This window comes from Triticum urartu, chromosome 1A (genome assembly GCF_056163025.1).
Source record: "Triticum urartu cultivar PI428250 chromosome 1A, HENAU_Tu73, whole genome shotgun sequence".
NCBI lineage: Eukaryota > Viridiplantae > Streptophyta > Magnoliopsida > Poales > Poaceae > Triticum > Triticum urartu.
The window spans coordinates 2,042,279-2,114,367 of NC_141873.1; the positions used below are offsets into that span (position 1 = coordinate 2,042,279).

The window sequence follows — 72,089 nt, forward strand, 5'->3', positions numbered from 1 at the left end:
ACGCCGCAGGCTTAGCGGCGTTAGACCCGCACACAGACCCAACCTTGAGAAGGATCTGTGTCACCAGAACTTCGGATTCGTCTCCGGTCACAGGTTCCAAACCGCGTGCATCCGCGCCCATCGAACTTGGCGCCGATCGTCGAATTCAGCTCCTTGGACATCTTCCGGCACTCACCTTTAGGAGATGTGCTAAACTCATTAAAACCCCTCTCCTTAGCAGGGGACTCTCAGCCGAATTATATCGGGTTTGAACTAGAGGCTGATGACGGAGAATTTCGCTTCCCACCCACCGCCCACTTCATAGCCACTGTCGAAGACTTAACCGACATGCTCGATTACGGCTCCGAAGACATCGACTGTATGGAAGATGATGACGGAGAGGAGCAGGCCCAAAATCCGCCGCTTACCGGGCGCTGGACAGCCACCTCCTCGTATGACGTGTACATGGTGGATACACCAAAAGAGAACAACGGCGATAACGACAAGGATCTATTCGAGGATAAACCTCCTGAGATACAGCCAAAGCGCCTATGTCAGCGGCGCCAGTCTAAATCATGACTTGGAAAAGATAGCAATACCGACACGAGAGAAAATGATACTCCGTACGATGCCGAAGACAAAGAAGACCCCGTCAAGCCAACTTCCAAACAGGACGATAGGGAAGATGGGTGAGTCAGCCCTGATGAACAGGCCATAAATTAAGACTCGGAGGACAGTAACTATCTTCCACTCTCCGAGGATGAGGTGAGCCTCGGTGACGAAGATTTTATTGTGCCTGAGGAACCCGTCGAGCAGGAGCGCTTTAAGCGCCGTCTAATAGCCACTGCGAGGAGTCTGAAAAAGAAACAGCTACAGCTTCAAGCTGATCAAGATCTACTCAACGACAGGTGGACTAATGACCTGACAGCCGAGGTATACGGGCTCAAGCTCCCCACCAAAATTTACCCGAAGCGCAAACTGCTACCCCAATTTGACGACGAGGTACTTGAGCCCAGGCCGCCAAGACGTAATGCGGCTGACCGACCACCACGTGGCCGGGACAAAGCGGCAACTCAAGCTGAACGCCAGCCCACACTACCTCGCCGTAAAGGCAGAGACACAACAGCTCGGGAATACACAGATGACCTGCGGCAGGACCTGGAGAACAGAGCAGGTCAGTCCAGATCGATCTATGGATCACAGGGGCGTGCCCTGAGGCTCGACGACGCCCATCTGGCCGGACGTGACAAACGTAACCACGCCCGAGCCGAAAACCGCAGATGAACTCCATCCAAGCTATGTCGCGACTTTTCCCCATATAGAGGCGCTGCACATCCCCTCTGCTTCACTGATGATGTAATGGAGCATGAATTCCCAGAAGGGTTTAAACCCGCGAACATCGAATCATATGATGGGACAACAAACCCAGCGGTATGGATCGAAGATTTTCTTCTCCATATTCATATGGCCCGCGGTGATGATCTTCATGCCATCAAATACCTCCCGCTAAAACTCAAGGGACCAGCTCGGCACTGGTTGAACAGTCTGCCGAAAACTCCATTGGCAGCTGGGAGGACTTGGAAGACGCCTTCCTCGACAACATACAAGGTACATATGTCCGACCTCCGGATGCTGACGACTTAAGTCACATAGTTCAACAGCCCAGAGAGTCAGCCAGGAAATTCTGGACAAGGTTCATAACTAAAAAGAATCAGATCGTCGACAATCCGGATGCCGAAGCCCTAGCGGCCTTTAAACATAGCATCCGCGACAAATGGCTCGCCCGACACCTCGGCCAAGAAAAGCCGAAGTCCATGGCAGCCCTCACGACGCTTATGACCCACTTTTGCGCGGGCGAAGATAGCTGACTAGCCCATAGCAATAACAGTACAAGGGAAACTAGCAATTCTGAAGCCAGAAATAGCAACGGCAAGCCCCGACGCAACAGACACAAGCGTTGAAGCAACGGGACAATACCGATGACACGGCAGTCAACGCCGGATTCAGTGGCTCCAAGTCCGGCCAACGGAAGAAGCCCAATCTATATCTATCTATACCTATATTAATTCTTGACTCCCTAGAAATTCCCACGTTAATTAGATTTTACAAACCGTTAATTTGGTGGGACTGAATTATTACGGTGTAGATCAACTAATAAAATCCTGGACAAAAAAGATTTTAAAACACGGGAGAAAAACACTTTAATTAGATTTTACGAACCGTTAATTTGGTGGAACCGAATTTTTACGGTGTAGATCAACTAATAAAATCATGGACAAAAAAGATTTTAAAACACAGGAGAAAAAAACTCCCATGTCAATCTATATACTACTCACCCGCAAAAAGAAAAAAAGAATCTACTACTCTCTTATTTTAAAGGCTAATCTATCTACTACTGGGCTAACAGAAAAATATTATTGCTAAATAACAACGTTGCAGAGTCGTGGGGGATTGGTTCTCCTGATTTGTTCGATCTATACGCAGGGACGTCCCACAAATCCCATGACGCTGCCGCTGCCGCGAGTGCAATCCATCGTCGTACGGTGGTGACTACAAGTGCACCCGCAGCTGGCTACTGCTGCGTCTTTCAGCAGGAAGAGCCTCATCCCTCGCGACACAGGATACGTGGCAGCCAAGAAGCATCTTCCATCGCAGATGACAATGTCAGATTCATATCCATACAATAAGCATCATGACCTCATGGGTGCACATGCATGTGTATAGTGGCGTGAGTTGGGCGTACTTTATACATGTACATGTTCACGTAGTACTCAAGCATGTAATAAATCCAAAGATTCTGCGTGCGAGTGTTGTGTGTGGTATGCTCCCTAGAAATTCCCATGTTAATTAGATTTTACGAACCGTTAATTTGGTGAGACCGAATTTTTACGGTGTAGATCAACTAATAAAATCCTGGTCAAAAAAGATTTTAAACACAGGAGAAGAAAACTTCAATTAGATTTTACGAACCGTTAATTTAGTGGGACTGAATTTTTACGGTGTAGATCAACTAATAAAATCCTGGACAAAAAAGATTTTAAAACACAGGAGAAAAAAACTCCCGTGTCAATCTATATACTACTCACCTGCAAAAAAAAACTATCTACTACTCTCTTATTTTAAAGGCTAATCTATCTACTACTGGGCTAACAGAAAAATATTATTGCTAAATAACAACGTTGCAGAGTCGTGGGGGACTGGTTCTCCTGATTTGTTCGATCTATATGCAGGGACGTCCCACAAATCCCATGACGCTGCCGCCGCCGCGAGTGCAATCCATCGTCGTACGGTGGTGACTACAAGTGCACCCGCAGCGGGCTACTGTTGCGTCTTTCAGCAGGAAGAGCCTCATCCCTCGCGACACAGGATACGTGGCAGCCAAGAAGCATCTTCCATCCCAGATGACAATGTCAGATTCATATCCATACAATAAGCATCATCACCTCATGGATGCACATGCATGTGTACAGTGGCGTGAGTTGGGCGTACTTTATACATGTACATGTTCAAGTAGTACTCAAGCCTGTAATAAATTCAGCGATTCTGCGTGCGAGTGGTCTGTGTGATATGACTTTCCCGGATGTTTCCCCCCTTCGCCGGTATCACCTACTATCGCGATTGGGCACACCTAGCATCACGCTTTGTCATGCCATGCATCGTCATGCATTTGTTTGCATTATATTTATTGTTTCTTCCCCCTCTTCTCTCGCTAGACTCCGAGACCGACGCCGCTGCTATCCAGTACGACTATGTTTTTGATGACCCCTGCTTCTTGCCAGAGCAATCAGGCAAGCGCCCCCCCCTTGATAACCAGACATCGCGTATTCTTATCTATGCTGCTTGCATTAGAGTAGCGTAGCATGTTACTATTTTCCGTTAATCCTATCGTAATGCATAACCTGTCCTTGCTACTACTGTTGTTATCTTTACCTGCAATCCTACATGCTTAGTATAAGATGCTAGTAAAAGAAATAATCCGGGCTTATCCAGCTTGGACCGCATACTCGATCGTCCATGTCAGATCCATGACACCCCTGATAAACCAGCCAATCATACCAACAGAGACTGTTGGATTTTTAATCAGGCCGCCAAGTTAAATGCCGAGAACAAGGAGAAGGGTCGCAAAAGCGAAGATGATGACAAGGAGCCCGTCCGCCGAACACAGGAGGACAGAAGAAGTCCCCCCAAGTAAAAACGCTGTACATGATAGACGCTACCCATATCCCCAAGAGGGAGCGCAAACGCGCACTCAGGGACGTCTACGCGATTGAGCTAGTCGCCCCAAAGTTCAACCCATGGTCGTCCTACCCAATCACCTTCGATCGCGGGGACCATCCGACCAGTGTCTGTCATGGCGGTTCAGCCGCACTAGTCCTCGACCCCATCATTGATGGATTCCATCTGTCGGTGAGAAACGACACCTATGGGATCACAAGAATCCCTACTACGGTTGCGGGGCGCGGGGGTCGTGAGAAGAGCGGATCAAACAGATAGCACACGGTTCCTTTATCCAGGTTCGGGCCGCGGGGATGCGTAAAACCCTACTCCTACTTTGGTGGATTGTATATCAGTGTTCTTGAGCTAGCTATGGGGCGTGAAGAGCTCCAAAAAGCCGAATCTCCCTCCTCGTCGCCTCGGGCCTCCTTTTATAGGAAAGGGGTCGCCACAGTGGCACACAGGAGGTGGAAAGGGTACAGTAATGTGAGTTTATCCCTCGCATTACAGGACAAGGTTCATTTAATGTGCCTCGCTGAGGTGTCCTAGCTTTATCGGGGACGGGGGAGAGCCCCGTCCCATCCGTCGCCGCTCCCTTTCGCGTTGACACGCGCCCTGGCCAGCGGTGCTTGTGGTGCCATGTAGGCAGGCAAGCAGCTGAGGTGGCGCAGCGGTGGGCCTCCACGAAGATCTGCATGCCGCCACGCAGGTGCCTGCCCAACTGGTTGGGTCGGCAGCTGCATGCAAATGGCGGTGGGGGTGCGACTGGTGAGGGCCTGCCGCGGCGCTTGCTGTCATCCCCGGCAAGGCTCTTGCCGGGGGCCTTGTGGTTCTTCTTGGCTGGAATCCCGCCAAGGGTCATCACCTTTTTAAGTGGGCATCTGGTCTTGAATGTCTTCACAAAGATCTGCATGCCACCACGGGGATGTCTCCCGAATCCTTGCCCCATGGGGGTAGTGGACTCAAGGGTGTCCTCGCTCCGTAGGTGTGGGGCGAGCTGCCATGGCAAGGATCTTGCCGGGCTAGCTAAAGCTGTCCCCCGGCAAGGATCCTTGCCGGGGGGGTCTACTCTGTCCCCTTCGCTCTTTGTGGTCTTGGCATCGTTCTGCTCCTCTTCAGCTTCGGCCTTACCTTGGCTTACCTCCCTTGCCTTGCTCAGTGTGGTGGTGCCCGTGGCTCAGACTGCCCGTGCACAGTTATAGGGGTACAAAATGTGTACCCCTCTTTTTGTTGGGCTATGCCCAAAAACGGTGCGCGGGCAGGCGGGGCGGTTTTTATCATGGTAAATTCCTTCGCGCGTTGCACCTCCCACGCTTCCCGCGCGTGGTGCGGTGTGGGGAGGCGTGTGTGACATGGGTGGCATGCGTGGGGTCGCTTCCCGCGGGCATGCGTCACATCACAGTTAATGCGAAAGGAGGCGGCCCGCGTTCTCCCCCATAAGAAGGAATAACCGCGGGCGCGCTGCTCACTTTCCCCTCTTCCTTCGTGCCTTTTCCAATCTGAGAGCCGCCGCTCCCTTTCTTCCTTCCCTTGCAAGCTTTCGCTGTCGCCTTCTATTGTTGCTTCGCCACCCCCCTTCCTCAATCCTCTGGACTCCTTGGTCGCCATGGCGCTCAAATCTGCCAAAGGCAAGGGGGTGGCTAAGGGCTCTGGGAATGTGGAGCCGCCGGAGAGCGCGCTGCTGGGGGACAAGACGAAGTCCGCCTTCTTCTTCCCCTCGACGGTTGACGTCCTCGAGCTCCGGGCTCTTTTAGGTCCCTGTGGGGAGTGAAGACGGGCGGAGGGAACACGGGACACCCGGCGACGCACGTCATCCCTGCCGCTTGTGCCGATCCAACCCCAACTCGGTACCCCTTCTTCGTTGACTACTTTTCTTGCGGGTTGTGCCCTCCTTTCTCCGATTTCTTCTGCGACATTATGCATACCTTCGGTTTTCGCCTCTTGGATTTTACTCCGAACGCGGTGGCGTGCATGGCTTGCTTTGCGCATCTTTGCGAGGGCTTTGCCGGAGTGCAGCCCAACACGACGCTTTTCCGCCACTATTTCTATCCTCGAATCCAAACGGGAAATGCCATCGCTGCTTGTGTCACCTGGATCCCAAGATCCAAGGAGGCGTACCAGGATGGTGCTGTGAAGGAGAGGTGGGATGAATGACGCGACCGATGGTGCTGGATTGAAGATGAGGACCCGCCTGAATTTTGCAAGGTCCGCCGAGTGCCGCCGGTCCGCGGCAATGATTGGGGCGACATCGACGCTGCCGACGGGAGGCTCACTATCGCCACCACCAGGATTCTCCGGCTGACCCGGGCTGGGCTCACCCTCGAGATGATCGGGGCGGATTTCATCCGCCGCCGGATCGCCCCGCTGCACAATAAGGGGAGGCCATTTTGGCTCTTCACGAATCCGGCCGACATCATGCGGCTCCGCCCTGGCCTCGACCACAACTTCACGGTGATGGGGCATGCCCACTTCTGCCAGCGGCTCTTTCAGCTGGATGTGGACAGCGATGGCGAGGTCGAGCTGACCGGCAAGGCTGCAAGGGTTGCCGTAAAGGCCGGTAAGGCCGTCAGGAGGCCGCTCTTCAAGTTGCCAGCGGGGATAGTCCTGTTGTGCAACAATTCGCGTCGGTTCAAGATCATCGCCATGATGCCGGACTGCAATGCGCACGGCCCCGTCCCGAGCTGGAAGGAGCTGACGGCCGCAGACGTGCAGCAGTTCACGACACCTTGATTGAGGTGTACGTCAATGCTGACGCCAAGCGGTGGCTTATCATGGACACCACTCAGGCGAAGCTAGATTACATCGCCACCAGGGCGAAGGAGGCACAACTCGCTCTGGAGGCTGGCAGCGCCGGGGGCGTGATGGACGAGGTCGTCGCGGCCGTGGAGGAGGAGCAGTTCTCCCTGTGGGCGGCGGCCACTAAGAAGGCCGGCGGCACCAACACCGGAGCTCCGCTCGTCGAGGATGTGGCCGACGAATCATCAGAGGAGGAGGGCGTGGCGGTGGGCTCGACGCCAGTCAGGGGAAGAGGGCGAGTCCTACGACGGGCTAGCTCTGGTGAGCCGTTCCGGCCTGGCAGGGCCACGCGGCCTCAATTGACCCTGGAAGGGTCCGGGCGTCACACGAGGGCCTCGGCAGCGAAAAGGCCGACGAAGGCCGCAGAGAAGAAGAAGGCGGCAGCCCCTTCCTCATCTGGGCGCACACAGACCCTGCCGCCTCCCTCGCCTCCTCCGGCAAGCGTTCACTCGGATGATGATGTGGAGCTCCCCTTTGACCTCGGGCCCCTCAGCCCGGAGATAAAAAGGGAACTGGCCGGAGAGGAGGAGATGGATGATGAGTAAGTACTTCGTTTCTTACTGTCATTTCCATTTCCCTGAATTGGATTGCTTGTTTTGATCCATTTCTGCTTTTGCAGGGATACAGAGACGTTGGCCCAGAGGGTGAAGAGGGCGAGGACCTCGGCAAGCAGCCAGCCCCCGGCTGGGGATCCAAAGACACCATTGGTGGTGCTGAGCAGCCCGGACAGCAGCCCCCGGCGCAGCCCCCAACGTAAGTTCATCACCTCCTTCTTACTCGACATGGGGTAGGCGCTCGATGCCACGATGCTGACCTTGCCGGGTTTGCAGGAGGGGAGCGGCAGCAGGAGGAGCCGCAGAGGGCTACCCCTAACACACCACCCCCATCGACTATGCCGCCGTGGGGGGCGTCCTCGGCAAGGGCATCAAGCACGGAGCCCACACCCATGGAGGAAGAGAGGTACTTGGGCGCTGGTGGCTCTGCCTCGACGCCAAAGACTAGCAGAGAGGGGACTTCTGCTTCACAGCCCGGTACTGGTGAGTCGCCCGTCCTTCGTCTCTTATTCTTTTCCCTTATGCTTCTCTTGGCTTCATTGCTCTTACTACCGCCCAGGCCCTCCTTCAACAGACACGGAGGACGTGGAAACCGTTGTCAGAGATATCGACGAAGAGGCCGCGGCTGAGGCCGACAAGGTTGCCGCCGAGGAGGCCGCCAAGAATGCTGACGAGGCCGCCGCTGATGAGGCCGCCAAGGGCGCGGCTGAGGACGCCGCCGCGGGGGCCTCCAAGGCCACCGACGAGGCTTCCGCCGAGCGCACCAGCGGTGGTCCTGCCGGGGGGGCCGGCAAGGCCTCTGCCGAGGAAGAGGCGATAAACGATCAGCCTCCCTCCTCGTCAACCTCGTGCCCCGGCAGGTATCTGAAGGTGGGCGATGATCTTTTCGTCCACCTCCCGGGGGCGTCAAGCCGAGCGTCAAGCCGAGAAGTCTTTGATGGCGAGGTGCTTGCCGCCACCGGGTTCGAGGTTGTCGATGCGCCGGGTGCTGGCGGCGATGGTTCTCCAGAAGAGCAGCTCTACCGCGCCATGGGGGCCAATTTCCGGAAGCTCCAAGTGCTCTACTGCGCCCGCCTAGACAAGGTCAAGACCAAGGCGGCAGCAGTGGACAACGCGGAGGCGGACTTCAAGGCGCGCGTCACCGAGACGCAGACTTGGTTCCACCAGTCCCGCGAGGAGCAGAGGGCCTTCCAGGAGAAATTGGCCCAGCGCGATGTGGAGCTCCCCATGAAGCTGGCCGACATCTAGAAGGCCCAGGAGAAGGCGGCGAACTTGGCTGCCGCGGCCGGAGCCACCCGGAATCAGCATCAAGCCGCCTTGGACTCCCAGGAGGAGGACCTCTCCGCGCGTGAGGCGAAGCTTGCCGCAATGCTCCGCGGCAAGGACGAGGAGCTCGAGACCTTGTCGCGCGGCAGACCCACGAGCTGGAGCAGAGGCACAAAGAGGCATTCGATGCCCAAGCCCTGGCTCACGCCGGCAAGGTGAAGGAGCTGGAAGCGGAGCGGGACGAGCTGAAGGAGCAGGCCCTCAAGCTGTCCGGCGAGAAGAGCACACTGAACTGCGCCTTGGCAGAGGCGCAAGGATTGGTCATCAACAGGTCCGGGGAGCTCTGCGAGGCGCGGAACTCCATTAGAGACCTCAAGCTGAAGCTGGAGGATCTCGAGAAGTTGTTGTCGGGGAGCAGGGCTCGGGAGGAGGCCTTGACCCAGAGCCTGGAGGAAAAGAAGCAGCTACGGGCGAATGAGGCCGCCTCCCAACAAGAATACGTGGCGGGCGAGAACAGGTGGATCAGCCATCTGGAGGTCGTCGCTGGCAGGGTTACCTCACAATTGGCCACCATGGGGTTGCCAAACGTGAGGTACGCCCCTGAGCGCAGCGGGACCGTCAACGCCAAGCTGACCCAGTTCTTCGAGGGCGTCCTCGGGGTCTTGGCCTCTCTCCATTCCAACAGAATGGCCACACTGGCCGAGGAGGCCCGGCGACTTTGCCGGAGGGTCGTGTCCAAGGTCCTCACCAAGGTGGCGTACTGGAACCCCGATCTTGACTTCGCGGCCGCGATGAAGAGCTTGCCGGAGGGTGCTGACCCCGCGGTGCTCAAGGAGCGCATCAAACCCATCACCGACTGCGTCGACAAAATCAAGAGGGTGGAAGGCCAGCGCCGGGATTAGGCATCCCGTTCTTCTTCGCCGCTGTGGGTTCCCCATCAAGACAAATTTTATCTTTAGTTAGGACCGCAACAATGATGAGATGTAATATAACTTTGAAGTACTCTTAATTTCACGCATGTTATTTCCCTGTTTAATTCCTCTTTGTATGTGTGCCCTACGCCGATCGGGAAGGCTTGCCGGCGCGAAAGCCCCAAGTGGCGTTCGAGGACGGATCCCCATGGCCTGCCGGGTACGCGTGCGACCGGACGAGCCACCTCCCCGTTCCGAACGCGGCCGCTCGAACTGTCGAGCTTGACTCGAGTCAGGATCGAGGGCGTTGCCGATTATGGGAGGCCACTCTTCCATTCTCGACGCAGCCGCTTGAGCTGTTGTGCGGACTCGAAACAGGGCAAGGGCGTTGCCGATCGTGGTAGAGCCCCCTGGCGTGTGGGTTTTTCATACAAAGGCGCAACATCTCCGGGGGGAAATAACCTCAAATAAAAGGGTAGTATAAGCAAGGGTTCAGTGCAACTTAGCTTTTGTTCGCGATCGCTCGAGTGCCAATCTCCTGGCCCCTTTTCTTCTTCAAGGGTCACGAAGATGAAGGAGCGACGAACTAACTGCTAAAGCCGATTCTCACAACTGCGCTGCCCCCTACCTGGCGCGCCAAAGATGTCGGTGGGAAACGACACCTATGGGATCACAAGAATCCCTACTACGGTTGCGGGGCGCGGGGGTCGTGAGAAGAGCGGATCAAATAGATAGCACATAGTTCCTTTATCCAGGTTCGGGCCGCGAGGATGCGTAAAACCCTACTCCTGCTTTGGTGGATTGTATATCAGTGTTCTTGAGCAAGCTATGGGGCGTGAAGAGCTCCAAAAAGCTAAATCTCCCTCCTGGTCGCCTCGAGCCTCCTTTTATAGGAAAGGGGTCGCCACAGTGGCACACAGGAGGTGGAAAGGGTATGGTAATGCGAGTTTATCCCTCGGATTACAGGACAAGGTGCATTTAATGTGCCTCGTTGAGGTGTCCTTGCTTTATCGGGGACGGGGGAGAGCCCCGTCCCGTCCGTCGTTTCTCCCTTTAGCGTTGACACGCGCCCTGGCCAGCGGTGCTTGTGGTGCCATGTAGGCAGGCAAGCAGCTGAGGTGGCGCAGCGGTGGGCCTCCACGAAGATCTGCATGCCGCCACGCGGGTGCCTGCCAAACTGGTTGGGTCGGCAGCTGCATGCGAACGGCGGTGGGGGCGCGACTGGTGCGGGCCTGATGGTGGCCCCACGGGTGCCCTTGGCAAGGGCCTTGCCGGGACCCCGACAAGGGTCTTGCCGCGGTGCTTGCTGTCATCCCCGGCAAGGCTCTTGCCGGGGGCCTTATGGTTCTTCTTGGCTAGAATCCCGCCAAGGGTCATCTCCTTTTTAAGTGGGCATCTGGTCTTGAATGTCTTCACAAAGATCTGCATGCCACCACGGGGATGTATCCCGAATCCTTGCCCCATGGGGGCAGTGGACTAAAGGGTGACCTCGCTCCGTAGGTGTGGGGCGAGCTGCCACGGCAAGGATCTTGCCGGGCTAGCTAAAGTTGTCCCCCGGCAAGGATCTTGCCGGGGGGGTCTGCTCTGTCCCCTTCGCTCTTTGTGGTCTTGGCGTCGTTCCGCTCCTCTTCAGCTTCGGCCTTACCTTGGCTTACCTCCCTTGCCTTGCCCAGTGTGGTGGTGCCCGTGGCTCAGACTGCCCGTGCATAGTTATAGGGGTACAAAAAGTGTACCCCTGTTTTTGTACACCGACACTATCTCACGCGAGTCCTCATGGATGGCGGCAGCAGCCTGAACCTGCTCTATCAGGATACAGTGCGCGGCATCGATCCCTCAAGGATCAAGCCCACAAAACTACCTTTAAAGGAGTCATACCATGTGTAGAGGCCCGCTGTACGGGCTCAATCACACTGGAGGTTGTCTTCGGATCCCTAGACAACTTCTGAAGTGAAGAGTTGATCTTCGATATCATCCCCTTCTGCAGTGGCTATCACGCACTGCTCGGACGAACCGCGTTTGCTCGATTCAATGCGGTGCCACACTATGCTTATCTCAAGCTCAAGATGCCCGGTCTACGCGGTGTCATAACAGCTAATGGAAACACGGAACGCTCCCTCCGTACCTAGGAGCACACCGCGGCCCTGGCAGCGGAAGTACATAGCGGCGTTACCAAGCAGAATCTTAATTCAGCGTCCAAGCTCCTGGACGCTGTCAAACGAATCCGGCTACTCCACAGCATAACAGTCCCGCACGTCAGGAGTTAGACTAACAATCCGGCCTCCGTCTCCTTCCGGGCCAAATGGAGGCATACGTACCACGCGTGCATAGTTACGCACTTAATATACCATGGGCATAGATCAAGGCATAAATAGATCGTGGTCCATAATACGGCTCGACCTCCCCTGGACACACATACTTTCACTTTTTCTTTTTCATCCTTTCCAGGTTTCTTTTCCATAGGCCCTTCCTGACGGCCTGATCATCGGTCCTTTATAAAGATAGATATACAAAGACGGCAAGTAGCATCGACGTATACGGGAATCTCTTGGTGGTCTTTTTGACGATCACCCTACCTGTTTTCAGGACCCGCACGCAGCTCTCCCTTGGTCGTGGCATGTTAAATAGCGCCCTGTTGCTTGTCGCACTACTTGTACAAATACGCCTTGACGTATTAATCAAACTATAATGGAAACAGTTTGCGGCCCAACTTCTATGGCATTAGCTTACGACTTCATTTTTCTAGATAATCTTATCAATTGCACCCGTACACTTTGGTACGCCTTAATTCGCCAGGGGCTTCATTGCGCCCCATACTACGGCAACAAAGTCCGAACACTTTTTTACATTATAGTTCGGCGCCCCGTATTTTGCATTATATGCATTGGTTCCGAATCATGTCTTTGGTCAATAGTTGGGTTGCCCGGCTCCTTTGCTTACTACCTTACGTTCCACTATATCGGCTAGGGTAGTAAAGGGAGAACTACTGCGATTGTGTCCTGGTTTATCCGGATGAGCACCTCAGTAGGGAAAGCCGAAAACTGACTGTCATGATGCGGCGTGAGCCGGTCAGCTGTTCGGAGGTTACAAATCTTTACCCGATCAGGTGTTTACAGTACCCTAGTTCGGACTCACGAATCCTAGGGGTTGCGCCTAAAATTCTATTGTCAAACTCCTATGGCTAGTGAGGGTGATAAAGGCAGATAGTCTGATTGCCTGGTTCATTGCGCTAATCACCTCCTTCAAGGACCAAACCTTTGGATCAAGAGTTTTTAGATTCCATCCCGAACACCCCCGTACTACCTACGTGGGGGATGAAGCCGACGACTGGCCACCTCTCAGATTTAATAAAACAAGCATTATATTACATAGAGGCTTTCTTGCATAATACAGGACGGGATAACATGATTGTATTCATTCCAAAATAATGTCCTTAGCACATTGCTCCGCTACAATGCGGGATCCCTCCAGGACATCATCAAAATACCGCTCGGGTGTGCGGTGCTCCTTGCCAACGGGCGGTCCCTCAGTCGTGAGCTTGACGGCATTCAACTTCGCTCAATACACCATGAGATGAGCGAAGGCCATGCGCGCACCTTCGATGTAGACCGACCGTCTGATTACATCAAGCCGGGGGTAGGCATTGACCAGCCGCTTCACAAGCCCGAAGTAGCTGCTGGGTATGGCTTCGGCAGGCCGCAGCTGGATTATCAAATCCTTCATGGCCAGTTCGGCCACCCTATGTAGTTCGACCAGCTGTTTTAGCTGATCGCTAAAAGGCACCGGATGATCTGGCGCAAGGTATTGCAACCAGAACAGCTTCTCCGTTGAGCTCCCCTCTTCGGCTTGGAAGAATCCGCATCGTCAGAAACACTGCGCGGCAGATCTACAAACGCCCCTGGAGACATCCAAATCCGGGTTAGTAAGAGATAACTCTTCTTCGCATATTTGCTTTGCATAATGAAGGTCTTACCCGCCGTGATTTTCTTGGCCTCTTGGATTTCCTGGAGGGCGCCCTGGGCCTCAACCCGGGCCTCTTATGCGCTTTGGCGGGCCTTATCAAGCTCGGATTCTTGATCCGCAATCTTGCATTCCAAGGACTCGCATTTCTTCACGGCGTTCTGGAGTTCTTGCTGGACCTCCCCGACCCTGGCCTCGTGCTTTTCGCGGACGGGTTGTTCCTCCACCGCTCTCTTCTGGGCTTCTGCCAGCGCGGCCTTGAGGGTCTCCACCTCGGTCGCAGCTCCTACGACATATCATGATGCTGTGATCAAGACGAAACAATTCCTATCTTTCTAGATTTGAATAGGTTGTTGCATACCTTGCTTGTCCTCTAGCTGCTTTTTCACGCGGCCGAGCTCTTCCTCGGTCCGCTCTAGACTCTGCTTCAGTCCAGAAACCTCAGCAGTATGAGAGTTTGCAACCAGTAATGACAACTGCTTATTCATATGGACACATATGGTTCGTCTCCTGCGAAAATTGTTTAATTCTCTGTTCGGCTTTTCTTCTCGAACATAGGACAGTGTTTCAGGGGCTACTATCTATACTATGGCATTCATTTTGCGTAAATTGTGTTTCATACCTCAAAGCCTGTTAGAAGGCTTGTGAAGGTTTTAGTCAGTCCGCTCTTCGTGGACTGAATCTTCTCAATCACCGTATTCCTCAACAATGGAAGCACTTCGCAGCGCTTCACTACAAAAAAAATACACTTCTGTGATGATATGTGTTTGTCACAGTAGGTCACGTTCTCTGTCATGCATGTACATCCATGACAAATTTATGACAGAATCAAGATAGTCATACATGTGCTGTCGTAGAAGTGTTCCATGACATTACCAAAATTATCATCACAGAAATGTCCACTTCCATGACGATAAATCGCGCGTCACAAAAGTGCTTTCGTCAAGGGTGACCGACACGTGGCATCCACCGTAACGGAACGCCGTTAAGCTATCGGGTCCGATTTTGGATCCGATAAACCATTAACAGCCTCGGCCAATGTGGATTTTCCACATGTAAAATCATCATTGGTTGGAGGAAACACGTGTCGGGTCACCGTTGGGACAGATGTCATCCACTCATTGGACCCAAAGCACCTATGATATGTCGACACGTGGTACAGCCCAACAGTGGCCCATAAAGTTTAAACGGGTCGGCCCAACTAAAGACCCAAAATATTTTGCGGACCATAATGGGGACGGCCCAGCTAAAGGCCCACAAGATTTTGCGGACCACAATGGGCCGGCCTAGGTAAAGGCCCACAATATTTTTGCACGCCACAATGGGCCGGCCCAGGTGAAGGCCCACAAGATTTGTGTGGACCATAATGGGCCGGCCCAGCTAAAGGCCCACTAGATTTCGCCGACATTAATGGGTTGGCCCAGCTGTAGGCCCACAAGATTCTGAGGACCCTAGTAGGTCGGCCCATTAACTGGCTGCCATGTTTTGGGCCAAATGCCGACCCATATTTGATCCGTGTTGGAAATATGCCCTAGAGGCAATAATAAATTGGTTATTATTATATTTCCTTGTTCATGATAATCGTTTATTATCCATGCTAGAATTGTATTGATAGGAAACTCAGATACATGTGTGGATACATAGACAACACCATGTCCCTAGTAAGCCTCTAGTTGACTAGCTCGTTGATCAATAGATGGTTACGGTTTCCTAACCATGGACATTGGATGTCATTGATAACAGGATCACATCATTAGGAGAATGATGTGATGGACAAGACCCAATCCTAAGCATAGCACAAGATCGTGTAGTTCGTATGCTCAAGCTTTTCTAATGTCAAGTATCATTTCCATAGACCATGAGATTGTGCAACTCCCGGATACCGTAGGAGTGCTTTGGGTGTGCCAAACGTCACAATGTAACTGGGTGGCTATAAAGGTACACTACGGGTATCTCCGAAAGTGTCTGTTGGGTTGGCACAAATCGAGACTGGGATATGTCACTCCGTGTAAACGGAGAGGTATCTCTAGGCCCACTCGGTAGGACATCATCATAATGTGCACAATGTGATCAAGGAGTTGATCACGGGATGATGTGTTACGAAACGAGTAAATAGACTTGCCGGTAACGAGATTGAACAAGGTATCGGGATACCGACGATCGAATCTCGGGCAAGTATCGTACCGCTAGACAAAGGGAATTGTATACGGGATTGATTAAGTCCTTGACATCGTGGTTCATCCGATGAGATCATCGTGGAACATGTGGGAGCCAACATGGGTATCCAGATCCCGCTGTTGGTTATTGACCGGAGAGTCATCTCGGTCATGTCTGCATGTCTCCCGAACCCGTAGGGTCTACACACTTAAGGTTCGGTGACGCTAGGGTTATAGAGATATTAGTATGCGGTAACCCGAAAGTTGTTCGGAGTCCCGGATGAGATCTTGGACGTCACGAGGAGTTCCGGAATGGTCCGCAGGTAAAGAATTACATATAGGAAGTGCTATTTCGGCCATCGGGACAAGTTTCGGGGTCACCGGTATTGTATCGGGACCACCGGAAGGGTCCCGGGGGTCCACCGGGTGGGGCCACCTGCCCCGGGGGGCCACATGGGCTGTAGGGGATGCGCCTTGGCCTATATGGGCCAAGGGCACCAGCCCCAAGAGGCCCATGCACCAAGAGAAGAGGGAAAAGGAAGAGTCCTAAAGGGGGAAGGCACCTCCGAGGTGCCTTGGGGAGGAGGGACTCCTCCCTGGCCGCGCCCTTCCTTGGAGGAAGGGCCAAAGGCTGCACCCCCCCTCTCCCTTGGCCCTATATATAGTGGGGGGAAGGGAGGGAAACCATACCTGAGCCCTGGCGCCTCCCTCTCCCTGCCATGACATATCTCCCTCCTCCCGCAGCGCTTGGTGAAGCCCTGTTGGAATCCCGCTACTTCCACCACCACGCCGTCGTGCTGCTGGATCTCCATCAACCTCTCCTCCCCCCTTGCTGAATCAAGAAGGAGGAGACGTCGCTGCTCCGTACGTGTGTTGAAAGCGGAAGTGCCGTCCGTTCGGCGCTAGGATCATCGGTGATTTGGATCACGACGAGTACTACTCCATCAACCCCGTTCTCTTGAACGCTTCTGCGCGTGATCTACAAGGGTATGTAGATCCACTCCTCCCTCGTTGCTAGATGACTCCATAGATAGATCTTGGTGACATGTAGGAAAATTTTGAATTTCTGCTACGTTCCTCAACAGTGGCATCATGAGCTAGGTCTATCCGTAGTTTCTATGCACGAGTAGAACACAAAGTAGTTCTGGGCGTTGATTTTGTTCTGTATGCTTTCCGTTACTAGTCTTATCTTGATTCGGCGGCATCGTGGGATGAAGCGGCCCGGACCAACCTTACACGTACGCTTACGTGACACCGGTTCCACCGACTGACATGCACTAGTTGCATTAGGTGGCTGGCGGGTGTCTGTCTCTCCCACTTTAGTCGGATCGGATTCGATGAAAAGGGTCCTTATGAAGGGTAAATAGCAATTGGCATATCACGTTGTGGTTTTTGCATAGGTAAGAAACGTTCTTGCTAGAAACCCATAGCAGCCACATAAAACATGCAAACAACAATTAGAGGACGTCTAACTTGTTTTTGCAGGGTATGCTATGTGATGTGATATGGCCAAAAGGATGTGATGAATGATATATGTGATGTATGAGATTGATCATGTTCTTGTAATAGGAATCACGACTTGCATGTCGATGAGTATGACAACCGGCAGGAGCCATAGGAGTTGTCGTAATTTATTTATGACCTGCGTGTCAACATAAACGTCATGTAATTACTTTACTTTATTGCTAACCGTTAGCTATAGTAGTAGAAGTAATAGTTGACGAGACAACTTCATGAAGACACGATGATGGAGATCATGATGATGGAGATCATGGTGTCATGCCGGTGACGATGATGATCATGGAGCCCCGAAGATGGAGATCAAAAGGAGCAATATGATATTGGCCATATCATGTCACTATTTGATTGCATGTGATGTTTATCATGTTTATACATATTATTTGCTTAGAACGACGGTAGTAAATAAGATGATCCCTCACTAAAATTTCAAGAAGGTGTTCCCCCTAACTGTGCACCGTTGCGACAGTTTGTTGTTTCGAAGCACCATGTGATGATCGGGTGTGATAGATTGTAACGTTCACATACAACGGGTGTAAGACAGATTTACACACGCAAAACACTTAGGTTGACTTGACGAACCTAGCATGTACAGACATGGCCTCGGAACACAAGAGACCGAAAGGTCGAGCATGAGTCGTATGGTAGATACGATCAACATGAAGATGTTCACCGATGATGACTAGTCTGTCTCACGTGATGATCGGACACGGACTAGTTGACTCGGATCATGTAATCACTTAGATGACTAGAGGGATGTCTATCTGAGTGGGAGTTCGTAAGATGAACTTAATTATCCAGAACATAGTCAAAAGGTCTTCGCAAATTATGTCGTAGCTCGCGCTTCAGTTCTACTGTTTAGTTATGTTCCTAGAGAAAATTTAGTTGAAAGTTGATAGTAGCAATTATGCGGACTAGGTCCGTAAACTGAGGATTGTCCTCATTGCTTCATAGAAGGCTTATGTCCTTAATGCACGGCTCAGTGTGCTGAACATCGAACGTTGTCTGTGGATGTTGCGAACATCTGACATACACATTTTGATAACTACGTGATAGTTCAGTTAAACGGTTTAGAGTTGAGGCACCGAAGACGTTTTTGAAACGTCTCGAAACATATAAGATGTTTCGAGGGCTGAAATTGGGATTTCAGGCTCGTGCCCACGTCAAGAGGTATAAGACCTCCGACGATTTTCTTAACCTACAAACTAAGGAGAAAAGCTCAATTGGTGAGCTTGTGCTCAGATTGTTTGAGTACAACAATCATTTGAATCGAGTGGGAGTTGATCTTCCAGATGAGATAGTGATGTTTCTCCGAAGTCATTACCACCAAGCTGCTAGAGCTTCGTGATGAACTATAATGTATCGGGGACATATATGATGATCCTTGAGATATTCACGATGTTTGACACCACAAAAGTAGAAATCAAGAAGGAGCATCAATTGTTGATGGTTGGTGAAACCACTAGTTTCAAGAAGGGCAAGGGCAAGAAGGGATACTTCATGAAACGGCAATTCAGCTGCTGCTCTAGTAAAGAAACCCAAGGTTGAACCCAAACCCGAGACTGAGTGCTTCTGTAATAAGAGGAACAGCCACTGGAGCAGAATTACCCTAGATACTTGGTAGATGAGAAGGCTGGCAAAGTCGATAGAAGTATATTGGATATACATTGTGTTAATGTGTACTTTGCTAGTACTCCTGGTAGCACCAGGGTATTAGATACCGGTTCGGTTGTTAAGTGTTAGTAACTCAAAATAAAAGCTACGGAATAAACGGAGACTAGCCAAAAGGTGAGATGACGATATGTGTTGGAAGTATTTCCATGGTTGATCAAATATCATACGCTCCCTCTACCATCAAGATTGGCGTTTGCGTTGAGCATAGACATGATTGGATTATGTCTATCGCAATACGGTTATTCATTGAAGGAGAGAGTAATGGTTACTCTGTTTATTTGAATAATACCTTCAATGGTCTTACACCTAAAATGAATGGTTTATTGAATCTCGATCATAGTGATACACATGTTCATGCCAAAAGATAGTAATGATAGTACCACCTACTTGTGGCACTGACACGTAAGTCATATCGGTATAAAATGCATGAAGAAGCTCCATGTTGATGGATCTTTGGTCTCACTCGTTTTTGAAAAGTTTGAGGCATGCGAACCATGTCTATTGGTGTATATGCATGAAGAAACTCCATGCAAATGGACCGTTTGGACTCACTTGATTTTGAATCACTTGAGACATGCAAATCATACCACATGGGCAAGATGACTGAAAGCCTCGTTTTCAGTAAAATGGAACTAGAAAGCAACTTGTTGGAAGTAATACATTTTGATGTGTGCAGTCCAATGAGTGCTGAGGCATGTAGTGGATATCATTATGTTCTTACTTCACAGATGATTTGAGTAGATGTTGAGTATATTTACTTGATGAATCACGAGTCTGAATTATTGAAAGGTTCATGTAATTTCAGGGTGAAGTTGAAAGATCGTCGTGACAAGAGGATAAAAGATCTATGATATGATCATAGAGAGGAATATCTGAATTACGAGTTTGGCACAGAATTAAGACATTGTGGAAATTGTTTCACAACTAATACAGCCTGGAACACCATAGTGTGATGGTGTGTCCGAACATTATAACTGCACCCTATTGGATATGATGCATACCATGATGTCTCTTATCAAATTACCACGATAGTTTATGGGTTAGGCAATAGAGGCAACCACATTCACTTTAAATAGGGCACCACGTAATTCCGATGAGATGACACCGTATGAACTATGGTTTAGAGAAACCTAAGCTGTCATTTCTTAAAAGTTTGGGGCTGCGACGCTTATGTGAAAAAGTTTCAAGCTGATAAGCTCGAACCCAAAGCGGATAAATGCATCTTCATAGGACACCCAAAAACAGTTGGGTATACCTCCAGTCTCAGATCTGAAAGCAATAAGGGATTGTTTCTAGAATCGTGTCCTTTCTCGAGGAAAAGTTTCTCTCGAAAGAATTGAGTGGGAGGATGGTGGAGACTTGATGAGGTTATTGAACCGTCTCTTCAACTAGCGTGTGGCAGGGCACAGGGAGTTGTTCCTGTGGCACCTACACCAATTGAAGTGGAAGCTTATGATAGTGATCATGAAACTTCAGATCAAGTCACTACCAAACCTCGTAGGATGACAAGGATGCGTACTACTTCAGAGTGGTACGTAATCCTGTCTTGGAAGTCATGTTGCTAGACAACAATGAACCTACGAGCTATGGAGAAGCGATGGTGGGCCCGGATTCCGATAAATGGCTCGAGGCCATAAAATCCGAGAGAGGATCCATGTATGGAAACAAAGTGTAGACTTTGACAGAACAGCTCGATGGTCATAAGGCTGTTGAGTGCAGATGGATTTTAAAAGGAAGACGGACAATGATGGTAAGTATCACCATTAAGAAAGCTCGACTTGTCGTTAAGATGTCATTAAGAAAGCTCGACAAGTTCAAGGAGTTGACTACGATGAGACTTTCTCACTCATAGCGACGCTAAGAGTCTGTTGGAATTATATTAGCGATTACTGCATTATTTATGAAATCTTGCAGATAGGATATCAAAAACATTGTTTCCTCGACGATTTTCTTGAGGAAAGGTTGTATGTGATACAACTGGAAGGTTTTGTCAATCCTGAAAGATGCTAATAAGTATGCAAAGCTCCAGCAATCCTTCTAAGGACTGGAGTAAGCATCTCGGAGTTGGAATGTATGCTTTGATGATGATCAAAGATTTTGGGTTTATACAAAGTTTATGAGAAACTTGTATTTCCAAAGAAGTGAGTGGGAGCACTATAGAATTTCTGATAAATATATGTTGTTGACATATTGTTGATCAGAAATGACGTAGAATTTCTGGAAAGCATATAGGGTTATTTGGAAAGTATTTTTCAATAGAGAGCCTGGATTAAGCTACTTGAACATTGAGCATCAAGATCTATAAGGATAGATCAAAATTCTTAATGGTACTTTCAAATGAGCACATACCTTGACATGATCTTGAAGGTGTTCAAGATGGACCAGTCAAAGAAGGAGTTCTTGCCTGAGTTGTAAGGTATGAAGTTAAGACTTAAAGCTCGACCACGGCAGAAGAAAGAGGAAGGACGAAGATCGTCCCCTATGCTTTTGTCATAGGCTCTATACGGCATGCCATGCTGAGTACCGCACCTGATGTGTGCCTTGACACATATCTGGCAAGAGGGTACAAAGGTAATCTAGGAGTAGATCACCAGATAGCGGTCTAAATTATCATTAGAGGAATAAGGACATGTTTCTCCATTATGGAGGTAGTAAAAGAGTTCGTCGTAAAGGGTTACGCCGATGCAAACTTTGACACTAATCCAGATTATTTTGAGTAGTAAACTGGATTCGTATAGTAGAACAGTTATTTGGAATAGCTCCAAATAGAACGTGGTAGCTACATCTAGGAGATGCCATAGAGATTTGCGAAGTACATACGGATCTGAATGTTGCAGACCCGTTGACTAAAACCTCTCTCACAAGCAACATGATCAAACCCAGAACTCATTGAGTGTTAATCACATAGTGATGTGAACTAGATTATTGACTCTAGTAAACTCTTGGGTGTTGGTTACATGGCGATGTGACCTGTGAGTGTTGATCACATGGCGATGTGAACTAGATTATTGACTCTAGTGCAAGTGGGAGACTGTTGTAAATTTGCCCTAGAGGCAATAATAAATTGGTTATTATTATATTTCCTTGTTCATGATAATCGTTTATTATCCATGCTAGAATTGTATTGACAGGAAACTTAGATACATGTGTGGATACATAGACAACACCATGTCCCTAGTAAGCCTCTAGTTGACTAGCTCGTTGATCAATAGATGGTTACGGTTTCCTGACCATGGACATTGGATGTCATTGATAACGGGATCACATCATTAGGAGAATGATGTGATGGACAAGACCCAATCCTAAGCATAGCGCAAGATCGTGTAGTTCGTATGCTAAAGCTTTTCTAATGTCAAGTATCATTTCCTTAGACCATGAGATTGTGCAACTCCCGGATACCGTAGGAGTGCTTTGGGTGTGCCAAACGTCACAACTTAACTGGGTGGCTATAAAGGTACACTACGGGTATCTCCGAAAGTGTCTGTTGGGTTGGCACGAATCGAGACTGGGATTTGTCACTCCGTGTAAACGGAGAGGTATCTCTAGGCCCACTCGGTAGGACATCATCATAATGTGCACAATGTGATCAAGGAGTTGATCACGGGATGATGTGTTACGAAACGAGTAAAGAGACTTGCCGGTAACGAGATTGAACAAGGTATCGGGATACCGACGATCGAATCTCGGGCAAGTATCGTACCGCTAGACAAAGGGAATTGTATACGGGATTGATTAAGTCCTTGACATCGTGGTTCATCCGATGAGATCATCGTGGAACATGTGGGAGCCAACATGGGTATCCATATCCCGCTGTTGGTTATTGACCGGAGAGTCATCTCGGTCATGTCTGCATGTCTCCCGAACCCGTAGGGTCTACACACTTAAGGTTCGGTGGCGCTAGGGTTATAGAGATATTAGTATGCGGTAACCCGAAAGTTGTTCGGAGTCCCGGATGAGATCTTGGACGTCACGAGGAGTTCTGGAATGGTCCGCAGGTAAAGAATTACATATAGGAAGTGCTATTTCGGCCATCTTGACAAGTTTCGGGGTCACCGGTATTGTATCGGGACCACCGGAAGGGTCCCGGGGGTCCACCGGGTGGGGCCACCTGCCCCAGGGGGCCACATGGGCTGTAGGGCATGCGCCTTGGCCTATATGGGCCAAGGGCACCAGCCCCAAGAGGCCCATGCACCAAGAGAAGAGGGAAAAGGAAGAGTCCTAAAGGGGGAAGGCACCTCTGAGGTGCCTTGGGGAGGAGGGACTCCTCCCTGACCGCGCCCTTCCTTGGAGGAAGGGCCAAAGGCTGCGCCCCCCCTCTCCATTGGCCCTATATATAGTGGGGGGAAGGGAGGGCAACCATACCTGAGCCTTGGCGCCTCCCTCTCCCTCCTCCCGCAGCGCTTGGCGAAGCCGTGTTGGAATCCCGCTACTTCCACCACCACGCCGTCGTGCTGCTGGATCTCCATCAGCCTCTCCTCCCCCTTGCTGAATCAAGAAGGAGGAGACGTTGCTGCTCCGTACGTGTGTTGAACGCGGAGGTGCCGTCCGTTCGGCGCTAGGATCATCGGTGATTTGGATCACGACGAGTACTACTCCATCAATCCCGTTCTCTTGAATGCTTCCGCGCGCAATCTACAAGGGTATGTAGATCCACTCCTCCCTCGTTGCTAGATGACTCCATAGATAGATCTTGGTGACACGTAGGAAAATTTTGAATTTCTGCTACGTTCCCCAACAATCCGGTCCATTAATGGTCTGCCACGTTTCGGGCCTAATAATGGCCCATATGAGATCCGGCCCGTTAAAAGCCTACCACGTTATGGGCCAAATTACAGCCCAGATCAGTTCCGGCCCTTTAAGAGGCTTTAGGCCAAATTATGGCCCATATCAGATTCGGCCCGTCAACTGGACGCTACGCTTTTGGGCCCATTTGCTAAAGGCCCATTTAGTAATTCGGCCTGATATTTCTTTTCGCCTATTAAGGGCTCATTTAACGTTTCGACCCTATATTAATTCCGGCCTTTTAAAAGCCCGTCATATAGTTGGGCCTAACTACGACACGGTTTGCATCCGGCCTGCTCGCAACAGATAATCTGATTGAGCCAAACAAGGACCGAGACAATTTTGGCCTGTTATAAGCCCATGATTTGATTGGCACATTCATGGGTCGGGGTCTATTTTGGCCTGCTGCTGGCCCGTGAGCTGTTTGGCACGTTTCAGGCCCAACCTACTTTTCAGCCTCCTAAAGGCCCATTGAGTTTTCTTGGGAAAATAGGGCTGGCGGTTTACTCGGCCTATTAAAGGCCCGAATCTACTAGTGGGCCTGCACTTGTTTCGGACCAAGATGATGGGGCCCATGATTCGGATCATACATGGTGATTTGCATGACGACCCAATTATGTACCCTAATTTTATGTTTTGGCCGGTTTACTGCGAAGACAGGATATATATACAATAAAATAACTGCAGCATCGTGAATAAGAAAAAAACCTATACTATACAATAAATAAATTACGGCATATTACATCCACCGGGCATGAAAGTTCGCCACTATGATAATAAAGCACAAGCAGACAGCAGATTACATACACTGGGCATCAAAGATCGCCACCAGTGCAACTAAACACGCCGACAAAATAATATACAAAACCGACAGCCCTTCAATAGAGTTCACGAAAGGATAGCCCTGTTCAGGAGCTGCAGCGCAAGCAGCTGAGCAAGCTGGTGAGATTGCACTTGTTCGACACTTATATCCTCCTCACTCTGAAAGATAAACAAGCAGACAGATGACAGGTTTTGCACACACAAGTATGAGTGCTGACAATTCATCACATTTCTTACTGACGAATAAAGTGACACAGTTTAAAATAGCATTAACACAATATGGTATTGTTCAGGTCAAGACATGGCAGGAAATGACATTGTGAAGGAGTTGGCAGCTTCACGACACCACTGGATTACAGATCAAGAACTCATAAGTATTAATGGTTAGTGTGCTGTCAATTTATCCCATTTCAGATTGGCAAAATAAGATCACTTGCTCTGTATAGTTTAATTTACATGGTATGAAGAAGGAACTTGGTTGTACAACTGAAAACTTAAATTAAGAAGGACAAACTTTTGTTTATGAACTGGAGTACATAATAAACTTTCAACATGCAATTTGATGCAAACACCAAAAATAAACAGCTATTGCAGTCATGCCTAACCAAATATACACAACAAAGTTTGAAGGCTTGAGAAGGACAAACTTACATTATTGGTGAAGGCAGGCTCTATAAAGCCCTTGTCCACTCTAATGGGGGGTGCAATTCAAGAAGTTTACCACAGAATCTTCTTCATAAGCATTGCCTTTATTCTACATTTTGTTAAGAATAAATATAGATGTGACAATATGAGAAAAAATGATGAATATTTAAGATAAGATGAAGAATGATGCTACATAACCAAGTAGATATAAATGTAAGTACAGCGATATAGGAAAAAGGTACAGCCAAGAGCAATGCAGAGCTAAACTTCTTCAGTACCATCGGTGCTATCCAACCTTACAGTAAGAGTAAATATAGATCTTATGTGTAGAAAATGGAGGGCAAAGGAAAATAAGTTGCAGAGTGATGGTACATGAACAACTACCTGTCAATATAAGTACACTGATAAAGGACAGCTGGTACTTACAAGAACAATGTAGAGCTAAACAATTTCATTGGCATTGGATATATTCTACACTAATGTAACCATTCATACAGATCAGATAATCTGGAGCGAACAATTGATAAGCAAGCTATCATGCATACTGCTGTCACATAATGAACCAGGTATGTATGCAAGTACAGTGATACAGGACAACAGGTACTAACAAGAGCAAAACAGTGAGCATCATATTTGGGATATCCTGTCATTCTTTTCAAACCGGAATTCTTTTTCGAGCAGATTTCCTGCAAAAAAGATTCGTAAGGCACATGCGGAAAAGTAGAACTTCAATTTGTCATGCGATATCATAAATAGTACCTCATCCTCGGAACGAGACCAGTTCATAACAAGGTTTTTTCCATTCAGTGTCTTCTAAATTTAGCATAGGAGACTCAACCAGAAATTCATTTATAGACTTGCCATCAAATTTTGATTTCCTCAAGTAACGCCAATACTTCTATAATGCTTCCATGAAAAGCGCAAGCAAGCTTTGTTCGTCATGATTATCCAGATTATATGCACGTAGTCCCTATCAACATTGAAAGCTTTGTCTTCACTATAATCTTCCAATGATGGGATTATATGCACGTAGTCCCTATCAACATTGAAAGCTTTGTCTTTTAAACGTGGAACTAGCGGAGTGACCCGCATATTTGCGCGGCTAGATTTGTTATGATTATATTATTTATTTTAATTTATGAATTTAGATATTTGTTTCGACATGAGGTGCATATTTATAATATAGAAGCATATACCACAGTAATGTACATCTTTGGGGAACCTTATTGGACTTCAATGGAAATATTTCTATCAAGCGTACTAAGTTGTTGGTTAAGACCTTTGCTAAGTAGGCGATGTGGTCACCGCGATCAACAGATATTCCTTCTATGTTATCATTTTGGCTATTGCACTTGTCTTCATCTATTGGTGATTACTTTTTCATAAAAGGCTGGAGATCAGAATATGTAATCATTGATGTATATTGGTGTGAAATTACGGACATTCTCATCCACTAACTATTAGTAATAACTTGATTCATCATGATTTGTTTCTTCCAAGCATCGAGGTTGCACCGAGAACATCGTTTTTCTACTTTCGTGTTGTATTCTCGCTTGCCCACGTAGTACACTGACACCAATTTGATTATTATTCTCACTCAGTGCCAGGCAAGTTATGTAGTTGATCCTCACAAAACTTCACTTTTTCCCAAATGACTTCTTCTCTATCACTTTTGGCAAATGTGAACTTGCCAATGACTCCAGACTGATCGTGCATTTGCCACTTTTTGTCGGTGTTATAAACACATTTATCTTTTATAAGGACTTGTGGAATCGTGCATATTTATAAGTCTACCTAAAACACATATTACACATGAGGCATCTTACATTGGCATTGGTCATGTTTCATTGCATTGGTGTAACATCTTCTAAGAAAAGCTTTAAAACATATTGTCGCATAATTTTTTAAATCAGCCACTGCATGTTTACTCATGTGCCTTCTAGATGCTTCACTTGGTCCTTCCCGTGACCTTTTTCATGAAGTATACTTAATTTTATACGAATTTTGAGTTTGCTAACCACATGTACCATGCGGTTCATGAGGAATACTTAATGTAAATTGAATCATTTTCATGCCTTATCTGATCTTTGTAATTCGAACCATTGTAATGATTTAGCAAAAAAAAGCAAGAATGGAAATTTAAATAGTAGCACTTGCATATTGTCCGTCTGTGGTTTTTATAGAAAACATCATATTGTAGACATAATTTATATTATCTAACATCATTTCTTTAAGAGAAGGAGAACATCATATTGTAAGCATAGTTTACTATATCAGACAAAACTTTTTTTAATAACTTTGCTGCACTCTCTTTTGTATGTATATGTACACGTCTATTTTCAATCAGCGCATATAGTCTGTTGTTTGGTCCGTGTGATCCCGCGGCGGCCATCGGCGCGACGCAAGCTGCACCAGCCATATAATCTCACGCTGAGCTTAATGTTTGTTTGAGTGATGCTGTGAGCGGGGCGTCCGGCTGATTGGCCGGCTGGCAGCATGTTTCGCGTCTACGCTATATCATTTTGTTCCCCTACAACACTGGGTAAAGAGTTTTTTTTTATCTCAGCATGAATCACTAAAGCTGGAGTGTGGAATATTTTTATATTTTATGAACGCAGAAGGAAGAGTTCGAGCTGATTTTCTTTTTTGCTGAAATCAGCATGTGAATTCTTCCCCAACACTCGTCCTTTCATTTGTGGGAACTACATTTTTTTTATGGATGCTCCGACTCATCTCCTTGTATTTTAAACAGGACTCTTCATTAATTATTGGCTGGGTCCTCCGATTCCTCCTGGTCCTTGTGTTTGACATGGAGCAGGACACTTCATTGTTTTTCCTGGTGCTCCGACTCCTCCCTGTGTACATTCCTTTTTTATTTGGGGTGCCGTGCTTTGCAATATCAATATAGCAATGTAGTTTTTTTTTAGGAAACGTAGGCTTATATCCACGTGACATGTTACACTGTTTGTACATGATAATATTTATATATGTAACGCTGTATCTTCTATATCGTAGCCGTTAATTTCTAATATTGACGGTCATGATAATTTAAGTTATGTGGACAAACGTGATAGCAAGAAAGTCAAATTGCTAAAACGATGTCGCCTGAAGTATTTTTAAGTTTCAACTGCTTTTTGTTTTATTTTGTGAGGAATTGCTTTTTGGTTGAATGATGTTTTGGTTACTTCATGTAAAATTCCAGTCACTTATGTTAAACTCGGTCCTCATTTGCGAGTTCTGATTACTTTTGAAAATTTTAAATATGTAATAACTTTGCGTTCATCAATTTTTCCTCACATTATAATTTTTTAAAATCACAACCTTACATTATACTTTTGATTCACTTCCAACCATCACCATTTCATTATGTCTAATCTATGTAGTTAATGATATATTAATATGTCTCCACAAAAAATGATATATTATTATATGTCAGATAGAATTAGAAAATAAAACTTACTAACCCTTGCTGGATTTCTTCTTTAGCTCTGTGTCCTAGCATGGTATGTTCAAACCAAGCACATGAAAACAAATTGTATGTAAATAGTTTTTTGTGTGGGAAAAATGTACATCAATGCATATAAAAATGGTTGCTTGCCATTGTATGAGTAGGTGTGCCGGCATCACAGGCTGTATGCATTTGTCACGTGCTAGCATCATTGGCATGTAACTGTTATGCCCTCAATCCACCCGTAGTCACAGGATCATATTTGATGCATTGATCCATATCATGTTTTCGATCGTACATGCACTCCCAAATGTATGGTGGACAGTTTTTGTGAGTGTGTCGCGTTAAGCGTTTGCTGAGTCAGTATGTCTTTTTTTTTGAACAACATATGGATGCTTTTTATACGTCAAGTTATGCTTTTTATACGATTTATAATTTAAGGTGGTGTATGGTAATCAGTCTTGCCGGAGAGATTAGATTTGTATTTCTATTAGTACTCCTCGTGTGAACCGATAGAGTATTGGCCATGTAGGACACCTCATGCACGTCAGCAGATTCCTTTGAGTCCTTGTGCATCAAACATATATCTTCCATACATGTACACGACCATATACGTGACAATCAAATGGGACAGACTTCTTCTTGCAGACTTTTTATACTTTTTTTAAATGCAGACGTTTTATACCTTTCCGTATATATATGTACCATATATATGTGTACACGTGACCGTCATTATGCTGGTACATAAACATTAGCATGTTACTTAATTTTTTTAAATCTCAGCCATTATTATTCTAATCTAACGGTGGAAATATTATTAGCATATGTGGATTAATGTAATGGCTTGTTTGCCTATTGTTTTAAGTATATAATAGATAACTAGAATGAGTTTTCAATCTGCAGGAATTGACCGTCTCTGAAGTTGGGATATGTCTTCGGCCGGTGGACTTGCTGTAGTTTTGCTGGAGTGGGATTTTTCTGTGGTACGGCTGTTGCTATGGCAACTGAAATCGGCATACCTTTTGCTGGAGTGCAGGTCCTGTGTGGTGGGGCTAGTGGTGTGGCCAGTGAAGTATGGGTACAGTCTACTGAAGTTGGGATAAGTGGGGTGCCGTCTGATTTCTCCGGCACAACCACGTTTTTCAAGGATTTTGCTAGTGCTCCTTCAGGTTCGGCAATCACCCTCTTCCTTTTTGATGTATGATGCACAAGAATAGCATTTGAATGGAAAAACATGGTATGATGACAGATGTAATATGTATTGATAATGGATGGGCATGACATCTCGACATATATGATGGCACCAAAGTAGAAGAAATGCAAGACAACATATGCAAGATACGCGCAATCAATAAAACCTTGCCAAATTAGAGCAGGCACCTTGATGGGTGAACATGATAGGCCATCTGCCTTTGACTCCTCGAGGTTAGAATAGTCATTAGGATCATATCTGAACAAGAATCTACCGGTGGGGAGCGTATGAGTTTCATTGCATCCAGAATGACACTCAATGCCTTGGTGCCAATTTTGTAAGTCATTGCAGTGTTCCACAATATTCTTCTGATGCGCGGATTCTGATACTCACTGTAATTACGTATAATATCTGAGAATCATGAAAACATAAATAGTTGTGAGATTATGTTTGTAATGCAGAGTATATTCTAATATAGGGGCGCCCTTCTAAATACTTGTGTGCTATCACTGGATTCTGATGAGAGAGCTCATGTGTGCTGTAATATGGTGCGTGCATTTATATAATCTGGCACAAGTACACAAAAAATAGGCTCCAGAAGTAAAGATAGTTGGCAGATAATAGGTTCAAAATATACTGGATGGAGAGGTTATTGCCAAACCATGATAACAAGAGCACACAGAAACTAGGAAGATCATAGTGTACATAAAAGGGGTACATCATAACCACGATATATAAATCGGGAAAGTGGAACTGGCTTGAAAATACGGTGTTGTATTGCCGCTAGTAATTGAAAGCCTATTGATCAAGTACATGCTAGCTCTATCAGCTGTTGACTGCAGATGTCCCTGCTCCCCTTCCTGACAAGGAACATACTTTACATACTAAATACAGAATAACAAAAGAGGAACATGTTAAAGAATAGAAGAGGAAGCATATTCTTGAGGTTCCGCTTAATTGCATACAATGTTGGTTGCCCACTCATGATGAATAACAGCGCCCAAAGAAATGCAATTCCATGCTATCTCTCTATATGTGGCAATTTTGAACAAGAGTCATTAGGATCATATTCTGAACAAGAGTCAACAGGTGGTGAGCGTATGAGTTTCATTGCATCCAGAATGGCACTCAATGCCTTGGTGCCAATTTTGTAAGTCATTGCGGTGTTTAGCTTCAAGAGCGGACTGCTGCTAGTGCGACACAAAGTAGCTACACAGATCATAGTGTAGGTATAACAGGAAAACCATAAGCATCAGAGTAAAATAAGCAAAGTGGAACTTGCTGGAATATATGTGATAGTATTGCTAGTACGGCTAGAAAGGCTTCGGATACCAGCTCTCTTGAACTGAAGGTGCGGTACTATTAATATCAGTGTAACTCTCAAAGGCGACACAGGTCCCCGCATTTTCTTGCTATTCTTATAAGATTCAAGTGGGCAGGCCACTACAAATCCTATTCCCATGTTTACAAAATCCTACAAATCAAAGAGGCCCGACGAGTTCAAACTGTCCATACCAACCGACCATATAGACCTCTACGCTGCAAATGTCCCTGCTCATATTCACTACAAGGAACATATTGTTCTACTATCATACTCCCTCCGTTCCAAAATATAAGTCTTGGTAGAGATTTCCACTATGGATCACATATAGATGTATCCAGATACATTTTAGAGTGTAGATTCACTCATTTTGCTCCATATGTAGTCCATGGTGGAATCTATACAAAGACTTGTATTTAGGAACGGAGAGAGTACTTATTAAAGAAGAACGGAAGAGGAACATGGTAAAGAAGAGCTAGCAGATTTTGGATAATAAATGTTCGTTGCGCAGTGCCCACACATGATGAACCAGAGCGCATTAAGAAAGCAACTCCCTGTTGTCTCTCTATATGTGGTGCACGTGCTTTTTCGAAAGTAAAGTAGGAACATTAGCTGACCAATTAAATGTTATCTGTTTTAGTAATATCAGCATCATATCAGATTCGTACTTGAGCAACAAGTTTGGAATTATGAGTGGCACGTTGTTTAGCTTGATGGATTCAGGAGCAGTGCTAAGCAGGTACGATGATGGTACTGAATATAAAGGCATGCATGTTTGCATTTGGGTCAGTGGACCATTTCAGGTTGTTCGATGAAGATCCTACGTCTCCTAACCCTTCTTCTTCCTCGTATCTGATTCTTCCCATACAGAACACCGCACGAGCCACCGGCTGGACCATCGGCCCCCACCGCCTGTGTTCCTTCCCCACCACCACCCCCACCCCCGCCCCCACCCGCGTCGATTTTTCTTCATTTGGCGAGGCCCCACCACCGGCCCCCACCCCAACAACCAAAGTCCCCACCCGAGCCCCTTCGTTCGCACCGGCGAACTCCGGGCGAGCTCTGAAAAATCGACTGACCCAATTTTGAAATTTAGTCTACTGTGATTTAACTAGTGTGGAATATAAAAGGGGAAAACCATAAGCATTGGGAGTATAGTGTTGAGTGTGCCATGGCGGATCTGAAGGTGCAAACCGGAGTAGCAAGTAAGTGATGGGCAAGAAATCAGAGTAAAGCAGTAGCGATCTAATTTCCTGCTGCGATAAATAAGTTGAGCAGATACAAAAGAGTACCGCCTCTGGTGCGGCGCTGTGTATGCATCTGCTGAGAATTTGACGGTGCTGCAGTAGCGATGGCTGTCGACGGCGTGGAAGCAGATCTAGGAGGGTAGACGGTGGCGGCGGGGCGCAGTGGACGAGACGATCGTAGGAGCGGCGCCGACAATGTGGACGACGGCGGGTATGAAGCGAGAGGACGGGATGCCAGGATCCCGGTCCGAAGCCGTGGATGAGAGAGGTCGATCTCTTGTAATGGATGGCGGCGTCGGGGTATCAGCTCCGGCATGGTGGAGGAGGACGGTGGTGGATGGGGTGGCAGATGGAGGAGGCTGGGGTGGCAGACGGAGGAGGCTGGGGTGGAGAGGGTGTTTTGGCGCCCACGGAGAACGAATGGGGAAATGGAGGTGGAGAGGAAGGGGGAACCATGTCTTCAGGGCACGCTTGTCTCAAATGCGAGGAAATTTACAAACTTAGCCCCCGTTTCAAATTTCCTACATCACAACAATATTAGTCGGTTGGGGATAGGACGGTAATCTCGCATACACCGAATATTTGCCAACGAGAGTTTGTTTTTGGCGCCCACCATGCATGAATCGGGGAGGGAGTCGATTTCGGCCGAGGACACACTGTGTTTTGGCGCCCATCGTGTATGAATCCGGGTGAGAGGCAGTTATGTCACGTTCGAGTGAAATTACAAACCTACCCCTATCGAAACCTATAGAAATCGAGCACATAGGCTTTGCATGGCAGGGATAGGCAATAGTAATTTCCATCTCGCAGATTTTGGTTTCGGCCGGTTACTGCGACTTTCCTCGCTTTGCTCAAATTTGCAGAGTGCACGTTTACGTGCTAACTCAATTCGAATCCCGTTTGTATTCTATTTTTTCGGGTGGGATCCATTTTCGATTGGAATAAAATTGTATATCACTACTGGAATCAGCTACTTTGCCATCTGCCAGCTCTTTGCCATTAGCTACCTGAAAGCAGACGGCAAAGAACAGGCTGATGGCAAAGAAATCCTTTGCCATCAGCCTGTTCTTTGCCGTTTGCTAGCTAACGGCAAAGAATCTTTGTCGTCCGCTAGCAGACAGCAAAGAGGGAGGGGGACCCACTGAGGAGCTGGTTAAAAAAACTTAACGGCCACCCTCTTTGCCGTCCGCTAGCGGACGGCAAAGATTAAACCTATCTAGCTAACGACCGGGCGCGCCCCACCCCCCCTCTCTCTCTGTTTCCCTCCCACACACGCGCGCCGCCGCCCCCACCACTCGCTGCCGCCCGGTCGCACCACCGCCCCGCCGCCCCACCGTCCCCCTGCCCCGTCGCCCCACCGCGCCGTCGCCCCGGCCCACCCCCCCCGTCTTGGCACCGCCGCGCCCAGGCCCCCCGACGACCCGGCCCCCCCGAGCCCCACCGCCCCGGGCGCCGTCGCTCCACCGGCCGCCCGCCCCGTCGCCCCCGCCGCGCCCCGGCCCCCCCGCGCCCCACCGCCCTGGGACCGGTGCCGCCGCCCCAGGCCGCCCCGCCCCCCTCCTCCACCGGCCCAGGTGAGCTCTACCTCTCCTTTTTTCTGTTTTTTAGTTTTAGGTATATGTTTAGTTTAGATTTAGTTTTAGTTTTAGTTTTAGGTTTAGTTTTAGGTTTAAGTTTAGTTTTAGTTTAGTTTTAGGTTTAGATTTAGTTTTTTCCTTTTTTTTCTTCTGCTTTTTTAGTTCTAGGTTTATGTTTAGATTAGATTTAGGTTTAGTTTTAGGTTTAGTTCAGTTTTAGGAAAGAAAAAGAAGAAGAAGAAAAAACAGGAGAGGAGGAGAAGAAGAAGAGGAAAAAGGAAAGGAAGAAGAAGAAGAGGAGGAGGAGAAGAAAAAAGAAGAAGAGGAAGAAGAAGAAGAAAAAAACAGGAGAGAAGGAGAAGAAGAAGAGGAAAAAGGAAAGGAAGAAGAAGAAGAGGAGGAGGAGAAGAAAAAAGAAGAAGAGGAAGAAGAAGAAGAAAAAAACAGGACAGGAGGAGAAGAAGAAGAGGAAAAAGGAAAGGAAGAAGAAGTAGAGGAGGAGGAGAAGAAAAAAGAAGAAGAGGGAGAAGAAGAAGAAAAAAACAGGAGAGGAGGAGAAGAAGAAGAGGAAAAAGGAAAGGAGGAAGAAGAAGAAGAAGAAGAAGAAGAAGAAGAAGAAGAAGGAAAAAAAAGGAAGAAAAGGAAGAAAAGGAAGAAGAGGAAGAAGAGGAAGAAGAAGAAAAGGAAAAAAACCCGACCCGGCACCCCGACACGACACCCCGACCCCGAGACCCCGACCCCGACACCCCGACCCCGACCCCGACCCCGACCCCGACCCCGACACCCCGACCCCGACACCCCGACCCCGACCCCGACACCACACCCCGACCCCGAAACAACACCCCAACACCGACACGGCACTACCCCGACATCGACACGACACCCCGACACCCCGACCCCGAAACAGCACCCCGACCCCCACATGGCACCCCGACACCGACAGGACACCCCGACCACCGACACCTCCCGAAAAGGTGTTCTTTGGCCTTCCAGAGGCCGACGGGGTCATATATTTGTGAATTATTAGTTAGGTCATATATTTTTCGATTTTGTTATGAAAAACATCATATATAATTGTGTTGATCGTGTAGTTTTAAATGTGCAGTTGTTTCATCGCTGCGAGGTTTGGTGTTCGACGACCTCGCCATGCGTTTGACGAGCTCTGCCCCTTCGTTCGTGGGTGAGCACAAATGACAAGTCCTCCTCCCCCATTAATTATTTGATCTATTCTGATGAAACTTGATAGCTAGCTATATATGTGTCTTGAATCATCAGTATGCGTAACCAATATGTGTCTCCCGTTCGAAAGCGTCATAGTTATAAATATGCATGCATTTGCATATTTATAACCTTGATTCTTTCGAATTGTCCAACGCTATCCATGGACATCCCGAGTATGTGTAGATTGGGTTCGTTTTCCCATATGCTTTGCTCCGGATCCGACGCATATATTTCGTCAGTGCCTCCCCTGTTGTTCTCCACGTACACATCCTCTCTGTTTATTGCAGAGACGTGTATCAGGAGAACAGCGGGGAGGTGCTGCCGAAATTTTGCGTCGGATCCGGAGCATAGCATGGGAAAATGAACCCAATCTACACATACACGGGTGGGATTAGGACCTATCATTACCTATTAGAGTGTAGGTTGCATGGACGTAATAAAATTGACAAAGTAGATCAACTGATGAATATATACATGGTGAATTACATATATAATTGTTGTGTGCCCAGTAGCTCTGAAAGTCAAGATGAGTGACCGTGCGTGGATGTATACCGGTCACACTGGTCAGAACAAATGGAGCGCTGAATGGTTCACAAAAACTAAGGGGTTTGTGCAAGCCACATTTGCAAATGGCCAAAAGAAAACCTGGTGCCCGGTGCGACAATTGGGAAAAGAAGACAGAGGCTGAAATGGGCAAACACCTGCAGAAGAGTGGTTTTACGCCCGATTATACGGTGTGGACATTTCATGGTGAGTCTGCCCAACGTGACCGAGCTGAGGTGGATCGTCGTCGCATCGACGAGCATGGTACCGGGATGGAAAACATGGTGCAAGGCTATGATGATGCTCGGGATTCGGACGAGGAGATGGAGGAATCTGCAAAGGCCTTCAATGAAATGTTGGAGTCTTCGAAACGTCCGCTCCACGAGCACACTGAGCTTTGTCAGTTGGATGCCATCTCACAAGTAATGGCTCTGAAGGCTCAGTTCAACTTGGGCAGAGAATGCTATGACGCAATTATGACAGTATTTGGACGCTTTCTACCCAAAGGCCATGTAATGCCTGCAAACCTGTACCAGTCGGACAAAATCCTCCGTGCACTGAAGATGCCCTATGAGAAGATACATGCCTGTGAGAAAGGATGTGCCTTATTTAGGCTTGACTATGCGGACTTGAACTATTGTCCCATTTGCAAGTCTTCCAGGTATATTGTGGTAGACAACGGTATGGGTGAGAAGACATAGACCAAAATCCCCGTTAGTGTTCTTCGGTATATGCCAATCGTACCAAGACTTCAACGTCTTTTCATGGTTGAAGAGACGGCCAGACAGATGACATGGCACAAAACAGGCAAAAGACCCGAACTAGATGCAGATGGGAATCTGATGATGGTACACACATCGGATGGTGTTGCGTGGAAAAAGTTTGATGAATTACATGCTGACAAAGCGGCAGATCCGAGGCATCCTCGATTCGGCATCAGCACGGATGGGTTCAGTGTGTTTGGTATGACGGCAGCCCAATACAGTTGTTGGCCCGTATTTGTCTTTCCACTCAATCTCCCCCCCCCCCGGACAGATTATGCAAAGAAAGAACATTTTCCTGACGTTGATAATTCCAGGACCCAACTATCCGGGCAAAAATATGAATGTGTACATGCAGCCTCTTAAGGACGAATTGCAAGAAGCCTGGGATAATGGGTTCAAGACATACGACGCCTTTAGCAAACGGAACTTCATAATGCGTGTCTGGTACATGTACTCGACACATGACTTGCCGGCGTATGCGCTATTCGTTGGCTGGTGTGTGCATGGAAGGTTCTCGTGCCCCACATGCAAGGGAGCTCTTGAGTTTCGTTGGCTTCAGGCCGGTCGCAAGTTTTCTTGCTTCGACATGCATAGACAGTTCCTGGATCCTCGCCATAAGTTCAAGAAAGACAAGAAGAACTTCATCAGGGGTAGAGTTGTCAAAAACTCTGCACCACCTGCATTGACAGGCCAACAGACCCTGGATCAGTTAAACGCTCTCGAGCCAGATCCACAACATCCAGGGTACTTCAAGGGGTATAATACTAAGCACGCATGGACTCACAAAACATGCTTATAGGATCTGCCTTACTTCAAAGACCTCCTTTGCCCACACAACATCGACGTGATGCACACTGAGAAGAATATCGCCGAGGCACTCTTTGGTACATTGTTCGGCATAGATGGGAAGTCAAAGGATAATACTAAGGCTAGAGTCGATCTGGAGGCGCTATGTGATAGGCCGTTACAAAACATGAAAGAACCGAAAGGAAAGCAGAACTGGACGAAGCCAAAGGCATGGTTCAATCTTGGAAGGCCAGCTATGAGGGAAATTCTCTTGTGGGTGCAACAGCAGTTGATGTTCCCCGATGGGTATGCAGCGAATCTAAAGAGGGGAGCGAATCTTGATAAACTGAAGATATTTGGTCTCAAGAGTCATGATTGAGCGGGTAATGCCGGTGATGTTGCGTGGCTTCATCCCTAAGGATGAATGGCTAGTACTGGCAGAACTCAGCTATTTCTTCCGTGTTCTTTGTGCGAAAGAACTATCGCCTGGCGTGCTAGAAGAAATGGAAGAGTCGGCGCCGGAGTTGATCTGCAAGTTAGAGAAGATCTTTCCACCGGGCTTCTTTAATCCAATGCAGCATTTGATTTTGCATCTCCCGACCGAGGCAAGATTGGGGGGGGCGTGCAAAATCGTTGGTGCTACCCAACTGAGAGGATGCAGAAGACGCTTCGAGAAAAATGTAAAAATAAACATAGAATTGAAGCATTGATGGCTGAGGCATTCATCACAGAGGAGGCGGCAAACTTCGTAACAGCGCACTACGAAGCCAGAAATTGTCATTTGCATAATCCGAAGCCTCGGTACAATGCTGACGAGCCTAAAAAGGGTGGATCCAACCTCAGCTTATTCAAAGGGAATCTCGCAGTAGCTAGTGTTTCACATCCAGTATCTTTGGATAACAAAGAATGGCGGACCATTTCGTTGTATATCTTCAACAACCTGATAGAAGTGCGGCCGTACATCGAGTAAGTTCTCGGTACATTGTTTCGCAACTTCTATTTCCTTTGAAGTACTCTTATTCCTGGATATGTCATACAGTCGATACGTCGCCATATTCTCGTATGGAGTGGAGATCCAAAAGGATTCCGTCGAAGAGTATGAGCTTCTCGCAAAGCAAGGAGGTGGCTATCCCGGTTTCATCTCTTGGTTCAAACAAACGGTAATTTCTATTAGACAATTTCATTTCATTTGCTAATTTGTGCATAATGCAACAATCCTTTCATATTAAACTTGTAGGCTAATTCAGAGTCTATGGACGCCGAATTGAGACAAGTCGCTAATGGTTTTGACTATATGGTCCGTTCATTTGACAAGTACGACATCAACGGGTATCGCTTTCGTACCTATGGCAAAGAGCTATCTATGGCCGACTGGAAGTCTACAAATTGTTGTGTATCTGCTATCGGCGAAGGAGGTACCGTGTATTATGGGAGACTTGAAGCAATTTATGAACTTATGTTCTATGGTGAAAACCCACTGAATGTCGTAGTCTTCAAATGTTATTGGTTTCAGCCAAAGGAGACTAGAAGGACTCATGAACATATAGGGCTAGTTGAAATCAACCAAAGCACTCATTTAGATGTTCCTTATGTCTATATTATGGCTCCACAGGGGACCCAAGTATTCTATCTACCGTGGGCCTGCCAAACTAATCCAAATCTGAAAGGTTGGGATGTCGTTTATGAAGTGCCGCCACGTGCTAGACTTTCTCCCCCAAAGGAAGAGGATTATGAACCTCACATTAACCCAGACACATATGAAGGAGAATTCTTCCAAGAGACACGTATGAAGGAGAATTCTTCCAAAAAGCGTTTCAAGAACCGCTATACTTCACCCCAAAACATTGAAGTAGACAGCGACAATGAATCCAACATCACCCCAGAGGAGGAACAAGAAGAGCCGGAACAAGAAGTGGTTACTGCCGCGGATGACCTGTCAATGCTTGACCGATTACGTCAAGGTGGCCTTGCACATGTTGATGCCAATGAACCCTATGAGCCCATCATTGATTATAGTGATGATGATGATTATGCATTTATTGATGATACTGATCGAGATTATTAGTAGTGTCAGGTATTCAATTTTTTTATGTTGTACTTGATGATGATACACTTAAGTGATATACATATTATTATTCATGTCGGTACTTTTTTTATGTTGTACTAATTTCGTTTATTCTTTGTCATGGCAGGTGTTGAAAGATGGTGGGCGCTGGTCGGGAGCGTGCCGAGGCCCCTTCTTCGTCGGCGCGTGGTGCGAGGTCTTCCATTCCAAACGCACCTCTCCGCCGAGCGTTGCTGGACAGTATGGCGACACTGCCGGGCCCTTCTTCGTCGACCGCGGTACCCAGCAGGGGACAAGGTAAGAAGAAGAGAGGAGCTGGAGCACGTGGTCGCGGGAGAGGACGTACGGTGGCTGCTAGGGCGCCTTCCTCGCCACCACCCCCAGCTGTTTCACCCGAGCACGTGACTGCTAGGGTGGACTCGTCTGAGGAGGAGGCTGCACGGACTCCGGTCCACGAGCCTCCGGTCCACGAGTCTTCGGCCCACGAGCCTCGGGTCGACGGGCCTTTGGCCCACGAGACTTGGGCCCACGAGACCCCGGAGGAGCACACGTCTGGATGGGGTACCTGGTCGGGTCAGCCTGAGCATGGCGGGGAGCCGAGTGGACATGTTGATGATGGCGGGGAGCCGACTGATGAGGAGGGGAGGAGGGGGGCAACGTCTACCAGCGTGGTGCTACACGGCTCCCGTCCGTGCCGGTGACCCGCGAGCAGAGGTGGTTGATTTTCCCTGATGGGGAGAGGTACGTAAGTGCATTTAATATTTTTGTACCTTCTGCATTCACGTTTCTTCAAATAACTAATGCGTTGGCCTTGTCATGCTACAGGGGTTGGGACCACCATCATAGTGTCCGCCGGCCCAACTCCGTCCTTGGAGTTCTTTGCCGGCAAAACTTCCCGGGGTTTGTCATGTTGCCTGGTGAGGGTCGGCTTCCAGAGCTTGGATTGAGCTGGGAGCACTACGTGGCTGCCCCGGCCCCGCCGGATGAGATTATCGACGGTGTCGTGTGCGACACGAGGGCAGACATGGTGATCAGAAAGTTCTGGGTAATTTCTCCTTTACACATTTAAAAATCTTCAACTAGCTAGTTATTAATTGTACTAATCAATATTGTCTCATTTGATTGCAGACATTCTACAGGTGTGAGGAGGGACACGAGGAGGACGCGGCACATGTAATCGAGAACGTCTACAAGCGCCTACTCCAGAACTTACGGCACGAGGCTCAGGTGCAGGCTGTTCGAGACTACTAAGCCTTGCGTGGTATCAAGAAGACCAAGCCGGCGTGTCGCGATAAGTTCCTGAGTAAGGAGTAGTACATGAAGGTAATTCTTAAGGCCTTCTCTACTTAAGTTCCTTCATTTAGTAATTCTTAGCCGTAGCGCTCAAGTTTCTATTTGCTAACTTAGGCGCCTCCGATATGGTGTGCAGATCGGATGGATTGTTGGTAGGTGTTGGTCGATGAGTGGTGCTCAAAACAATGGCTAGCCCTCCACAACGAGGCCAAGGACAAACGTGCCCAAATGGAAGGTGCCACACCATCAAGGCAGCTCCAACTTATATCAGTTCGGGCGCAACTGGGTATGTGGTTTGCTTCATGATTCATGCAATTCATTCATCATGCTAGCTTGAGCCCTTTAATTACTAATTTTCATTGTTTCTCTCTTTCAGGCATGCTACAATAAGGCGGATAAGGTGCCAGAGGTGTACGACCTGTATGCCATGGCCCACACTGCCTCTTTCAAGAAAGTCAAGGCTTTCTCTCAGTCTGACCTCAATGATGCAAACAACTTCACCAACATCTCCTCCCACAACAAGCTCGTGAGATATAGAGATGAGGGGAAGGTGAGGAAAGGGGAGGACTTTAACCCGAGCCAGGGTCCCATTGATCCAGAGCTGGTGATGATATCTGGTGGCGGGAGGTCCCATGGCTCCATAACCATTGGAGATGGACTTATCCGTTGTCCTAGCACTCTCCCGGAGATCAAGGCGCGCCAGTCGAGCTCCGCTCCTAAGATAAGGCCTCGTGAACGGCCAGTGCAACTCGCCATCAAGGTTAGTGATACGTACTCAGTTATCTTTCTCCATTACATTGTGTGCGCTTCCATCAATGATTACAAATGGTGATGTGAGTGGTGTTGCATGCTGCTATACAGAGTGAGAGAGATAGAACGGAGAAACTTCTGGCGGAGGCGGCGGAGAGGCAGCGGGAGTTGGAGGAGAGGACGACAAAGATGATGGAGGAGGAGAGGGCACGGAATGACATGCAGGCAAGGGCCATGTACGAGCTCCTTGTGGTAATTTTCTTCTGCAGATTAGTCAAAACATTCATGTAGTGTTTGTCTCATTACTAACTAGTATGACTGAGTCGTCAAAACCAAATGTGCAGTCTGTGTGCGAGAAGACAGGTCAGACCGCTCCGCCGATGCCAGTGATTGCTCCTGGGACCACGGTGAGTTTTATTTGAATGGACATTACTTGCTAGTCTTAACATTTGAGTGTCATCATGCTAACAAGACATTGGAAATGATCTTTGGTGTAGCGTAACTCCAGACAAGCATCGCACGATCCTTCTCCAGCTACCGACACGAGCCACCCCGCTCCTACACCTCCTGGATCTTGGTAAGTTTATCTAGTGTTTTCCTTAACACATGCATAAAGACCTAAACTTAGCTTTATTTCCTCCAATGCTTACCATAATGACCTAGACTTAGCTTCTTCTTCTCCAAAATGACTTAATAAGCTTACTGACCTCCAAAACCATCCATTTTACCTAAGTTAGCTCTAAAACGATCTGTACTTAGCTTACTTATGTCAAAAATTGCATAATTAGCTTAGTTGGCTCATAGACGATCCATTTTACCTAAGTTAGCTCTAAAATGACCCATTTTACCTAGGTTAGCTTATAAATGATCCAGTTCATCCAAGTTAGCTCAAAAATGACCCATTTTACCTAGATTAGCTCCTAAATGATCCATTTTACCTACGTTAGCTTTAAAATGACCCATTTCACCTAGGTTAACTCCAAAATGACCCATCTTACCTGGGTTATCTCATAAACGATCCATTTCAACTAATTTAGCTCATAAACGATCCATTTCACCAAGTTAGCTAAAAAATGATCCATTTCACCTAAATTAGCTCTTAAATGATCCATTTCACCTAAGTTAGCTCAAAAAGATCCATTTCAACTAAATTAGCTCATAAATGATCCATTTCACCTATGTTAGCTCAAAAACGATCCATTTCAACTAAGTTAGCTCATAAATGATCCATTTCACCTAAGTTAGCTAAAAAACGATTCATTTCACCTTAGTTACCTCAAAAACGATCCATTTGACCTTAGTTAGCTCATAAACGACCCATTTCATCTAAGTTAGCTCATAAATGATTCATTTCACCTTAGCTAGCTCATAAACGATCCATTTCAACTTAGTTAGCTCATATATGATCCATTTCACGTAAGTTAGCTCATAAATGACATACTCTTCTTGCTCTAGTCTTCTTCTTGTTCTACTCTTCTTGTTCTAGTCTTCTTCTTGTTCTACTCTTCTTCTTGTTCTACTCTTCTTGTTCTAACTTTCTTATTTTTCATTTTGCAGATCTCATTCACTTGACGAAAGCTTGCATAGATGGAGTGCTCCTTATCCCTTTCTCTGTTTCTTTTGTATCGTTGAACTATGCATGTATCGTTGGATGAAACTATTGTAATATATATGGTTGGATGCCTCTATGTTGAACTTGTTATGTATGATGGAACTATGCATGTAATATATATGGTTGGATGATGAAGTTATGTGTTGGATATCTTATATGTTTGCTCTGTAATGGCCTTTTGAAATATATCTATATATGTCATATATATTTGTGATGAAAATTGTTGGATTTAATAAAAAACAGATAAAAGAGCCAGTATGCAGGCTCTTTGCCGTCTGCCACCGACGGCAACGGGCTCTTTGCCGTCTGCCGCGGACGGCAAAGAAGACACGTGGCATCCAGCTGTGCTTCCTGGGAGCTGACCCATCAGTGGCAGACGGCAAAGAACCTGCCATGTAGATGACATCATACGGCGGACGGCAAAGACACTAGAAATTTTGCCGTCAGCAGCGGACCGCAAAGGCCTGCCGTTAACCACTTAACGGACTGACAACGCAATTATTGCCGTCCGCTCTCTTTGCCGTCCGCCGCAGACGGCAAAGGGCCTTTGCCGTCAGCCGCCAGGAAGCAGACGGCAAAGTAGCTGTTTACCGTAGCCTACTTTGCCGGAGCCTTTTACCATCCGCGGCTGACGGCAAAGGCCTTTGCCGTCCGCCGTGGCAGACGGCAAAATAGCTGATTCCTGTAGTGTATACATCATTTTTTATATATACTTTCAAAAGCACAACACTCTTTATACATAAATATGGTTTACAAATAGGATGATCTCAGATTCATAAGGTTGTATCCATCAATTTGGATTTTCAAGTAAACCACTTTATGTTGAAATCCAATGTATGCATTCCTCGCTAACTGTCTCCAATTAATGTGTGTTTCATGCGGGTTTTTTTACTTCTCAAACATGTATAATGTGTTTCACACACGCAACATATAGTGTATCCCGTTTAGACACTAATTGCATATAAACCATGCATTGTTTAAAATTAAAGAATCTATGGATCACCAATATTAATAAACTATATAACATTACACATGTCCTGAAATTCAAATGAATATGCATGTTTGATACACCAATTTGCATTACGATATTATCGATGTCGTGATCTCCAGTTTAAATATTTGAATCCCATTTAATCCAAATATTCGTCTCATATAACTATCAATCATTCTTATACAAGATTATCTCTCTAGACCTATACGCGTTCATCGTCTCTCGGGTATCTCTCATGCTACCTGTATGTCGACAATGATCTTTTATCTTTGTAACACACTGACGGTACTCTCTCCCTCAAACTTCATCACTCTATCTCTCTCTAAGTATATCTCGCTCCCTGCTATGTGGGTCTAACTATGATTCTCCATGTGGAATCTCTTTCTCTCACACAAACACAAAACTTTGTCTTCCGGGGTCTCATTTCTCTCTACTATTCCCCTGTGTGCAACTCGCACACCCCTAATACGGATATGTCTTTCGCTCCTTAGGTATGAGAACCTACGACTCTTCCTCTTAAATATCTCTTTCTCACACACAAACACAAACTCTGTCTCCCAGGGTCTCATATTTCTCCACTGTTCTCTTGCATGTCGCTCACACACACTGTCTCTCCCTAGAGATATCTTGCGTTCCCTCATATGTTTCTCAAGCTATCACTCTCGTTTTGAAATATCTTTCTCTCTCGCAGACACAAAACTCCATCTCTCGGGATCTCATTTCTCTCCGATATTTGTTTGTATGTGAGTCACATGCACCCTTTCTTCATCTCTCTCACACCCACACCCATAACTCAGCCTTCTGATCCACTCGACTCCTATCTCTAATGCACACTAGCTAGCATCTTTATCTTTCTATTTATCTGTTTCTCCATCAACCTTCTTTCATTTATAGGTTGATCTCTTTTGCATAATTGTTGTGCCTCACTCCTCTGCTCGCCATAGTTGCATGCTCCAGCCCACGCCACTATCTCTTAAAGACAAAAACACATGCTCAATTGTCGGGCCTTCTTCCCTACATTCTCGCATGCATGCATATTGCCATACCGATCCGTCTCTCCCATGTCGTTGATCTTAGCTTATGACTTATGTCTTCTTTCTTTTATCTCGATCATGCGCGCACACGCACACATCCCACGTATACATGTATACCTCTCACACATGCACGTTGAAGGTCTCTATGTCTCCATATATACGTAGTTAATTACCCTCAACCCTAACGCCACATCGAATCATTCTCTTCTTGTGTGCACATAACTTCCGCCTGGATGGGTAAAACACACACTCACACTTAAGAATCTCCCTGTAGCTACCCCCCTGTCAATCTTCCGCTATATCCCCGAAACCAATAAGACCATCCCTTCATTTAATTCCCGCCTACATGCACCATCGATATATAGTAGTCTTCCTTGGTGTCTCTTCAACAAACACGTTCTCTCGATGTCGACTACTCTCACGCGCACACACTTTCTCTTCCCTCTCTACGGGCATTTTCTCTCTCGCACCCCATCGTTGGTGGCCTCTGCCATACACATCACCTCTCTATGATGAAGCCATGCACACGTAAATTACATCTGCCACGAAGACCCCGCGACACACACACACAGACAAACAAACACACACACACACACCCACATACCCACCCACACACATACACACACACGCACACACACGCACACACAGTAAGACTCCATCACACACACATGGACACACACACTAAGACTCCATCTCTCTCTCTCCCACACACAGACACACACACAGAGAGAGACTCCATCTCACACACACATGCTCTAGGCGGAGCATTTGTTCCGACCACCCTTCATCCACCCTTACCCATATGATAAACAATCACCTTAATTTACTTGTATAACATGGACAAATTCCACTTTACTTTAGTACTTAGCAAACTTATCATTTATACCCTTATAAAATACTGAGTTGGCGATGATGGTGTGCCTGCCATCTTGTAATATAGACCGTCCGATCTATATCTGACGGATAGAAAGCAAACTATGATAATTTTACAAAAGATAGCCGCACCTCTCTCCCCATCCTTATCTCCCACACCTCATTCCTGAGCAATTAAAAAAGAAAGTATCCGGAACAATCAAGCATGGTGGCCGCTGCCGCCTGCCGGTGCCGTCCATCCCCTCCACCACCACGCTCCACTCCTCCTCACCTTATCTCTCATCCTTCATTTTTTCGATGACATACTCGAGATACCTGTTTTCCGATAAAATTCTCGAAATATGATTAGTTTTTATGCATGGGATTACTCCTTCATGGGTAAATCACAACATGTGTTTTGTAAAAAAATGCATATTGATGTTCCGTGCAATGCACGGGCATCTTGCTTGTAATTATATAACGCAAATCACGAGAAGGAAGTGACATTTTTTTACACAACCACGTTAACATAGCCACATAAATCACTAGCTGAAGTTAATACCATTATACTTATATCCCGATGCAAAAGGTTGAGTACATATCCGAAGAGTAGTGTCGCACACAGGCACTCTGTCTCTCAGAATCTCACACACACACACACACACCAGTTACGTGACGCCCACTTAAGCAGACACGTATGTTACAATTTGTGCACCCGCGGGTACACGTGATGCTGCACATTTATTTAAGCCGGACGGCGAACCCAAACAGTAGCTGCATGCATTCATTTGAGATACTACCCTAATTAAACTCATGCATTAATTACGTAGTTTTCTCGTTTTCCTCTTCGCCTTGGTTGCGGTGCACAATATTGACCACTCCTAAATGACTAGCCGCTCTTTCTACATGCGGGACATCAAAGCATCCGGGCCCGCGTGCCATCCACCAAATCATAGCGAGGTGCTACAGTCAAAACTCACCGGTCACCCCGGTGTTGACGTCATGACCCGTCATATCACAAAACCCACACCTTTACCAGCAGTGGTAATGTGACCTCGAAGTTGGACTAGCCGAAGCAACCATCATTTCACTGGAACGCTCGTTGAAGCCCTTTCTCCCCTTTCTTGAAGAAAACCTCACTCCAGGCTACTCACTTCTGCCATTTTTCTTCTGTACCGACGAAGGAAAGGTGGGCGAATCTGTGATGCTGCTATATTTTCATTCCAAGAATCTTCTTTTTGCGAAGCACCGACCGATTCTCATAGCTTATTCTTTTCCCGTTTTCACTGCAACTGTGGTTTCCTTTCAGTTGCTTTTTGTTTGTCAGTTCATTGATGGATCCTGGAGCACTAGGAAAAGAGTTGCTGGCGGACAACCCACTGAAGACAGTGATCTCCAGGAAGCGAGCACCGACCAACGAGTTGACCATGTTGGCGGGTCAACCCATGGAGACGAAGAACTCCAAGAAACAAGCACTGGCCAAAGAGTTGACGACGTTGGCGGACGAACTCCTCAAAGAAATTTGGAAGAACAGCAAGGGCCCCACCGTGCCTATCCCAGAAACTCTGATGGCCACCTTTGCGCGGCTCAAGGCCGAATTTGAGGAGATAGTCGTCATTGAGAAGCAGTATTCCCCAGGCAAGGTGATGGCCCCCGGAGGGATGGGATCCCCCGGTGAGCTACACAAGGTAAAAAATGAAAGTTGTGGTTTTTGATTATTTGCAATGTGCTCGCTAATATGTTAGGGTTCTGCAGGTGCCGGTGGACGTCCTTGATGATTCCGATGTCGCAGCCCGTCCTGTGGACAACGCCCCAGGATCGTTTTTGATGTCGTGGTACGTCCTGTTGGCATCGCCCTAGAGATCGATTCCGATGCCGCTGCCCATCCTATGGACATCGCCCCAGAGACCGATTCCGATGTCGCGGTCAGTCCTGTGGATATCGCCCCAGAGATAGATTCCCATGCCGTTGTCCGTGCTGTGGTCACTACCCGAGATATCAATGACAAGAAATAGTTGGTCGCGCTAATCCTTCAGGATAGTTTGCATTGCCCTGTGTTTAATTACTAGAACGATGCGTGTTATCAAACCATCTTAGGGCTAGTGCACTGTCTTGTGTGGGCGGTACTTGCTACTTTTTTTTGATAGTGAATCATGCGAACCCTCTCCGAGTTATGTAAACAGATGTATCCTCACCGGCTTTTGATGTAATATATGGCATGCTTAGATGTAAGTTTGAACTGTTTATCATATCAGCAGGGCTTATTTGTTGATTCTTGGTATTAGTAGGCTAGCTACTATGCGAGCTATAGTACTTGCAAAACACTCACGAAGAGAAATGTTGGGGCTGATGAGCTCGTGGTACGCTTATATTCATCCGTCATTGATCGGCCAATAGCACAAGCTCCTAAAATTGTAGGCTTAGCGATCGATCAGACATTAGTCGACACGGATACATTCAGGCCTCATTTGGTTCATAGGTTGGGAAAATCGTAGCAAAAGTATAGAGACGTACAACACAATATCATAGCAGTACAGAGACGTCACTCCATTCCAAAATAGATGAGTCAACTTTGTACTACTAACTTTGAAACGGAGGGAGTACAGATCCTAGGCGGGCTAGTTTGGCCTCGTGGGTTTTAGTGATATGACGTGGTACAGTGCCGTCTAGTCTTCGCGTGTGGTAGCAGTACTGCGGGTAGAGTAAGTTTTCTTGAAGAAGAGGAATTCAACAAAGTCATGATGGTTCCTTCGTCTGACTAACCTACAGTGGGAAAGGTTGAGCCTGCGCTACGACCGGGGTGGACCAGGATAATTTTGTGCATGGCAGGTGGACCAGGATGGTCGACGTCCCACATGTCGGTGAATGAAAGTATTCTTTCCGATATAGTGGACGAGCAACGAGTATTTATTTTTTATTTTTTATGAAACCTATTGTCTCCAGTGTTACGACGGAGGAGTGTGAAACACGGCAGCCCAGTGAACTTGGCATGTGCACCACTCCCTCCTTCCTCATGTAATACTACCATAGTGTTGACTATAAGGTTACAACTTTTTCTCACTTCCTCTCTATCTATTTCCTCTCAAATAATTTTTACCTTTCTTTTTTAGACACAATTGTTTTTATGCCTCTTTTTTTAGAATTAGTTTTTTTATACCTAGGAGCACGTGTAGAGACGAGCTCCTGTAGATCTCACTCCTTTACTTTGTCAATGCTTCTCTCTCCTCCACATAAGCGGGCTTGTCGAGAAGACAAGAGATGATCTCTTAGCACAATATGTTTCACCATGTTTTTAGGAATAACTAGTTATTGAAGATAAGTTTAAGTGATGATCCATTGTACACATGTTTTTTTGTCATCTTTAAATTACATGCAAGACTTATGATAAGACTATCTTATCAACCATTGTACATGCCCTTTATAGCCCAAAATTTTACTGGTAGTACTTGCTATGAATGCAGGTAGCTGGCCTCTGAGGGGGGAGCGCGCGTGGGGAGGTGGTGGGGTGGGGGAGGGGTTCTGGTGGTCCAGGGCAGTAAGAAGCGGGCTTGGAAGCGGTGCGGACTCCCGCATGGCCCACCTCACATTATCACCACGTATTTCTTGGAGTCCGTGCATGGAGGGCGGGCGATCTCTTCTCCCTCCCCCGTCTCTCTCCTCTCAGCCGACACCCGCCGAGCAATTAGATTTTGGCTATCGACGGTTTATTCAATTGCAGTCCCACATGTCAGTGAAAATGCAAGACAATGCGTGTCCCCTCTGGTGAGCGGCGTGCGAGCCGGACTGTCGGGGGTGCGACGTGAACGCGATGCATACGTGTTGTAAGTGTGCCGCCTTTTCCTTTTGAACTTGCAAAGCGTAACATTTTCTTGCGATCGATTGATAGAAATCCAGAACAAAATGACGAGGGCGGTGCTTTCCCGCGCGTTAGGCGGGCTAGTTTGAGTGATATGACATGCTATAGTGCTGTCCACTTGCTCCATTTTTATGTAAGCAAGAGTCTACACTCTTACGTGGGAGGAGTGCGAAATACGGTGGATCTTATTTGATCGAGGGATAACTGTTCCCTGCGAAATAGTGGAGCATTGTTAGCGATTATAGCATGATAGTTAGGGCATCTCCAGCGCTGGCCCTCAAATTGACACCGGCATCTGTCCAAGCACACTGGTGGATGCCATCCAATGGTGCCCGCATACCTTTAGACAACTATATGAACTAACTGGACGAAATTCATGCAAGCAAAGCAAATTTCAAATTGACCGGATGAAATTCATTACATTTCGAGAACTTTTCCTATAAACTGGACGAAATTCATTCCATATTTCGCACAAACCATACTAAAACCTACTGTAAACCTAATCTAAACGATCAACGGGCCCCGACCACTATGTCCGGCCATGAACCTGAGAAAGCCGGCCATTACCTTTGCCTCCTCCTTATCCGCCTCGATAACCTCCTCCTCCGGAGCACATGGTTATGTAGATTTCTGCCTCCACGTCGCCGTCAAGCGGCTAATCGGCCACCAATTTTTATCCCACCAAGCTTGGCGTCAAATGAGTGGAGGAGCGGTGGCCTTCCTGGGAACAGAGCGGTGGCGACCTACCATGTACTACTCTTCCTTGCTGCCGGCTGCGCCCGCGCACGCGCGACGGGTTCATGGTCGTGGCGGCGGAGGGCGGCCGGGGGGGGGGAGCAGGCGATGTCCTTCTTCTGCTCCTGCGAGAGTACGTCCAAGAGAGCTTTGGAGCGCACTCGGAGCGAAGCCACCGATGTCCTTCGTCAGCTCCTGCGACAGTACGTCCAAGAGATCTTTGGCTATGGCTGAGAGGTGGGGCTCAATTTAATATAGCGGGGAATGGCAATGAGCCGCGGCAGACGGATGGCTGGCTGGCACCGGAGTAGGTTCGCCGGTAGCCGTGGTGTAACACGGAGCAGTCGCTTGCACCGGGATGCCACACAGGTGGCGCTCTCTCGGCGGTCGCGCTTCTACAATGTCGGCGCTAGTGAGAGGTCACGTCGGGCGTGAATGTGGATGTTGCTTCAGTGACTTAACCGCAGGTGCTTTGTCTCACTGACATGTGGGCCCAACGGGCATCAGGCCCGCATGTCAGTGACACACCAACTGCACCTACAGTTAAGGCTGGTGAATGCGGCATTGACGTTCTGGAGAGACGGTGATCGTTTCACGCGGGAAGCGCGCTCTAGAGATGGAAGGGGTTTCGGTAGGCCAGGGCGGTCAGACGGTGACGTGGTGGTAAAATGTGAACTCATGGATGATGAGACTTTGAAGCGTATGCGGCACTATAGACAACCAGGCGTCCATGCAACCGCTCTTGTCACCAACTAGCATTCGACGACCACCATTAGACACCACACAACCATACATAACTTACGAATAATGGACGAATCGATCAGACACACACTCGTGTGCAGTGGCACTATGATCGATTGCTCACGATAGTACATACTCCGCACCATAGTACCCACTCTAGCTAGGCTTTTTTATAGATTGTCATTGTGATGGACGATATACATGAGCAAGGCACCGAGTCATGAGTATGACCGTTGGTGTTGAGCCAAGTGAATACATGCTCGGTGTTCGCGGAGGCCTCCAGCAAACGTCTAAACAGTAATGTCACATACACATAATTTTGGTTCTTATTTCTTTCTCCACTTCAGGTAGGCCCGCATAGATAGATAGATAAAGAACACGAGCTGATGAGGCGCATGCGGACTGTTTGACTGGTCAACTAGAAAAATACGGAGCTATAAGCTGAGCCAGTGACCGCATAATCACCATATCTCGTATACAATGATCAAAGTGAGCTATCAAGACAAGTTCAATGACCACCAATGCATTTTACTCGGTAATAAATGACCAGGATTGAAGGGGAATCCAAATTTCCTTCGTCTTCTATCCTTGAGATCTTGACAAACCAACGTACTTTACGGTTGTCCGGCCACTCCACCCCAGAGCTATCACCAAGCATCGTTCATGCCACCGCGCCGCACACTAACCGGTAAGGAAGCGGTGGCATCCTGCCGTGCCGAGTTCCTCGCCGCCCGCGACCGCACACAAAATGGTAGGCAAGCGGTGGCATCCCGCCGTGCCGAGTTCATCACCGCTCGGAACCTCACACCTATGTGGGCGGAATTGGAAGCTGCCAAGGCCAAATGGGCGGTAGAGCAAGAGGCGGCCAAAGCCGCACAGAGGGAGCAGAAAAGTCAGAAAGCACTCAATAAAAGTGAGGCCCGCCGCCGCAAGAAAGAAGAGGACGCACGCGCTGCTGCGGAGTGGTCGACGGGGATCCAAGCACGGTGGGGTGTCGCCGACAAAGCCCGGAAGGAGAACGATGGCGTCTGACTAGCATGTGAGAAGTAGTAGTACTAGTAGTTAGTGTGTGTGTCTGTGTTGCCCGTATGTTTGTTTAATTAATTACGAGCATGTAACAGTACTACTAGTTACTACTTTAGTTTTTAGAGCAAATTACCAGTACATTAGCCTAGACTCAATGGAAAAATTCCTATCCTACGCATCAAATGGCATATCTTTCTCTATAGGAATTGAGATGCATGTCATCTCACTTCCTATGACTTTCATATTCCTATAAAATTCCTATACTATGAACCAAAGGAGGCCTCTGCTGGAGTAACTACTGTAGCTAGCAGTACTGCTGGTACAGTTGTATTCTTCAAGAAGCGGAATTCAAAGTCATGATGGTTCCTTCGTCCGAGCAACTTCACAGTGGGTAAGGTTGGGTCTGTGATTTGACGACTAATTAGTAATTAATGCAGCGCGACGACTGGAATGAGTCTCCCTTGGATTTCTGCGGGCAAGGCAAGTGGACCAGGATGGTTGACGTCCCGCATGTCAGCAAGCAGAAGTATTCTTTCCGATATCGAGGAGCAAGGAAACCGCGTGGTATACTATCGCTGGTGATTTATATTTATTTTTTATTTCTAATGAATGCTAGCATTTCAACTCTTACGACGAAGGAGTGCCAAACACACGACACGTGCTGGATGTCGCACACGTTAGCGAAAGGAGTGGGACATGAATAGCATGGTAGAGCGTCTCCACTTCTGGTTCGGAGACCACACATAGTAGTACTACTGTACTAGTGGTATGAATGATACAAAGTGCGACCCGAAGAGAAAGACACGTCTAGTAGGAAGGTCTCGGGGCATACATGTAAACAAATATAAAACCTAATATGTGCCTCCAATTAATACAGTAGTATTAGAGTACTTAGTCACGTACTCCTAGCACCACCGGGCATTGCATGTACAACATTTAGTGGTAGTAAGAGACAAATGCCTATATGCCACGCATGTTCATACTATTTGTGCCTTTCTACTTCACTTACTGTGCTACATTACACAGGTTCACACGTCCACTCCTGGGTACATGTCCGTCTCGTAGTTCCACGTGTTTTTCATCTAGATGGAACGATCCTTGCATGACACGTGCACCTTGATGCTAGATGTGTCGCGTGTTGGCAAAAGGATGAACAAAGCTCACGTAAAAAAATATAGAGTGGAAGAACATAGATTCCCGACGATTCACGTATAAAAAGGATGAACATAGGTTCCTTGATCCTTATCAAGGAACCTCGGGGTGGAGCGTCTGCCCTTATAATATTTTGTATTATTCAGCGATATAAATCAACCAATCATCTCAATAGTGGACTGGAAGAGTACGAAACACGGCAGCCCAGTGTAGTTACATCATACTAGTACATGGCTAACCCACGCTATCACCATATTTCTTGGCTTCCGTGCGACACCTATCCCTAGTAATCCAGCAGCCCGTATCGCTTCTCCCTCCTCATCTCTCTCAAAGGCACTGTTTGGATACTCTAACTCAGTTAAAGGTTAGAGTTAGATTCTAATCCTGAACTAACCCTGGAGTAACTCTAGCGAAAGAGGTGTTTGGATGACAGGGTTAGATGGAGCGTGGATATGGCGAGGTGCCTTCATGGGCAGTGCGAGATGGAGGGAGGTAGGGAGAGGACGAGAAGCTTCGAGGAAGTGGGGAGGGATCTGCTGCGGGGAGAGTGAGAGAAAATGTGTTTTTTAGTGTCGCGAGAAGAACTAACCCAAATAAGAACCTCTTGGGTGGGTTAGAATTTTTTTGGGTTAGTTGAGTTCAAACTAACTCAAACACGTGGATCCAAACAGTAACCCAAACTAACCCTCCTATTTGGATATTTTGGGGTTAGTTGAGTTCAAACTAACCCAAACTAACCCTCCTGTTTGGATATTTTTGGGTTAGTTGAGTTCAAATCGCACAACCCGACCTTTCCAGCAGTAATTAAGTTGAATCCGGTACTCCCTCACCCTCCTCGCCTCTCTGTCAAACTGCCTGCGCCAAAACTACCGCGCGTACTACCCGGGAAAAGCCCCGCCCTCAACTTTTAACTACGCGAAAATAGTTCGAGCTTGTTCGTTCTATGTAAATACTAGTACTATATGTTTATTCACACATGGGGTTGTTTAATGAATGGAAGGCCCGGGAGCACAAGTGAACAATACTACTACTAGTAGTAGTAAGTAAGAGTCGTATAGGTAGTCACCTTAAATAGAGATTATCTTTTCTTAAATGCCATGTGATGAAGCTATGTACCTAGGGTAGGGGCATGGACCTGTCCTAAGTGCCCTAACCAAGGACATCCCTAGAAGAAGTCACCTTTCACTCGACTTGGAGGTGTCCCACTCGACAGATTCAAGACACTCGACCACATGGTTATCACTCGATCACGAAGCCAACCACTCGACTGCTAGGAGATCTAAAGTCACTCCGCACGCAAACGGACGGTCATTAAGTAGCTTTTATGGTCATCATAGAACTTTATTAGAGGCGTTACCAGTAACGCCCAGCCTTAATGTACTTTAAACCCTGCATTACTGAGGGCTGGAGGGGCCTGGCGAACTCTATATAAGCCACCCCCCTCCTCAGTGTCAAGGGTTTGCACCCCCGTTATTCATACGCACATAATTCAATCGACCACCTCCGGGCACCGAGACGTAGGGCTGTTACTTCCTCCGAGAAGGGCCTGAACTCGTAAACCTCGTGTGCTTACAAGTGCTCCATATCTAAGATCTAGCCTCTCCATACCTACCCCGCTACATTACTGTCAGAGTTAGAACCATGACAGTTGGCGCCCACCGTGGGGCAGGAGTCTTAGCGCCTAGTTGGAGAAGCTGCGATTTTTCCGATCTCTTTGATCATGGTTTCGGGCGATGTTTTGGTGGAGGGCCGCGAGATCCGTCTTGGTGCGCTCACGTTCATCGCCGACAACTCCGCTTGGCTTCAGGAGGCTCCACTCGACATCGACGCGCTCCCCGTCCGCGGGGTGACACACTTTCGCGCGTGCGTCCATGGTGTCCTCCTGCGGCAGCCGTCGACCCAGTATCGGTCGGCTCCTGTGGCATCCTCCCGCCCTGTCTCTCAGCGGCGCAAGCACTCCGGTCGGTCGAGGCTTCAGAGGTGGGTGAGACATGCGGTGGCCCGCCAGTTGGCCACCCCACAAGTCGCGGCGATCGAGCCCGACAAATCCCTCTATGGCCTGTTCGACCTGTCGACTGGCTCCGTAGAGACCGCGTCCGAATGTGATAGCAGTGACCCAGCGGCGGAGGTTCTGGTGATCGATGGGCCACGCAGTCCTCCCGGTTTTCCCCGCACTGACGGAGGCGCAGATGGAGGCGACCCGTCGCATCCCCACGAGGAGTATTTCCCCGAGCCTCTCACGTCATTGCAGCGAGAGGAGCTTCGTCGCCGGAACATGGATGCACTTCACACTCCTATCGTTGGAGAAACCACCGAGGCCCGGGCCTTGGAGGATGCGCGCTTGGCTAACTTGGCCGAGCGCACTCGACTGGAGAATCTCCAGCGAGCACTCGACGAGCGAGCGCGTCAACGGATTCCAGAATCCAGTCGACGTCAGCTCTTTCCACCCCAGCAGGTATATCGAACTCCGATTCAGAATTTGGCAGCTTCAGCCCGTATAGCGGAGTCAATTCAGCCCTCCCAGTCAGAGGCTGGCAGAGGCTTGTTGCAAATCATAGCGTTGCTCCGGGCAGCGGGAGACCAGAATTCCGCTGTTTCTCAGTCGCGGAACAGGATCCATAGCTAATCTGTTGCAGCGGACACAGTCCAGTCGGCTCACAGCCCAAGATTGCCCCCGAGGCGTGAGGGACGTGGAGACCGGCATGATCAGCACAGACGGAATGAGCAGTATGATCACCGATTTGGTCGTGATGATCGACGTCGAGTGCCAACCCCTTCCCCGAGGAGTGGATCATATGTGCCTCGACAGCAGGATGACATACGCCCTCATAGTGTTGGGCGGAGAATTCCAGTCGACCCCAGGGAACCGGGCTTTGATGCGAGATCCATTCTCATTCAAGGTCTGGTCGACAGGAACAGAGCTCACCGAGAAGGCCACGACAGAGATGTGCCTACCAGTAGCAGAGTGCATGTCTCAGGGCCGGAGTGTTTCAGTCGAGCCATCAGAGCCGCTGTAATTCCTCCCAACTTCAGGTTGGCGACTGGAGTTAGTAAGTTCACCGGTGAGTCTAAGCCCGATACTTGGCTCGAAGACTACCGAGTGGCTGTTCAGATTGGCGGTGGCAATTATGAGGTGGCCATGAAGCACCTGCCTCTCATGTTAGAGGGCTCGGCCAGAGCGCGGCTGAATCAGTTAGCACCCACCAGCATTTACACTTGGGAGGATCTCTCCCGAGTGTTTGTCACAACATTTGAAGGAACATGCAAGCGACCTGCAGGTCTTACGGAATTGCGGTCTTGCGTGCAGAAGCCGAATGAAACTCTGAGGGATTACATCCAGAGGTGGATCACATTGCATCACACAGTTGAGAATGTACCAGATCATCAAGAAGTTTGTGCCTTTAAAGAAGGCGTTAAGTACAAAGAATTCAATTTGAAGTTCGGTCGAACCGGGGAGATGTCTCTGAATCGGATGATGGAGATTGCCACCAAATACGCTAATGGTGAAGATGAGGATCGACTTCGGAGTGGCAAGCATAAGTCAGTCGCCCAGGAAACCGGAGGAAATTCCAATCGGAAACAGAAGCGGAAAGCCGAGCCAGCCGCTCCCGGGGAGGCCCTGGCCGTAACCCAAGGAAAGTTTAAGGGGAAACCCAAAGGGCCTTGGAACTCCAAGAAAGTTAAAGACCAAGATGGAAATGATGTTCTGGATCTACCATGTCACATCCACACGAAGAAAGATGAAGAGGGTAAACTCATTTACCCAAAGCATACCACTCGACAGTGTCGGCTCTTGATCCAGCAGCTTCTGGGAAAACAGTCCAAAGATAAAGAGAAGGAGTCGGATCAAGTGGAAGACAAGGAAGATAGTGATGGATACTCCCAGGTTAATTCCACCTTGATGATTTTTGCTGATGTCGAAAGCAAAAGTCGAGTGAAAGTTATCAACCGTGAAGTGAATATGGTTGCACCGGCAACACCTAGTTATCTGAAGTGGTCTCAGACTGCCATCACATTCGACAATTCTGATCACCCCACGCACATTGCCACCCCTGGGAGGCAAGCTTTGGTGGTCGACCCAGTTGTCGAAGGCACTCAACTGACCAAAGTCCTGATGGATGGCGGTAGTGGTTTGAACATACTATATGCAGAAACATTGAAAGGGATGGGCATTCCGATGTCCAGACTCAATACCAGCAACATGAGTTTCCATGGATTCATTCCTGGGAAGAAAGCCGAGTCACTCGGCCAAATTGCTCTTGATGTGGTTTTTGGTGATTCCAAGAATTACTGCAAGGAAAAGTTGACATTCGAAGTTGTGGATTTCCAAAGTGCTTATCACGCTATTTTGGGCAGGCCAGCTTATGCACGCTTCATGGCTCGACCATGTTATGTGTATCTCAAATTGAAGATGCCTGGTCCCAAAGGTGTGATCACTGTTACGGGCAATCGGAAGAAAGCAGAAGAGTGTTTTCAGAAAGGTCAAAGATTGCTGACGCTCAGATGGCAGTGGTCGAGCTGCAAGAGTATCAGAAGACAGCAGATCCGAGTGAGTTGCTACGAGCCAAGAAGCCTGCTTTAGAATCAGCTTTTTAGTCGTCCGGTGGAACGAAGCTAGCTCACATTCACCCGACCGATCCAAATGCTACTCCGACTCATATCTCAATGACGCTCGACTCCAAATAGGAAGAAGCGCTCATCCAGTTCCTCCGTGAGAACTGGGACATCTTCGCATGGAAGCCTTTTGACATGCCTGGAGTTCCTAGGGGGCTGGCTGAGCACCGTCTACGAGTCGACCCAAAAGTTAAACCTGTCAAAGAACATCTTCGACGGTCCGCCGTCCAGAAGAGGAAGGCTATTGGCGAGGAGGTGGCTCGGCTCTTAGCAGCGGAGTTCATCCGTGAGATTTATCACTCCGAGTGTCTCGCCAATGTTGTCATGGTCCCCAAGAAGGACAAGTCACTTCGCATGTGCATTGACTTTAAGCATATCAATCGGGCCTGCCCGAAAGATAATTTTCCTCTCCCTCGCATCGATCAAATAGTCGACTCGACTGCGGGGTGTGAGCGATTGTCTTTTCTAGACGCCTACTCCGGGTACCATCAGATCCGTCTGTATGGGCCCGACGAGATCAAAACAGCTTTCATCACTCCATTCGGGTGCTTCTGTTATGTCACCATGCCGTTCGGACTCAAGAATGCCGGAGCCACGTTCATGAGGATGATTCAGAAGTGTTTGCTCACTAAAATTAATCGGAATGTGGAAGCGTACATGGATGATATTGTGGTCAAGTCACGGAAGGGTTCCGACCTGCTGACTGACCTTGCTGAAACCTTTGCCAACCTCAGGAGGTATGATATCAAGCTCAATCCATCAAAGTGCACATTCGGAGTTCCAGGTGGAAAGTTACTCGGTTTTCTCGTTCCCGAACGGGGAATCGACGCCAATCCTGAAAAAGTTGGTACCATACTCCGGATGAAGCGTCCTGTGCGTGTGCACGATGTCCAGAAGCTTAAAGGTTGCTTGGCCGCTTTAAGTCGATTCATCTCTCGATTCGGTGAGAAGGCATTGCCTCTTTATCGACTGATGAAGAAGTCAGACAAGTTCGAGTGTTCTCCAGAAGCTGATGCAGCATTTGCAGAGCTCAAAGCCCTGCTCTCCACCCAGCCGGTGCTTGCTGCCCCAATCAGCAAAGAGCCTTTGCTGCTTTACATTGCAGCCACGGGACAAGTTGTCAGTATAGTACTTATGGTCGAGCGGGAAGAAGAAGGAAAGGCCTTCAAAGTTCAGCGCCCAGTATATTATGTTTCTGAAGTTTTGACTCCTTCAAACCAAAGATATCCTCATTACCAGAAGCTTGTATATGGGATTTATATGACCACGAAGAAGGTTGCACATTACTTCTCTGACCACTCCATTACAGTCGTCAGCGACGCTCCACTGTCAGAGATTTTGCACAACAGAGATGCAACTGGTCGGGTGGCAAAATGGGCGATTGAACTCCTTCCCCTAGATATCAAGTTTGAGGCAAAGAAGGCTATCAAGTGCCAAGCAATTGCAGATTTCGTCGCTGAGTGGATTGAACAACAACTTCCGACTCAAGTTCACTCGGAGCACTGGACCATGTTCTTTGATGGATCTAAGATGCTGAATGGTTCCGGTGCTGGGGTAGTATTGGTTTCCCCCGAGGAGATAAGCTCAGATATGTTCTCCAGATTCACTTCGATTCCTCCAATAACGAAGCAGAATATGAAGCACTTTTATATGGGTTGCGCATGGCCATTTCACTCGGCGTCCGTCGCCTCATGGTCTATGGCGACTCAGATTTGGTGGTTAATCAGGTGATGAAGGAGTGGGACGTCAGAAGTCCAGCTATGACTGGTTATTGTAATGCAGTGAGAAAGTTAGAGAAGAAATTCGAGGGGTTAGAGCTTCATCACATCCCCCGACTGAAAAATCAAGCAGCTGACGATTTGGCAAAGATAGGTTCCAAGAGAGAAGCCATTCCCAGCAATGTGTTTTTGGAACACATCCACTCGCCGTCATTCCAGGAAGATCCTTTTACAGATGAAGCCCCGCAGCCAAAGAGTGCCACGGATCCGACTGAAGTCGAAATTCCAGCAGTGGTCGACCTAATCATGGAAGTCTTGGCAATCACTGCCGACTGGACGGTACCGCACATCACGTATATCCTAAGGAAAGAACTCCCGGAGGACGAGGAAGAGGCTCGACAGATCGTCCGTCGATCCAAAGCCTTTACAGTCATAAAGGGACAGTTGTATAGAGAAAGCGCGACTGGAGTCAGCCAAAAGTGTATAACACCGGAAGAAGGTCAGATAATCCTTGATGATATCCACTCGGGGACCTGTGGCCACCATGCGTCCTCTCGGACCGTCGTGGCTAAAGCATACCTAGCAGGATTTTACTGGCCAAGAGCAAATGAAATGGCAAAAGAGATAGTCGACAAGTGTGAAGGGTGCCAGTTCTACTCCAACACGTCGCACAAGCCCGCATCAGCCCTGAAGACCATTCCACTCGTCTGGCCTTTCGCTGTTTGGGGACTGGATATGGTTGGACCGTTGAGAACGGGCAGGAGCGGTTTCACACATGTGCTTGTGGCAGTCGACAAGTTCACCAAATGGATTGAAGCTAAGCCTATCAAGAATCTTGATGCTTGCACTGCCATCAGTTTCATCAGGGAGTTAACATTCAGATATGGAGTCCCGCATAGCATCATCACTGACAATGGGTCGAACTTTGATTCAGACAAGTTCAGAGCTTTTTGCGCCTCTCAAGGCACGTGAGTTGACTACGCGTCGGTCGCCCACCCCCGGTCGAATGGACAAGCGGAAAGGGCAAATGGTCTGATTCTCAAAGGGCTGAAACCTCGGCTGATGCGCGATCTCAAGCACGCAGCAGGCGCATGGGTCGACGAGCTTCCGTCAGTTCTTTGGGGACTGAGGACCACCCCGAATCGGTCGACTGGAAGAAACCCCGTTCTTTCTGGTTTACGGAGCGGAGGCAGTCCTGCCGAGTGATCTACTCCACAATGCACCCCGAGTCGAGCTCTACACCGAAGATGAAGCAGAACAAGCCTGGCAAGACGCAGTCGACCTCCTGGAAGAAGAAAGAGAAATGTCTATGATCTGATCGACCATTTATCAGCAAGACTTGCGTCGATTCCATGCCAGAAATGTGAAGAGTCAAGCCTTCCAAGAAGGAGATTTGGTCCTCCGAGTGGATCAACAGAAACCACACAAGCTCGCTCCTACTTGGGAAGGCCCCTTCTTTGTCACCAGAGTCCTCCACAATGGAGCGTATCACCTTTACAATGTCGATCACCAGATCGATGAGCCTCGAGCTTGGAATGCGGAACTGCTCCGCCCCTTTTACACTTAAATTCTCACTCGGATGAGATGTAATAAGAAAAACTTCTGTAGTCTATTTATCAAAGACAAGAGTGTTACAATTTTTCCTGTAATTGTTGTCGCTTTTGTTTGCGTGTGAAATCCCCCAGTGGGTGGCTTAGCTGCGAATCCGTTTCGCCTAAGTTTGTAAAAAAAATCCTACCGAGTGGCCAGCCAGCCTCCCACTCGGAGGCTTAGCTGCGAACCCGCTTCGCCTAAGTATCTGAAAATCCTAACGAGTGGTGACCCAACCTCCCACTCGGGGGCGTAGCTGCAGTCGAGTACTCGACTAAGTATCTGAAAATCCTACCGAGTGGCGAGCCAGCCTCCCACTCGGGGGCTTAGCGGCAGTCCAGTACTCGCCTAAGTTTGAAATCCAACCGAGTGGAGAGCAAACCTCCCACTCGGGGGCTTAGCTGCAGTCCAGTACTCGCCTAAGTGTTTAAAATCCTACCGAGTGGAGAGCAAACCTCCCACTCGGGGGCTTAGCTGCAGCCCAGTGCTCGCCTAAGTTTGAAAAAATCCTACCGAGTGGAGAGCAAACCTCCCACTTGGGGGCTTAGCTGCAGTCCAGTGCTCGCCTAAGTTTGAAAAAATCCTACCGAGTGGAGAGCAAACCTCCCACTTGGGGGCCTAGCCGCAGTCCAGTACTCGCCTATGAAAAAATCCTACCGAGTGGAGAGCAAACCTCCCACTCGGGGTCTTAGCTGCAGTCCAGTACTCGCCTAAGTTTGAAATCCTACCGAGTGGAGAGCAAACCTCCCACTCGGGGGCTTAGCTGCAGTCTAGTACTCACCTAAGTGTTTAAAATCCTACCGAGTCGAGAGAAAACCTCCCACTCGGGGGCTTAGCTGCAGCCCAGTGCTCGCCTAAGTTTGAAAAAATCCTACCGAGTGGAGAGCAAACCTCCCACTTGGGGGCTTTGCTGCAGTCCAGTACTCGCCTAAGTTTGAAAAAATCGTACCGAGTGGAGAGCAAACCTCCCACTCGGGGGGCTTAGCTGCAGTCCAGTACTCGCCTAAGTTTGAAAAAATCCTACCGAGTGGAGAGCAAACCTCCCACTCGGGGGCTTAGCTGCAGTCCAGTACTCGCCTAAGTTTAAAAAAATCCTACCGAGTGGAGAGCGAACCTCCCACTCGGGGGCTTAGCTGCAGTCCAGTACTCGCCTATGTTTGAAAAAATCCTACCAAGTGGAGAGCAAACCTCCCACTCGGAGGCTTAGCTGCAGCCCAGTGCTCGCCTAAGTGTTTAAAATCCTACCAAGTGGAGAGCAAACCACCCACTCGGAGGCTTAGCTACAGCCCAGTGCTCGCCTAAGTGTTTAAAATCCTACCGAGTGGAAAGCAAACCTCCCACTCGGGGGCTTAGCTGCAGCCCGGTGCTCGCCTAAGTACGAAACACATCCCAATCCGCAAGGACGACGAGGCGCAAGTCGACTGCTACCTTCTCCTTTGGAGCTGCACCACAAATACGGAGTTATTTCGAGTGAGGAACAAGTTCCACTCGACAGATAATTCATGAAGTTATTCAACGATAAATCAAGTTCGGATAAGACCAAAAAGTCCCGGACCGCAGATCAAAGTACTCGAGCCTCCAGCTCGACAGAGTTTATTGGTTACAAAATCCACTCGGCATTCCGAGGCAAATTTAAAGTGAAGCATAAAAGTTTTATTCCTCAGGCGGAGGACTGGAAGGGGCGACGAACTCGTCCAGGTCGATCCCGTCTGCAATGCGAGTGGCTGCAGCAATGAAAGTCTCCATGAAGTCTTGAAAGTTGTGCTTCCTGGTATTAGCAACTTGGATAGCAGCCAACTTCTCCTCTCGCGCCTCCTTGCAGTGAACGCAGACCAGGGACAGAGCGACGTCAGCGCCACACCTAGCAGAAGACTTCTTCCATTCCATCACTCGACCTGGGACTTCATTCAATCGAGTCATCAGGGACTCGAGGTCATTTTGCAGCGTCGTTCTAGGCTAGAGCGACGTGTCGATCCACGACATCGCAACCTTCAGTCGAGCAAGATAATCAACCACGCCGGCCACACGAGATTCCAGTTGGAGCACGTTCATAGCAGCCTCATCCTTCACAGGAGAATTAATGGGGTCCAAGCCTGTCTCCACTCGACTGGTCTCCTCCTCGAAGTTCTGACAGAATTCTATAAACACAATTCAAAGATAAGTCAGCAGCTCTACATGAGTATTGGTGACAACAATTCAGTCGGGTAGGAGTTGTTACCCTCAAGCATGACGAATAACTTCTTGGCGAGCCCACTGAGGTAAACCTCCAGATCATTCCTCCTCCCTGCCAGTTCACTTGCCTTGTCATTCAGAGCTATTTTATCGTTCTTCAGACGGCTGACCTCTTGGTTAGCCGCGTCGAGAGCGGCTTTCAGTCTAGAGTTTTCTTCTTCAAGGTTTCCAACTGAAGCCAGTTTCTCTTCTGCAAGCTTTGTTTTGTCCGAGGCCGTCTTCTGCGCTTCTGCAAGGTCAAGGTCTTTCTTCTTCAGAGGCTCCTCCATTTTATCTGTGGAACAACAAGTGAGATCAACATCGAGAATGGCCAGAAAGAAAAGACAGTCATCAAAAGCTCACCAGCCATACCTTTCGCTTCGTCCCTCGCCTTCTGCAAATTCTCCTGAGCAAGTTTCAAGTCAAGGTTGAGCCGGATCTGTTTGCTTTCCAACTCAATATAGCGAGCCACAAGCTCGCAAGATTTCTGCGACTAATCAGTCGACAGATGTCAAAGGTAGGTTGCTTCCGAGCAACTAAGAGAAAAATTGTGGCATCTCTAAGACTAGCCGAATCAAAAACATTCGACAGTAGTCTTGGGGACTACACCCAGTGGGTGCACTCAGCGTGCCCCCACTGGTTCAAAAAAAACAAAAAAAAAGAAGTCGACTGCCCGCAGTCGACCATGTCCAGTGGGCGCATCAGCGTGCCCCCACTAGTTCAAAGATTCCATTCGACATGGCCTGCCCAGACCGAGTGAAGAAGTTCAAATAAAGCAACACAATATAAAGACTACAGTCGACTGCCAGCAGTCCACCGTAGTCTCAGGGACTACACCCAGTGGGTGCACATCGCGTGCCCCCACTCGTCGAAAATATTCAATCAACACACCCAGTGGGTGTACAGATATAAAGATCTTCAGAAAAGAGAGCCTTCAGATAGTATATCCTAACAGAACAAGCGGTGATCGACTGACCTGGACATTGCTCTGAAGGGCTGAAATTGCGTCATAAGCTGCTTGGCTGGCTTCCCGGACCACCTTCACTTGCTCCATCATGATTCCCGCCTGGCGTATAGCCTCCTTAGCGGCACCCACTTGATCCTCAGGGACGTGGTGCGTGGCAAAAAGCGAGGGAGGATCTGCAGTCGACGATGAAGGCCGGACACTCGTCAGAGGCACAGCGAAGGTCACAGATGTCCGAGTGGTATTACCACCCTCCTGAACTATGGCCTCAGGCGCCGACGTGGTGTGCGGGGTCTTGCTAGCCAGCACCTTCCTATTCCTTCTCGCCCTCAGCGGCACCTCGTCGTCGTCATCAGGGAGGTCAATGACATGAGGAGGAGCTATAAGAAAAATCCAAAGTTAAAGATGAAAAATCCAATCGACCGGAAGAGATCGTCAGTCGACTAAAAGCGGAGCATCAGAAATCATACCAGGGTTGGAGGTAACAGCATCTTCCATTTCTTGATCATCGTCCTTGGTAGAAATCTCTGAGGTAGCAACACTGCAAATTTCGAAAATCAGTCGGATTATTCAATGAATCGACCAAGGATCCATCCACGGTCAACAAAGGAAAACAAGTTCTATTATTACCCAGAAATGGTGGGGACAGTCATCTTCATCTTAGGCAGAGCCTTTGGCGGCTTGGACAGCGTCGTTCGTGGATGCTTGGGAGTTTTTTCTGTTAGTGCTGGAGAAGAGGTCCGAGGGAGCTTTGACGACTGCCCGACAGGGACACTCGCCTTACCACGCTCCCGCACAGGGTCGTGTGTAAGCTTGGACCGCCTTTCTGAGTGGGAGGTTCGACCTCTTCCTCCTCCTCTTCACTGGAGTCGTCGTCGTCGCCCTCTCCTTCGCCGTCAGATTCCCACTCCTCTCCACTTTCGCCTCCGCTCGCTTCCCCCTCCTCGGCCTGCTCCTGTGCTCCATTGGGCATCGAGTACATCTCAGCAATAGCCTGGAGGACAGCAAACAAGACAAAAATCAATCGACTGATTCAAAGAGAACAAGTAAAGAAAGTGAGATTACAATCGGAAACGCAAGGTCGGACCTTGTCCACTTCGTAAGATTGGTCGAGTGGAGGAATCCTCCTGGCTCCTCGGGGGTTGTCCTTGTTCCCTATGATACTTGACAGCCACCCTTCCAGCATCTCATCAGTGACCTCCTCCGCGTGAATCCGAGTGGTTTCTTCGAGACCCGAATACATCCACATCGGGTGGTCACGAGCTTGAAGCGGTTGGATGCGCCTCCGAAGGAAGACCTCCAACAAGTCCATGCCAGTCACCCCCTCGCGGACAAGCTGAACCACTCGACCGACCAGCACCTTGACTTGCGCCCTTTCTTCTGGCGTCACTTTCAGAGAGGCAGGTTTTTCTGCTCGGTTCAGAGAGAAAGGAGGAAGCCAGTCGACTGTCCCGGGGTCTCCTGGTCTTTACAGTAAAACCAGGTCGACTGCCACCCGCGGACCGACTCGGGAAAGGTGATGGACGGAAAAGAGCTTTTTCCCCTCATCTGGATCGCCAGGCCCCCGCACAGCTGGATCACCTGCGCCCTTTCGTCACTCGACTTGGCTTTCTTGACCGAGTGAGAGCGATAAGTGAAAATGTGCTTGAAGAACCCCCAATGGGAGCAGCAACCCAAGAAGTTCTCACACAAGGAAACGAAGGCAGCAAGATACACAATGTAATTGGGAGTAAAGTGATGGAGCTGCGCTCCGAAGAAGTTCAAGAAGCTCCGAAAAAAAGGATGAGGAGGCAGAGAAAATCCGCGATCAATATGGATGGTGAGAAGGTCGCACTCACCCTCGAGAGGCTGGGGTTCGATTTCTTTCCCTGGGAGACGCACAGATTCGTGGGGAATGAACCCCCCCTCAACCAGATCATCAAGATCATCTTGCCGAATCGCCGACGGCATCTAAGCTCCCTGGATCCAGTCCCTGGGCAGAGTGGACCTGGAAGAAGATCCGCCCCGACCGGACTTCTTCGCCTTCCCTTGCGCTGCCGCCTTCTTTGCGCGCTCCAGAGCCGACGTCTTCTCCTTCACCATCATCGCCGGCGAAGCTCGAACAGGCCTACTGCACCGAGGCGAGAGCGAAGGTGGCGGAGGATTTTGTGAAAGAAGGGGGAAAGCGAAGGCACACTGTTCAGAAGCCCTGGGCTGGCAGCTTATAAGGGGTCGCTTCTGAGTGACTGACCGGTAGGCCCAGGCAATCCTGCCAAATCCCGCAACAGGCGCGCGCTATACGTGGCGAAAAAGGTGGCGCGGAGATCGAGGAGGCTCCATTCTATCCCATCCGATTACTGCGGCCGCCCCGTCCCGCGTGCTTCCCGAAATTCAAATCCCGCAAAATCTGCGGGCTGTAGAACAACTCGTCAGACGGAAGATCTCCTTCACACCATCACTCGGAACTTCTCAAGTAAAGAAATTCGCTCGACAAGAAACCAAGAACGGATCAAGGCGACTGAAAGAAGTTGACGACGTCATCCGTGACAATTGATCCAGAACAAGACGTTCATATAGCACGAAGAACCGGTCGAAAGGATCCCCAACTCCTTCCCCACTCAAACCTCGATCCATTCGGGGGCTAATGATGAAGCTATGTACCTAGGGTAGGGGCATGGACCTGTCCTAATTACCCTACCCAAGGACATCCCTAGAAGAAGTCACCTTTCACTCGACTTGGAGGTGTCCCACTCGACGGATTCAAGACACTCGACCACATGGTTATCACTCGATCACGAAGGAAACCACTCGACTGCTAGGAGATCTAAAGTCACTCCGCACGCAAACGGTCGGTCATTAAGTAGCTTTTATGTTCATCATAGCACTTTATTAGAGGCGTTACCAGTAACGCCCAGCCTTAATGTACTTTAAACCCTGCATTACTGAGGGCTGGAGGGGCCTGGCAAACTCTATATAAGCCACCCCCCTCCTCAGTGTCAAGGGTTCGCACCCCCATTATTCATACGCACATAATTCAATCGACCGCCTCCGAGCACCGTGACGTAGGGATGTTACTTCCTCCGAGAAGGGCCCGAACTCGTAAACCTCGTGTGCTTACAACTGTTCCATAGCTAAGATCTAGCCTCTCCATACCTACCCCCCTACATTACTGTCACAGTTAGAACCACGACACCATGTACACAAATTGAAACGCTTGTTGTGGAGAGAAAAAGATAGTCACTCCACTATGTATATACGCAGGGGCCTGAGCGGTTGCTTTACTAGGGTTGCTCTCTTCATTCTCTCATCCTCTCCAGATATAAACAAGACAGCGGTAGCGACAATTTCTCTCTGCTCACCGCTGGTCATTGATTCGGCCGGATCCCTTCGGCTGGTGTGTGTTGAGGACTAGGTGCATCGTTCACGCGGTCATCGCCAGCGAGGGAGGAAACCCATAGCTGACGGACGGGCCCGATCCACTGCCGGTGCCGTTCTCTTCGACACAGCGCCGGGTCGGGAGGTCCTCCGACCCTTCTTCCTCCCTACCGTATTGTCCACAGATCCGACCTGCTGCTGCCGACATCCCAACGACCCTCAGGTATAAGTTCTTCGAAAGCGGCCTTGCTCTACCGCCCCAGCTCCCCACGTGTCTGCATGTGCATCTTTTTCTACTCCCATCAGCTCTTCCAAAGCCACCTAAATTTTTAGTATTATTAGAGGTAAAGCTACTTCATGCATTCGAATCTAGGGTTTTGTTTAAACAACGAAGAAAGGGGGGAAAGTTGTAGCATGAATCTAGGACTTGATTCAAAGAGGAAATAATATGGTGAAAGTAGTAGAAACTGGATAAGGAACAAATCTATTATTGTTGAAAAAAGGATAGAAAGTGTCGGCTGGTGGACATGTCAACAGAGTATGTCCTGGATTAGATTTGTTGCCCTCACATAGTAAAAGGTCTCCAGGATTAGAATTGCTGCCCTCACATAGTAAAAGGTCTCAGGATTAGATTTGCTGCCCTCACATAGTAAAAGGTCTCCAGGATTAGATTTGCTACCCTCGCATAGTACAAGGTCTCCAGGATTAGGTTTGCTGCCCTCACATAGTAAAAGGTCTCCAGGATTAGATTTGCTGCCCTCACATAGCATGAACAAACTCTGCATCACCACTTTATGCCTCCATGTAGGTACATTGTGCTGATGCGTCCACTGTCACATGTCCTTATACCAACCTTTTGCTGTTGTTAATGTAAGGGCACATGTAAAATGAAGCGACCACACTGTTACGTTAGGGACATGTCTAACCAGTGTTATTGTTAATCTAATGCCTCTAGTGATAAGATGCAATTAAACCGTGTTACAAATGGCACTCCTGCTATTTTCCCCAGTATGATAAGTAAGTTGCTCCTTTACTTTGCTTAGTGTCCTGGTGTCCCCACGGTCCCATGCCCTTAAACTAACTCTTTAGCTGCTGTTGATTTACTGTATCTAGTAAACAAGCAATGCCACCATTAAAGTAATCCCATATTTGAGGAATCTCATTGTTGATCGTAATGCTTCTGGTAACATGAAGCATTTCTGACGTTTTAAAATTTCTACTATCCTTGCGTGATTGCCATGAACATAATTAAGATGCTTCTTTTCATTTCGTATATGTTTTGTATATTCTTATTGACCAGCAACTATTTACTTTCTATCTTTTTGTGCAGATAGGGATATCCATTTCACCTTGTTGCTATTGTGACCTTTTGGTGAACTGCACAGAACACTTTTTTTTGGAATGAGTGTCTTGTGCAGTTCAACTAAAATGTCATGTGGGCAACATCTCTCAATTTTGGTGGAACTGCACAAAAATGGTGATTGGAGTTTCCAAAATCTCCATCAAGTTCTGCTGGTAGTCTCGTGCAACATTTTATTAGCCTTTGCAAGATGAGCCGTCACTGTCACCACAATGCCACTTTATTTTAGTGGAACTCCAGAAAAGGATAAGAAAATTATAGTTGCACCTTACATGAGCCGGACAGCCAACCATAATGTTCCTCAATTTTAGTGCAACTACTAAAGAAGAACCTGCCAGCTCACGAGAGCAAGTACTTCTTGCTAACTGAATTATGCAATCTTTTCTCATTTCAAGTGAATTGCAGAAAAAGGCGCATGAATTGAATCATGGAAGTCCAGACGGGCCTCATCCTAGTGGAGCTGCAGGTTGAGTAGAGGAGGCCACTATTAAAGTGAAATCATGCTGTCCTGGTTTGTGGTCTGCAAACAGGAATACTCAAATACACATGTTGTGATGGTCAAGAGCATTCGCCAAGTTCTTCGATTGTATGACGGCTAGCCAAGATGGATTTAATCCCGATATTCACTTTATCAAAATGCTCTAATGGGTTGGTTCTGAATCTTGCAAGCTGGGAATCAATGAGATTTGTAGGCAACTTTGTTGTACTTATTATTTGAATCTTATTTGTTGGTTCTGAATCTTGCAAGCTGGGAATCAATGAGATGTGTAGGCATCTTTGTTGTACTTATTATTTGGATCTTGTTTGTTGGTTCTGAATCTTGCAAGGTGGGAAACACGGCATGATGATGCAGAGGACAACAACCATAACAAACAGTTCAAACTTGGTAGTATTATCTTTGTGAAAGTGCGACAAATGTGTTGATCGTGTGCGTCCTGAGAATAATAATTCTAAATGTTGTGCATGTTGATCCTGCGGCACTGATAGAACGAGCCAATGCATTGCTTGTTTTAAGTATAAATTTCTATTAAAGCTAATTAAATTTAAGTAAAGTGACCACTAACTCCTGTTATTACGGTACCAATACAGACCCGCTCGTGAACCAACGTGTGGCCGGAGTAGGTTTCTTAAGGGAGGAGTTTGAATGCGCCGAGGGTGCATCTTTTGCCGTACGTGCAGCGAACAAGGGAGGGGTAGTAACTGTGGTCGCCTGTACACACTCGGTTTACTGTTGAATCCAGTTCCACAAGAGCTGAAAAACGAACTGCTGCCGCCGCCTACACACTCGTTCACTTGAAGAGACTCCAATGGCGATCCGAGGGGTGAGCCTGCTGGATATGGACTTCAGCAAAGGGTTCCCCTTTGAGCTCGCCGTTCAGTCCTATGGCTGCACCAAGTAGAATGTGATGTAAACCAACGATCCGAACTCAGTGTAGCTCTGCCTCGCCGAGTTCAAGCAGTACCTACAGGACGAGAAAGCACAAGGTTTCAGGACTAGACCTTGTGCCCATCCATTCATCTGTTGACAAGGACCAGCGGATCGCCGTCGCCCAGGTATGTGTGCGGGACGAGGTTCTCACCTACCACTTCTGTAGGGCCATTAGAGGTTCCGGAGCATTCGCCCGTTTCATCGGCAGTGCCGACTACACCTTCGCTACGGTGGAGAGAAGGAAGAACGCGACGATTCGGCATTCTGGTGCAACAAGCTTGTCGACATCCAGAAGCAATCCAAGATAATCATCAACGGGCAGGAGAAGGACTCCATGGTTGAACTCGCCGAGACCATCATCAACCCCTGATACACCAACATGAAAGAAGACAACGATACCAAGGAACTGAACACGTGGGAGTTACCTCTGAACCTAGCCTACATAACCTACGCGGCCAAGGACGCATACGCATGCTACGACATGTACGGGTAGATCTTGGACATGAGGGTGTGTCTGCTACCCGTAACCGACGAGTACATGGACAACCGACGAGTGCATGCCAGGAAGGTCTAGATGTTGTACTTTATCTGTTTATAAGCACCTTTATCATCTGAGTGTTTCATTCATTAGCGTAAGTGTCGTAATTATCTGTTTTGTCCAAAAAAATTCTTTTAAGAACCCATTAACCTGTTTGCTTTTTTAGTGGCTATTTGCTTATGTATGTAACTAGTTCACTTGTCCGTTAAAAAACTAGTTCACTCGGCTGCCGTGCTTTGAATCTCCTTCCTCCCAGCGTATTCCCCTCCTCAGGTGGACCCAACAGGTCTCATACACAGAAAGATGGGACCAACAACCTATCCATTTGTATTTCTTTATTTTGTTCAATCTTTCGTCCTCTTCCTATATAGCTCAGTTCTATTTTTCATTTTCATTAATCCTATATCTGAACTTTCTCCCACTTTCTTTTCTAATGTAAACTGAGTTTTCTCCCAGTACTTTTCCCTAGAACCAACTCAACTGTCCCACGTCTAACCTAAAAAATAATAATACCCCACGTACTATTAACTCATCAAATGTAAATGATATTTTATTTCATAAGTTGAAAGTTCTTACAAAATATTAATAATAATTTTTTATATATAACTTGGCAAGTTAACTCGTAGTGATTGCGTACATAAGGTTGCAAAGATTTTACTGACCAATGCAGTAATAGAGGTGCAATCATGTGTTTATGTTTTTATAACATTTCTCCATCTAGCCCAACATGATATTTTCACCCAGCCCAGCAAGTCCGCGGATTTCGAGAAAAATGCAAATGGGCTTTAAATTCTACCATACATATAAATGGGCTGCATAGACACTACATC

General features: G+C 48.0%; 1 protein-coding gene across 1 annotated transcript; it reads left to right on the plus strand.

The window, feature by feature from the left end:
- The first annotated feature begins 9,496 nt into the window (after positions 1-9,496).
- Positions 9,497-53,394, plus strand: LOC147988151 (uncharacterized). Its single transcript, XM_087543226.1, has 5 exons — positions 9,497-9,695; positions 40,081-40,180; positions 40,265-40,484; positions 40,568-40,666; positions 53,356-53,394. Exons 1-5 carry the CDS (start codon positions 9,497-9,499, stop codon positions 53,392-53,394), a joined length of 657 nt encoding a protein of 218 aa, XP_087399352.1.
- Positions 53,395-72,089: the final 18,695 nt, after the last annotated feature.

What these genes read in the sequence shown, in the direction of transcription:
- LOC147988151 (XM_087543226.1), top strand. Translation starts at nt 9,497, where the DNA reads ATGGCCACACTGGCCGAGGAGGCCCGGCGACTTTGCCGGAGGGTCGTG. An exon ending in CAAAATCAAGAGGGTGGAAG is followed by an intron (nt 9,696 to 40,080) that starts GCCAGCGCCGGG and finishes ACTGATGAGGAG; the next exon opens with GGGAGGAGGGGGGCAACGTC. An exon ending in ATTTTCCCTGATGGGGAGAG is followed by an intron (nt 40,181 to 40,264) that starts GTACGTAAGTGC and finishes GTCATGCTACAG; the next exon opens with GGGTTGGGACCACCATCATA.